This window comes from Clavelina lepadiformis, chromosome 9 (genome assembly GCF_947623445.1).
Source record: "Clavelina lepadiformis chromosome 9, kaClaLepa1.1, whole genome shotgun sequence".
NCBI classification, from domain to species: Eukaryota; Metazoa; Chordata; class Ascidiacea; order Aplousobranchia; family Clavelinidae; genus Clavelina; species Clavelina lepadiformis.
The window spans coordinates 14,745,995-14,806,785 of NC_135248.1; the positions used below are offsets into that span (position 1 = coordinate 14,745,995).

Below are 60,791 nucleotides of genomic sequence, written 5' to 3' on the forward strand. Positions count from 1 at the left end.
AGTGTATATTAACTCTACCCCACTGATATCATCCAGTTTTCCGTGTATTTTTAGCTTTGATAGGTTTGAACTTTAACCCACGACTCAAACTGTATTGTATGTCACGTGCACATCGTCACTCACCCATATCCTCCCCGAGGTGGGAATTCGATTCGCTTTTGTTGAGACGTAATTGCTTTGATCGTTTGCGTGATGCGCGGATCCAAGTCCATTCTGCGTTCATCGTTCTACATTGAGTGCTCGAGCAAAACTGTTCCTTGCTTGTGAGACTGCGTCGATTATTTATCACGTTACATCCGAGAACATTTTTAAAAACGTTCAAGTAGTTTCATTGAATTGCTTTGATTTACATTATGGCTTACTATAGTTCAGGGGATACCCAACATTATATTCACATTTTTAAAAACGTTCAAGTAGTTTCGTTGAATTGCTTTGATTTACATTATGGCTTACTATAGTTCAGGGGATACCCAACATTTATTCACATTATAGACAAACTGAGGCTTTTGAGCCGCATGCGGCTCTTTAATGAATTAGCATCGATGAATTAGACATGCATTTTCCCGGTCTAGACGAGTTGTTTGATCAGATTATGAAACAATGCGTTCTATCACACGTAGTAACAATGGACTCATCGTTAGTAATAATCAAATTACATTCCAAAAAGTACATTATTGTTCAGAAGTGTGCTAACTTGTACACTGTAGTTAAGTAAACTGTCAGATTGAAGCTGTACGTCAGGGCTGACCTAGTTTTAAGACTTGGTTACGGTTATAGCAATAAAATTGCAAAAAGAGTTGGTGAAGCCCAGGTGGAGACTCATAGTATCACGCAGCACTAATGGTAATAAATAGCTACACTTCGTTGTGAATGAATGAATTCGTGTTTTTTATTGTGTTTGTGTTGTGGCTCTTTTAAAACTGGAATTTGTTAAATGCGGCTCGAGCATGAAACAGGTCTGGCCACCCCTGCTATAGTTTGTGACTGGGCGTTAGAGCAGAAGATCTGGACCGACAGGAACTTAACGTGACCTTTCTATATGTTTCTGACATTTTTCATCACACTTGAACCCATTAAAAAACTCCAACAGGTTTTCAGTGGTTTTACTGGCAACATCATATTACCCCTAATCATTGACAATTGATTATAATTTACCTCAAAACTCTGAAACCAGGTAATTTCATTTTATGACACCACCAATACATATTTGTCACAATGCACCTTTCACAATTAAATTATAAATTTCGAAACGTTTTTAAAAAGATTGGTTTCTATATTAGTAAAACTTTATTGCATTTTATCATTTAGAGTTTTAGACCAATGATTAATATTGACCTTAAATCGTTGATTAACTTGTTAAAGGACCCGCACATATAAATGCTCATTTGATTTATTCGGGCTTCAGCCTTCACCAAAGAATTAAATTAGTGCAATTATAGAGGTTGTGGTAGTTTGGAAGAACAAATATTGAAAGAGAAGTAAAAATTTAAACTGAAGTATTTGAGCAAACATTGGTGTATTGGGCCAAGACCTAGTAGTCACTACAAGTCTGATGATTGACGTTTGATAACGATGACGTTTAGAGGAACGTTGTGTGAACTTTGAAATGAAATTCGACCTTTGACCTTGTATTTTTATAACTGCTCAAGCACAGGTTCTGTGCACGGTGGGACTTTACAAGACTATGAAGTGTAACAATGCACGCTATGAATTACTTCAGAGCGATTGTTTAAAGATGGAAATATCTCACTAAAGCAAAGGTCTTCAAAAGAGAATGGATGACGGAAGATGGCGACATATTGAAGTGATACTTTTCGTGAATTCTGGATAAACTATGGAAAGTAGTAACTTTAATCTTTGTATTGGTTTTCCTGATAATGTAAATTTCGGTCAAGATTATCACTTTTTCTTGTTTCTAAACGATAACTGTGAGTATTTTACAGGCAAGACTAAACAAGCCAATTTTAATTTGGAGTTTGATAATTTGGGCTATATGTGAACAAGTTAATATGTGACTCAGTTGGTTTATGTGGCGACATCAATGTTAACTTGGCTGTTCTCACTTTCATTCTATGTTGAACTGTTCTGGAAGTCCTACGTGGAATACGCAGCATAGACAGAGGTGAAAGATGGATGGTGCTATGTGTAGGTAAGATGGTGCAAGGATTAATGCAAATGGAAGCTGTTCCTTACAACAATGTGTAACTGGAGAAAGCTTATGGCCCAGTAATGGTGAACCGCGACACCAACTTAAGTTTCCTTCAAGATTTTTTTTGCTTTTATTCTTTCCACAACAGCAAAACAGCACGAACTAATTACAGGTGAGTTGTTTATTCAAATAGACACAGCGCTTGATGTAACGGCGAGGAGCAGCCAAGCCGGGATAACACTTACTTGGAAGAGCAATTAAAAAATAAAACAAAAGATGTGAAATGCGGAAAGTGGTGAAATAAAAAACGATAAAAATCTAATATATCAAACAGTGTCGGTGGTTAAGGAAACATTTGTTACAAAAACCTACTTTTCTAAATTTAACCACATTCTTTTGTAACAGCAATATCATTATTATAAACAAATATTTCCCTTAAGAACATCTTGACGACACTAGTACACCAAATACATAAATAGTAAATACACAAGCATAAATAAAACGATTATCCACGACATCGTTCGTTGATAGATTCTGTGTCGTTTCAGTTGACCTCTTTCTTCTATGGTTGACATTCGAGTTAAACGGGTGGAGAGTTATCCACCAATCACCACCTAGTTGTCTGCAAATGTTGCATCTTGGATCATCTGATGACTCCAACATCTTGCAGAATCAACTGGTCCTAAGGAATTTATCCTGTAGTAGGAAGCCTTAACAGATAACATATGTGGTGTCTAATACCATCTGAGCACTTTATTTGAACACATTTAAAGTAACATTTTTCAATTGATTAAGCTACTAAGCTACTTTGCGTATAAATAATTGCGTCGTTCTGCAACAAATGTGCTCTTGTCTCGCTTCACATTTCGACATTTTATGCGAGCAGAAGTTTTATTTTGACTAACTTCTCTGACCTGATGTTGGTTGCGTGAAAGCCGAAACATTTGCCTCATAAAATCAAACGCAGCCAAACTGTTCAAGCTTTTATGTCTGGGCAGAAACAACAACAGAAGGATAGCGCACATATTTGAACAGTGTCCAACTTTATCCGCCATGGATTAATGTCTTGCCCCAAACTCTGTCCATCGTGAAGGTATTCTAGCATAAAAAACTTATTCCTTAATCATCGAAATAGAGAAGAAATGTAAATGACGACACACACACACATACACACTGGCTTGCTAGAAGTTACGCACAGCTCAACACTTACATAAATTTTGAAAATTTTTTGTTTTTGGTTCTCGCTATTTTGGGAAAGTTGAAATACTGAAAAAGTTGAGCAATGAAACATGGAAAATAACTGAAGCAATCAACCTTTACAAAATATGTGTCTCGGGTGATTGTTTCGTTTTTTCGTCATCATTGACGATCTTATAATTCGTTGAAATAAAATGCTCAGGTCCAATCATGTCCTCCATCAATCACTGTGTCCAGCACAACTATCACTGTGTGCAATGCTGGCAATTACCATTATTAACCTTATTACTACTCCACAGTATTGGTGATATTTTTGGCATAATTCTGTCTATGGCAAGCTTTCCTTCTTACACCATGTACTGCACCATGCCAACAAACTTTATCACAGATTTGCGTACTATAGCCTAATGCTCATTTACTTAGAATGCTCTTTTACTGTGATGAATTGAAAACATTATTATTGTCCCAGTTTCTCACTTGAAAAAAGATATTATTTACAAATTATATTATTGCGTCATATATTATAATCAATCGAACAATCATAAGTTTACTATATAAGTTATATCGATTGCCCAAGAAGGTGTTGACTAAATGAAATAAACTTCAAAACAAATACAACAAACTACTAAATATTTACAAATACCTGAACACACAAATTGATTTCAAGAATGATTCTACTTCAATAAACATCCGTTTATGACACAACAGGAAAACAAAATAATAATCTAGCCGTTACATCATGTTCTATTTGTATTGATACAACGTTAAGTATAGTAAGACAAAATCAACAACTGACGTAAATATCTTCAAGATTTTGCCCCAAATTGTTATGAGGCAATATTAAGATGTCATTATGCTACACAATGATATGAATTAAAGATTATTTATTTTCTCCAAACATCGACGAGCTTCGTTTATTCGATCATTTTGTCCAGAATATTTCTTTAACAATTTGATCGCTTCAGAAAGAGCATTTTTAACTGAATCAAATTTCTCCAAATTATAGTTGGAAACACCGATGCAATAATACATCTCGCCTTTGACCTGGTTCCGAAGGTATTGATGTTGGCCGATGTCCAATGGTAGGATATCCATGGCCTGGTTGGCCAATTGCAGGGATTTGTCATAAAGCTTGATTTTCAGGTAACATTGGCTGGTGTGGTTCAATGTTAAACTTAACCATTTGTCCTTGATTTGTTGGTCGACGTTTTTAGATCTTTTTATCTTTTTAATGATCTCCTCACACAGTGGAATGAATCCGCCTGCAATGGTGACAAGATGAGATGGGGAGGAAGATGTGAGCTTGCTGGCTTGCTTGGTCATAATGAATGCAAAGTCTCGAAGTCTATAAAGTTCATCATCTGCATCGGGAATGAATTCACTCAACTTCATCCCACATTTCCTTGCATTCACCAGGTGGCGGTGTTATATCCGTTGCCATGGTTGCGAGATTTTTGCAAAAAGACTTGATGTCAAAATCCAGACTGAGAAGAATCATCAAACGTAAGGTTAAGAATTTGTTCATAAAGTTGGGAAATCCTGCTAGGTGCTTTTGTTTTTGTAGGAATTTGCAAACGTCATTTCCTTTCGTTTTGGTCATGGTTGGATGGTCTTGGTACAAGTCGCACAAACCTGGAGGAAATTGAAATTTACAACATTATTGATGTCAACGTTTTTACCTGAACGTAGTAATTGGTTGATTTTGATTTCAAATTCTGCATGTTTAAGAAAAAGATTGTGGCACAATTTTGGATTGTTACTTAAACTATTGTAAAATAACAAAACAAATTGGTATGAATACTGAAACAAATTATCGTCAACAACAAGTAATAACAAGTTAAAAGCCTAGAGCCAAAGCTGATGTAAATAATTTAATTTCAGATATTTCGAAAAATAAGTGAGAAAATATGAAAGCGAAGAGAACTAACCATGCGCTTGCCTGCTGCTCACTCGAGAAAATATAAAAATGAGGAGAAAATTTGCGAATTGAACTAATTGTGAAAAGCTGGTGATAGACGCATGGAAAGGGCTGACATGGTTGTAGCGACCTTAATACGTGATTACTTTTTATCGAATAATAACAATGGAAGTAATATGATGTCAATGTTGAGTGTAGGTTGGATTTTGTGAATTTGAATATCTTCCGTCATCTTGAGCCTTCGGTCATTTTTATCCACGAATAAGTTTACTGGAGCGTAGAAAGCAATCAATTGTGACGTGTGTTCAATGAAGGGCCCACCACATCATTTATCGCTCCTTTTACGAATTTAACTTTTATTTTTCACTAGGAAAGTTGTTTTGGTCGTTTATAATGAGTTCAGTTTATATTCGATAAAGTAAAGACAAGGTAAAGGGGACCATGGAACACACAAAATTAACAAATCATAACAATAAAGCATTAATTCCATTATGACGTAAGATAGTGAATGTGACGAATTTGAAGTAAACCTTTCGACAAAGTTACTTTGAGTACATTGATATTTTATTGCGGTTGCATTTCGTCATCCGGTCAGAATCGAAAACAAATTTCTAAAATTTGCATCGTGATTGTGACGTCATGTTAACAACATGAATTTTAATATATATTTGTGAGTCTATTGTTTAAGAATAAATACGTATTTTCATTGTTTACTGTTAATTGTGGAGTGAATCATTTTCATCCTCATTTCCTCGCTGGTGTAATCTTCCACTTCCTGCTTTGCCTGAAATGCTTTGATAAAACATGTTTCAGATTCATCAGGCTGGTTGTTGAATTCGTAATAAGCACCTAAAATATGATTAATAATGAGAACCTTATCAGCTTCCTGCAATCACATCATTGTCAAATTATTGCATGAACAAGTTGGCTGTTGCGTTTGTAACAATCAACAAACAACAGAGTTGAATTCGTAATAAAGTTTTAAATAATGAAAAATAACGTGAACACTATCAGCTTGATGTTGCAACAATATCGTCAACTTCATTGTATCAACCTGCATTGTTGCAGCATAATGAGTAGACTTGAAATTTTCTGCATCCTTCGCCCAGTTTCAATTCCAAGGTGGTTATGGCGAGCTGGAACACTTCGATTGCATTTTTGTATTTTTGAACTTGACAATGGCATAATCCGATCGACATCCAACAATAAGCTTGCGTCGTTGTGACGAGTTTGTGACGAGACGAGTTGCATCTCGTTGACGATATCGATTGAAGAAACTCATTCATGCGTGAAATGATTTCATTGGACGCTGTTTGTGCTCGATCAGAACCACGTGATGTGCTTCGTATAATTTCGTAACTTTCCCCCGCAAACTTTTTCATAAGTTGAAGTTTTTTACGCGGGTTGATGATTTTTTCTTTCAAGTCGCAGCCACATTTGAGAAGTTGAAGTAATGTCAAGGATACTTTGTGTTTGCGCAAATCCGAAACCAGATTGATGATGTCACATCCGGTGTTGATTGCGTCATCTTCGGTTATGGAAGTGGATTTCATCGCGGTGGTCAGCTCTTCACAAATGGCGAGCGCTCGGCCAAAGTTTTCATTTGAAATCATATCACGCATCGATCTGATCTTGCTTTGAATAATCTCATAACCTGCGATAAAAAAACAAGTTTCAAATTTTGCTTTGTTTGATTGTCATTAATATTTTTCTCCAAGTTTGCAAGAGATTTTGTTAAAGATTAGAAAAACACTTTTATGACGTAATCAAACCTGATTGGTTTTTACTCATTGTGGGCGGATCCGAAACTTTTAACCCAGCTACTCCTTTCATTGCGTCAACTAGTGTTGAACTTGTAGAAGCTGCAACATAAGAGACAATAAAGTTGCGTTTGCTTCAAATTTAATATATTTAGGGATGAAATGATTTGTTTTAATTCAAATTTTTTGTTGTGATTTTGATTTATTGTCTGGAAAGTTTATTATTATTGCCATGTCTCATCGTGTTTTACTTTCGGAATTGGTTGTCACGCTTTCCAAGGAAGATTTTGTTTTTCTCGATATTTCTGATGAAGATTCTGGAAACATCAGCAAATTAAACTTGGTTGTTTGACAACGATCATTGCGCCACTTGCTAGCATTTACAAGATAACAATTTATAACCAACTACACAACTTATCTCACCATCTACTCCTAATACCACGTGACTTATTGGTTTGCTGGCTCCCTCATCAAGTGCGTCATCTGTGATGGTCACGTGTTCGACTACACTTGCTATATTGAGCATGATGGTAGATGGTTTGATGGTTGCCAGTAGTTGGTGAAGTTGGTCACGTATCTCGATCATCGCTGGTCGTTTCGAAGGTTCCTTGTCCACACACTTGGTCATGATGCTCTCCAGGAGAGAAATGATCCGAACACCTTGCTCATCCTTATCCCGCTTCAGTCTATCCTTGATGTCGTTGATTAGTTTTTGTTGAAAGGACACGCCTTGAAACTTCCCAGTCATCCTGAAAAACATTTCATTTCTGATCCCAGGATACTTTCTAACGATCATCATGTAGAGTATCACTCCAAAGCTGTAGACATCCATGGATGTTGTGAGCCGCTCGCAATTTGGATCCAATCTCTCCGGAGCAGTAAATAGAAGAGTGAACTGGCTCCCTTCTCCTGTTCTATCCGGTCTCGCTGTCGCTGTCCTGGTGTGATGAGATAAAGCGGCTCCACCGAAGTCTGCCACTTTGCAATGAAGATCCGAGCTAAGAAGAATGTTCTGGGGCTTCAAGTCTCCATGAGCGATCCTGAGATCCTTGAGCATCTTGTGTAGGTTGGTGATGGCATCAGCCGTCTCGTATGACATCCGGAGCAAGAGAGAAAGAGGAATAGTTTCTATCTCGTCGTTGAAGATCAAGTCAGAAAGTGATCCGGCTGACATGTGCTCCATGACAACTCCAACCCAATCCTCCTCATCAATCAATCCTTCGATGCGGATGACGTTTTTGTGAGCAGCCAGCAACATCATTTCAACCTCTTTCAACAATCTAAAACAAAAGAGATTATCTTTTAACCTAATGTCACACTTTATGACTAATATACGTGCACTATACATTCTTTAAATCATTTTTAACAAAATCTTTAGTAGATGTCGTTTTTTTTGAAATGTTTTACTCTTTCTTTGCTTTTTTCATTTCATCCAATGATCCCTGCAGATGTTGACATTTTATAGCCAGTCTTCCCAACACTTGGTGGTGTCCCAACCGGACAGTTCCAAAGCCTCCCCGGCCCAGTAAGTTTCCTCTGATATTGCACAAGATTTCAGAACCTGCAAATTGTTGGAGTTTCCTTGTTCCAGTCTGTTGAAATATTTACAAAACTAAGTAAATTATAAAGTGAACGGTTAGTAAAATGTTGATTTCAGTCTTGCACAAAATCCCTTTTAAAGCTTACACAGTTTCCAAGATAGCTGGTATATTTTGCCAGTGTTAAATGTTAATGGTTTCGGTGACGTAAATCAACACCCATATTTCTTTAGTACAGTTGATGGTAGTGCCGACATAAATTGAATTATTGAAAATTGTTAATTTTGTTTTGCAAGAACCCCGTTATATAAGAACCCACTGAATCCATGACAATGTCTCACCAGTACAGAGTCGCTCCACTTGTTTCTCAGACTTCGTACAAGCACGATAAAGTTACGATCATCTAAAATAATTGATATTAGTCAGATGATATATTATGGTTCTATTCTGGCAGCATTTTGTAAACATTGATTTAAGTTATTTTTATTTCGCTCAGTCGTAAGTGGGCTCAGAATATTGTCAGCTATTTGAAAGAGAATGAGAATTCAGCTCAACTGTCTGACATAGATATCACATTTCACTAAGCTTTATGACCACATCGTAAAGCGTAATATACACCACTGTTTTCCCATCCGCTTACAAAAGTACGGAATCTGGATCGCATTTCAAGCTTTTGAAAATACAATGATCGCTATAATGAAAATCAACAGCCGCTGGCGCACTATAGCCAATAATAATAATATGACGCGCTCTTGAAACGAATTCTTGTTCACACACCCCCAGCAGTTGGCCAAAACAATGTAAAAATATAAAGAATGTAAGCTCGGGTCAAAAGGAGATTCTATCTGGCCAAATCATGATCGCCTCTGAATATATTTAAATTTAAAGTGCCGCTAATCCAGTCGTTTTTAGTTTATGGTGCGAGGCCATCAATTGTGAACAAATTTAACAATGGTTGTAGTATTGTCAGGTGTTGGTAAGATTTGTTTCAAAGATCACTGCATGTTAAACATATTATCACTTTATCAGCATTGCGGATGTGAATATAAAAGCGAACTATTACATGGATTGGTCTTTAGCACAATGTTTTGAACAAATGCTGTCATCAGTAACCAACTCGTATTCATTGACGATAAGTCACTTCTAGTTTGAGCTACTTTCCGTTGATAACTTGGGCGCAAGAATGTGCACAGATCACACAAATTGTAAGCAGACAAATTAAAAGATTAACCTAATCTTCAAGTGTTTTACCTTTTCCATGATAATAGATTTCTTGAAACACAACGTATAGTTTGTGTTGAATTTATCTTCGAACTTTGCAAAAAACTTGCAGAAACTTCCCACGCTTACAGGCTATTTAATCTATAGCTTTAAGCTTTAAAACAGTTTATCTATATATTTTGTTATGTGCAAACTTGCTCTAAGTGTAGTTCATCGATTTCGACTTTGTTTGTCTGAAACGAACAACCGTTCTGTTGATCCTTTTTTTTGTTTCTTTGCGCGAACAATCGCGTCGTTTCCTTGGAAACAAACCTCCACGTGGTGGACAATTCTTTTTTAATTTGTAGAAAGGAGTTAACTGAGCTTAGCTGGACAAGTTAGACTCGCAGCCTTCGTTGAACTGAAGCGCGGTCGCAAAGATTTTTGTTTTTAACAATTATCGAACATTATTTAACGCGATGTTCATTTTGGAAGTTGCTATTTAAGTAAAATAGAGACCTTAGTCCCCAAACAGTTTAACTGAGTCATGTCTATGTATGAAAATCAATGCCGTTGTTGTGCTAAATATTGACCCTCCTTTGTGACGTAATAAATTTATTGTCTGATAAAGGATTTGATTCAGCCGAAAACAAGCCCCTATTCAGTGACTATATAGTATAATACCGTAACTGTTGTTCTAATAGCGTGGTAAGACAAAATTTGTGCCTTACAATATTTACTTGTCGTCACTAAATTTAATTATCCGTTGGAAAGAGCCATGAAAAACAATATCAGTAAGTTTTTTAGTATGGCACTAAAATTACCACTTAAAATGCATTTTCCAAATTTAGCTTCGTGTTCTATATCATGTTTAGATAAAATTTGCACACTTACAGTGGTACTTGGAAGCTATCCGACTTCTTGTTTGTCTTGTATGTGGTGTATCTAACGTAATTTGCATCCATTTGTTTTATAGACATTATCTATCACCCATCGCCATCGTTCACTGCTTCCAAATTTCTCTTTTGTTTTAACACGTTGAAAGAATTTTGTACACTTACTCTTTGCTAGCTGCTACTCTTGTTAATTGATTTTGTATCTTCGGTAATTTGCACGTATTTCTACCTGTGTTGGGCCGAAGGCCGACGTTTTTTTACTTTGACTCCTTATTTGTGTCTGCTGTGTGCCACACGGCAATTTAAGCGCTAATTGGAATGTTTGATAATTTAATCCAACAAATACTTCTGGTTGTTGCATGCTTGGAAGAGAAAGCTGTTGGAGGCAGAACTTGTTTGCGAGAGTTTTATTCAAGTCGTAGGCGAAGATGAACTGTTTTGTATTTCTTTTCATTTATTTGGTTTTTGGAGATAAGCCTTTGCTGTATAATATACTTCTTGTGGGTTTGTGATTATGTGCTGACTATGGCGCAATATTTATGATATAAAATAATTAAATTTAGTTATAACGGGTTGATGAGCACAAGTGAAGGCCACAATGTTCAATTCACGTTCGAGAGATCATTAATTTAACTTTCGACTTTCGAATATAAATTCAACGTTGGCGGGAAAATAATGATGAACACACGACTGGTCACTTTTTGAATCATATTTCCCTGCCTAAAAGCGCCACATTACGTCATTGGCGGAGTAGTGTTTCTTCCAATTTACCCTGTAATACCCTGTTTCATTTCCTGTGTAATGCTTTATTGAATAGTATTACTGACTATAACGTATTGAGGAGTATTTCATTTAAGTAAAAGTTTATATTGCTGCATCATTTGTGTTTGCGATAAAGATATGAACGTTGCCAATATTTTTGGTTTGTGTTTTCTGGCAGCTTCATTCTCACCAGGTATCAATATTTGTGTTTTACAAACCTTTCTGTGTCTTTAACCTTTGAGATTTGGAAAATCATGCTTTCACAACTTAATTGCTTTATGCACAGGTTACGCCACTGAGTGTTACTCGTGTTACGCGGACGTTTACACAAATCAGTCAGCAGCCTGCGCTGGGCCCAACATCGACTCCAGTTTGTTACGGTCGTGCCCGGAAAATCAAACGCATTGTTTCTTTTATTCATCAGGTGAGGTGGCAGACAAACGTATGCGGTTTTAGATGAATGTATTTTGTTGTAATTCTTAGTAATTTATACCGTTCACGTTTCATTTTCCATGTTTTGTTAACAACAGTTTTTGGAAATTTGTGCTACAGAAAAACCCACACGCACTTTCTTTATATAAAGCTCCTGAAGAAGCAACATGACGTCATAAGTATTTTAGCGAAACTTTCGAAATTAAAACTAGGCTGTGTTTTTGTAAATTTGTCCCATTAATAGGCAGCATTTTTTATTTGCAGTTGACGAAACGTATTGGCGAATAAGTCGGAAGTGCACACTTCCAGCACCACAACCAGCTGTTGGTTGTTATTCGATTGATGGCTACCAGTCCTGCATCACAACGTGTACAACAGGTTGTACAAGTTTATTTTATTATTTTCAGTACATTTCCGTCCACTTGAAACTTGTAAGCTTGGTTTCACATTTACCAATGCTTTGATGGATTTATCCATGAATTCAGAATTTTATCTTTGCTTTAGATTGCTGCAATAACCAAGCTATCAATAACCCAGGATTGAAAAAGCTCAGTAAGTAAAAGTAGTTGCTGTTTCTTCTATCTATGAAATCATGTAAAAATTCAAAGTTGCAACCACGAAATTGAAAGTTACATTGAAAGTTTTTTCTTAACGGATCGTATGTTTTGTTTAGGCCAAAGACGTTGTTACCAATGCAGGGACTTCTTCATGGATTTTCCTTTGCATAGCTCCCGTTCATGTATTGGAAGAAATGTAAACAGCTCTTACTTACAGCCATGCCCGGCTGGTCAAGACAACTGCATATTCTTCAAAATATAATGTAATACGGAGTGCAATGGGATGTGACTTTTCTATAAATTTGTTGCATTTGTTTTGCGTTGTGTCTGCCCTGCCGCGTTCTCTCTTGAGGCTACCGCGTTTTCCGTGCTTGATTAAGCACACGTGTCTTCTCATTTGACGTATACCAGCCAAGTAGTCGTACAGCCAGTCCTGATTTAAGCTCCTGGAATGAGCTGCTGTAAATGACAATTTAACTGAGCTGCTTTTAATAAAAGATGTGCCTACTGTGTATCTAAGACTGAGGACAGTAAAAACGTAACACTGGCGAGCACGGCAGGACCTCTTAGATACACAGAAGATTTTATGAAGTTTTACTGAAGAAGCATGAATTTTTTTTGCTCTCCGCCTCGTTATCAACGTGGCAATAGTTTTTCGTCTTTCCTACAGGAATTTGAATCCTTCTGCGACAGCGTCAAAGCATCGGATGCGGCAAAGAAACATGCATTTCTGCAAAGCTTGCCGGAAGATATGAAGTTCTCCATGACCGATGGTCGTAGTTATGACGAACTCATTCAACAAGCAAAAGACACGGCTTCAGGTCTATCTTCACAAAAGCATGCCATGCAACAACTCTTTCAGCGCACTCAAGGTTTTGACGAATCCGTAAGAAGCTTTCTTGAAGGTATAGCTCAATTAGGAAAAATGGCTTATCCAAACGACGAACAGCATGAAATGCGCAGCAGTGTGCTGTACAACCTACTCGTTCAAGGACTGAGAGACCGTCAACAAGCCTCTCAAATCTTACGCGACAACTCTAAAAATGCACAACCGGATTTTTATGCCACAGCAAAGAGCATTATTGAAAACGCAGAACGGACGCATCATGAACCACGTATAATGACGTCAGAAGTAGCAGCGGTGGCAGGAGATCACCAGGACGTATCCCAATTAAAACTAACTGTCGAAAAACTTCGGGACGAAATTTCCCAACTGCGAAACGAAATGAAGACAGCAAGAGAACCTCGGCAAGAGAGAAGAAGACTTCAGTGTTTTTACTGTGGGGGGTATGGTCACATTGCTCGGCGCTGTCACAGGCAACGTGCAAGAAACCTTCGACGTGCTTCTGACGTACATGGAACTAACAGCAATCCACCACGGGACATCTACCAGGTGTGTTTGATGGATTTTTCAGAAGCATCTGGATGGTCAACCGAAAACACTATTAAGGCGCAGCAAAAAGATCCAGTGTTGAAAAGACTGTTTCAGTGGACGAGCCAGGAAAGCCGACCATCATTCAAAAAAGTGAAAAATGACAGCAAAGCCCTGCGTCACTATTGGAATATATTTGGTGAGATTTTTCTACATAATGGTATGCTATATCGTAGAATCGAGAATTCTGTGGAAGAAGTTTATGCTCAGTTGCTGGTGCCCTCAACAATGAAGAATGATGTGTTGAAGTCTGTTCACGATTTGATTCACGGAGGTGGACACATGGGTGTCAGAAGGACGTTTGCCAGGTTAAAGGAGCGTTTTTTCTGGCCATTTTGCCACAAAGATGTCGAAACATACTGCAAAGAGTGTTGCTTGTGCGATTTAAGAAAAGTACCAAGGCGGATTGTTCGTGCCCCATTAGTTCCGTCAGAAGAGAATACACCTATGCAGAAAGTTGAAATCGACGTATTAAGCGGTCTACCCGAAACACGAAACGGCAACCGTTATATTCTTGTCGTTTGTGACACCTACACGAAATACATGCAGTGTTGGCCAATGAAATTTCAAAATGCCAAAGATACTGCTTATTTGCTTTACCACCGTTGGGTGACGATACATGGCGTCCCAGAAACAATTCACTCCGACCAGGGCCGGAATTTCGAAAGTATTCTTTTTCAAGAGCTCTCACGCTTAATGGGCTGCAACAAGACAAGAACCAGCCCGTATCACGCAATGGGAAACGGTGGTGTGGAAAGAAACAATCAGACCATAATTGCGATTTTAAAAAATTACGTTCAGGTTGACCCAACTTCTTGGGATGATGCGCTCTCATCGGTTAGCGCTACTTACAATGCAAGTGTTCACGAGGAAACTGGAATTTCTCCTCATTACTTACTCACCGGAAGGAATCTGAGGTTGCCTGCAGATCTTATTAGTAAAGCACCAATTTTTACCCCAAAGTGTGAAGACATCCTTCATCTGCAAGACAGAATGAAATTGGTTCACCAAACAGTTCAATCAAGGTTGGGAAAACGTAGGTTGCAAATGAAGAAACGATACGACGAAAAGGCGTCTGACGATCGGTATGAAGAGGGTGATGCGGTCCTGTTGCGAGACGAGGCTCTTCAAAAACATGAAACAAGAAAGTTTCACTTTCCTTATAAAGGCCCTTACGTGGTTAAAAAATTTATTCCTCCTGTAAACTATATGATAGAAAATCGCGAAGGTAAAACCTGTACGGTACATTTTAATCGACTGAAAAGAAGTTTTGGCAATTTTTACAGACCGGTGGACAATCCTGCTTCAGAAGGTGTGAGCGAGAGTGAAGGGCAAAATTCTCGCTCAACAAATCCGACAAACAACAGCCATCACTTTCGTGCATGCTGCAGCCCGGAACCAGAAATAACGTCTACTAATTATAACCAGCTGCGACCAGGGGTGTACATAGTGCCGGAAAATATTCAGAACGCAGTTCAGAATAACAGTTTAGTAACCGACGATGTTTTACATTCTCCAACCCGTCCACAACGCATTAAACGGATACCTTGTTTTTACCCAGATGTCGAAGGTAGAATACGATAATCGACGCATCTTTTCTCATCACTCACGCACGTTTACATAGAGTTATGAATAGTATATTTTTGTGTTTTGTTTTCGTGCTTTTATACGTGTTTTATATTGAGATTATATATTTTTATATTGTTATATTATTTTGTTTATACTACGATTTTACAGGCGATTTATGTATTAGTTGTTTGGGTGTCTATTTGGGTGATCGTTTTTTTGCACGTCATTTTTGTATTGTTCACTTCCTGGTTTTCACTTCGTTTGTTTTTGTAGGACATGTGTTGTATTTCTGGGCTAGCATTTGTTTAGTGTTTACAATTTTGTGGGTGGGGGGAGAGTGTTGCATTTGTTTTGCGTTGTGTCTGCCCTGCCGCGTTCTCTCTTGAGGCTACCGCGTTTTCCGTGCTTGATTAAGCACACGTGTCTTCTCATTTGACGTATACCAGCCAAATAGTCGTACAGCCAGTCCTGATTTAAGCTCCTGGAATGAGCTGCTGTAAATGACAATTTAACTGAGCTGCTTTTAATAAAAGATGTGCCTACTGTGTATCTAAGACTGAGGACAGTAAAAACGTAACACTGGCGAGCACGGCAGGACCTCTTAGATACACAGAAGATTTTATGAAGTTTTACTGAAGAAGCATGAATTTTTTTTTACCACCACAAATTCCTTGTATCTCGCCACATTGTTCTAATCACCTTAATAGTTGCTGAAAGTTATAAAATTGGACCTATATTTTTAATTTTAGCTCCAGGTTATGTTGGATCGCTTCAACGGGGTTCGTCCAAACCTTGGCCATCGCAAAGTTACACTCGTAATAATGCAACTGTAATTGCATTTTCTTGTAACACAGGTAATAGCTAAAACCTATCGAAGTGCATTACGTATCTGAGTTGGCTTGAATGCCGCGCTCACTGAGTGTTTTCACGCAGACAGAGAGAATTGAAATATTTAAAATGGGTCTTAAATTTTTAGTATTTGCTTCTGTTTCCAGCAGACGAGCAAAAAAATGCAAATTTTCGGAATATAGCTAATTTTAAAATTAACCGAGTTTATCTGTTTTGAAATAAGTTCACTCGCACATTTATTTCTCAGACCTTCCTGAGAATTTTAGTTGAATTTTCTTATGTTCTGTGTGCTTTGATTTTGTGTTTCTTCATTATGATTTCGGTTACAGATGGCTGCAACAAAAGCCCGACCGTGAAGCAAAGCATTGTTGGCCTGTTTCCATCTTTTATTCTTGCTCTTATCCATCTTGGTGGTTGAGTGTCCGCAAAGAGCGTTTTATTCCTGACAACCTCTGCTTCTGATTCGAAAATTATTTTAAACAAATTTGAAACTTCCATTCAAAATATTTTTATAAAAGTGAGTTGGTTTTACTTACACCGTTTGTAGATGCTTTTACTTATAATCTCATGAACTAATTAGTGCTAATTGAAGTTGTAACGACAGTAGTTCTGTGTACAGTAGTTATGCTATAATATGGCTGTTGCCAGTAGTTATTCTTAAACAATAGTTTTATTTGTGTGTGATGTGACGTACAATAAAAGAAACAGTTGTAGTTTTATCATATCTGGTGTATTCAACATGTCTTTGTTATAGTATCGCGGCTGACAAACACCAGTCATGAAATTTTTTGTTAGGTAAACAGAAGCTGCAGCGTCTTTTTAGTTTCTCAACTAAACGCGAATAGAAGTCTATTTTTTAAAATAGAACGTAGATTCTGAGCGATTGTAATCCTATTGTTTATGAATTATTAACTATTGTTAATTAATTATTCAATAAATTATTAAGATGCTGAAAGTGTAAAATCAACCGTACATAAAAAATAATACGCAATGAAGATCGCACAGATAGTTCTATTCGTTTTAGTTTAAGAAACTCCTTTTCTACCAGATAAGCCTACACGCTACTAATGGTTTAACTAAACCACGGTTCTTTTCTCGGTTTAAAAACAACAATACGTTACCTGATAATGCTTTTATTACGGCAAAACTGCACTTACGCATTTCCGTATTTGGCTATAACGTTTTACTTAATTTTATGGCATGGGACGGTTTCAACGTAATCGACGTCATAAAATACGCTCGAAATAAACTTGCGTGGTTGTGGCTGTGTAAATTTTGCAGGTCGGCACAAATCTGTAATTTGTCTTTAAATAGAATTTTCTGGAAATAATAATAGTTTCTGTTTATTTGCTCAGAACGTTAATTTTTCAGAAAATTCCGGAAGTAAAGCTCGGATTTGTTAGAAAGTTTAAAGACGTTCTTACCAGAAGCTGGGTGTGAATGTTTTAGAATTTTGTTTTGAAAATTGTGTTAAAACATGTTATTGCTTGAACGAGATCTGCAACAAAAGATTGTCTAACTCCATTGATTTAAGCGTGAAACGTAACAAATGGACTGTGATGATTCATGACCGGTCGAACATAGAGATCAATTCATCATAAAAGTTTGAAATCGACATAAAGAAACCTCTGAATGGAATGTGGAACGGAAAAAGCAACTTTTCCGATCGGTGACATTTTGGTATCGTGAAAACCTTAATCAAGCAAAAATATAAAACAGCAGAATCTATCGGTGCCGCGGGAGTCCTCCCTAGAAGCAATAGCAAGTTATTCGAACAAATTTCCCGCTGCAGCTGGTTACTCCAAGGCTCAATATTTTTTGCTCTGCTTTGTTCCTCGAGGAAGTTTTAGGCGACGTGTCGCGCGTTAATTTGCGCTTTAATTGGAGCGATTTTTGTTCTTAAAACTTCTCTTCATTCTGGCATGTTGGTGGCGTGGTATGAGGTATTGGTTTCATGGTTTGTAGTTGGTTTAAGTTTTTATTTATAAAATTTTTTCCAAGGGCAAGTAGTAGCTGCCGCGCGAGAGAATTTAATACGAAAACAGCAACTGATTTGTTAATAACATTATTACAGTTGCTTTCACATTTACACGTTGTTAGGGTCACATGCTATTTATAGATTTTCATGTGCCCAGATATAATGTAATTCGAAAGCAGAGTTTAGAGACCCTGCTCATGACATTACCACCTAGATTATATCTGCTTAGTGTAAGTGTTCTAGTGGTTACTGCCACGTCACCATGTGGCTGACATGCTACTGTCCTGTTAAGGTCGGAGCTCTTGTAGTTCGAAAGTTCGAGTGCGTCAGGTATGGTTTGTGGTGAAATGAGTTACACGTGCCTTACCATTGATAACTCAATAACCCTAAGATGCTATAACTTGCACAGTGTTTATAGGCTGCACCCCTGTGTTTGTGTTAGGAACATGACCTCTTCTGTTGCTTTAAGCTTGTGTTTGTTTGCTGTTTGCTCCTTTCCAGGTAAGAATATCTCCCCACTTATGTTGAAGTTGTGGCAATATTGGAACATTTATGGACTTGTAATTGTATAATTCTTTGCCTTCAGCTTATGCTCTTAAGTGTTATTCATGTTCCACATTTCCCGAATTTCTAAGCCAGCAGAAGGTCCTAGCTTCGATCCCGTTTTTCTACAGTTTTGTCCAGAAGGAATCAGCTGTTGCTTATTTTGGACCAAAGGTCAGATTGCGAAGAAATCCGATTGCATTGTTTGTATTTACTTCAGCAAAATATTAATTATGATACAATTTCTATTTCTATGAAGTCTTTTTTAATAATCTTGAAAGATCTAGACGATTTGTAATTATCAAAAGAAAAATCTTCCTTTACCACATTCCTATGAAACTTAAATTGCGCTTAAAGTTCAAACAAATCTTGTGGCAGTGCTCTTAGAAATGGGATCCGTCTTAAGAGTAAGAACGCGACATGTTGATGCAAACTACTTTATTGGCGAGCAAGCGAGCAAGCGTTGAGTAAATGTTACGGTAAAATAAACTTTTGACGCTTTTTGACAGGACAACAACAGCAAAGCAAGCGAACATTAAAATCGCATCGTTGTCAACTTCTAAGTCAAAGTTTGATTAAATTCCAAGACAGACAGGTGTAAATGGCTAAACGCCCGCAGTTGCAAAGCAAGCAGGGTCAGGTGGCAGGGGGTCTTAAATGACCGAATAACCCCAACAAGGTAAGATTGTAGCTGTTATGTAGCAAATAGGTTATATGCTTAATATACAAGTAAAGAACAATCAGCGCAACAGCGTAAAGTTCCATCAAAATGCTCACAAATTCAAAGGTGCGAAAAGCTTAGCTGAAGCAAATAGAATAAAATGTGTCGGTTTTGTTGCGTTGGAGCAAAAGGTCGGACGGTTTCATTGTGGGTCTGCAACTGATAAGAGAAGTCAAGTGATAGGTATGTTAGCAAATAGTACCTGACAACAACATAAATTTTAGAGAAAACAATTTCCTATAATACTGAGCAAGAATCCGATACTGCGCTAAGCGAATGAAATATGTGACTTCTTACATTTACGGCGGCGACAATGCTGAGACCTCATCAATTCTCGATTTATCATCCGGGCATACGGTGTCCAAACACATGCAATCATCGATGGCCTTCTGCATGTACTCGCGTTCCTCGTTATCGTCACACTTGACTTCGATTAGAGTCCCAACAAAATTGGGTGTACAGCACTGACAGTACCCTGCAAATTCCCGTGTAGCGATGCTATTTTTAATCGTTAGGTTTTTACTAGTTTAAGTATTGCTACAGTCTCGTCACAAATGAATCGCTGAACAAGCTATTGGTGCAGTAGAGTTTTGGCAAGCTTTATACTGACTGCCTTCTCTTGCATTTTCGCTTTTGGCGTGACCAAAATTATTTTGCACAACTTAACCTGTAGGTTCTCCAGTGTCCTGATCAACTGTCCTAGTGCCCAGACACGTGCCCACGCACCGGGTGACATTTATCTTCGAGGTCCAGCATTGTATGCCATCGACGGTGACGTTCAGGACCATATTATCGACAGTCACTTTGCAAGTCGGTTCTGGGAGCACACCTGGAGAAGTACATCTGCAATTACTAACGGGTCATCATCAACACTACCGTTGCACCGGGACAGTTGTCTGGCGGTGTCATTCGTGTTTATTTTAGGCAAGCGCACTCACAGTGTTTGCAGCAGCAAAGCGTGTCGGGATCGTCCTCTATCGTCCCACCATTCTAGAAAGCAAAAGCAAGTGTGTGAGAAAGTTACATTATTTCAATTACATCGACCCATGCAGGTAAATACACTCCGACAGTTGTCTTCGTCCACCGGTTCGCAAGAGAATTTGTCAAACGGCACGACCTCTGGACAAACACCATCGGTGTTGTTGCACTGGTATCCCTTGCAAACGTCAGCGTCATCTGTCCACGAGTGATTGACCTGGAAGCAGTTTTTTCACTTTGGTAAACAGCGCATTTCCTGTTCATTGATTTTTACTTTGATCTTGCAGCAAAGCACACCGCTTATTTGTAGACATGAGTACATGCTTACCGGATATACTACTCCGCCTTGCACGCATTTCTCGCATACGCATTTGTACTCTGGGCAGCATTCCAGTGCACTTTCATTGCGGGGCCGGACCTAAAAAGATGAAAAAATCAAAATATAAGCAAGGCAACGTATTTAAAGCCATAAAAAACCCTTAAAACAGGTGGAAATCTTCCGTTTATCGTTCAAGGGCGATTTTAATTGATGCAAAATCTTACTTCCTCTGTCTTGTACCCAAGCGTGCAGTTGTAGTCATACCACGTGTCACATTCAATTTTTAGGAGACTGTCGGGCTTGCAAACACATTCGTACGTAGGGCAGCAGGGTGTCTCATGGGAAGGGCCCGTGCTCACTTTCTCGGTATATTCAGGACAAGATAAAGAGTTCGTGGGACATAATAGATAGTCTTTCCGGCATTCACATTGGAACTCGGAGCAGCAGGAGGGTTGAACGGACGTAGAATTCACCGCAATTGCATTCAGGAGACAATTTTCTTGCTCGTATTGTGTCTGAGACATGCAACTATTCCTTGGGTCGGTGATCTTTACTTTGTGACATGATGTGACGTCAATAGAGCAAAATCCGTCATCGCAAATTTTTTTTTCCCTTTCCTCGATGCATTCCTTGGTGACGTTACACCCATCTTCCATCTCTGTCCAAACCTCACCCACAGCCTTGGTTTGCCCGTTGTCCAGTAAACACACATCGCACTTACATTGCCAAAGCGGGCAGCAATAGTCGGTGTCCGGGTCTTTTCTACCAGAAATTTCAACAACGGAAAAACTGGCGTTGCACGTCGGCTTTGAGCACCCGCTTTCCCGGCATACCACTACCTCCTTCGGGCAACACTTCTGCAACAGATTTTCACTATCGTTTTGAAACTGCTTGTATGCTGGCAACGACTGCTCGTCCGGGTATTGCTGTGGACGATACCGGTAACCTTCGGGACATCCGCATTCGCACGACTTATTCTCACAACAATCGATTGTACTGTTGTGCGTCATGACTATCTCACCAATGTCACATTTGACATCGTTTTCTGGACAATTCAACTTGTCAGGAGACAGACAGACGCAGGATGGGCAACAATTATTGTCCACATTTGGGGGCTGCATAACCTGGTTCGTGGGGCAATTTGTGATGTTCTCACAATGATCTCTGTTGTCATTGCAAACGATTTTCCATTCTGGGCAACATAACTGCTTCTCATTCTCCTTTTCGCTTTGCTCGACGACTTTTAAATATGATGCTGTCGGTACGGGCTTCGTGTTGTTGTAATCATTCGGACAGTCATCACATACGCAGACTTGCTGCTGACAGCAATGTCCCTCTAAAATTTCTACTGATTCGGAACTTTGCCAGTAAGAACAGTTTTTGACATGCTTGTCGCACTCTTCCTTCAACCTAGTTGCGTTTGTTATGCATTGACATTTCTTGACTGGGAAGCACTCATCTTCTTCCGTTGTCACCAGTTCGCTTCCGTCCTCCGCGCATGTGGGGGGCGGTTTGTAACCTTTCGGCGGCTCATGGTCGACTTCTTCGTACTGGGGGCAGCAATTGTAATCCTGCATCTTTATCAGAGTTTTGCAAGGACCGGAAGCGTTCCTGCCCCAATGTTCGCAAACAGTTTCTAGAAAGCTCTCAGGGGCACATTCTGCATCACATAGGAATAATTGTTTCAGGTCTAGTTATTTTGTCACTATTAAAGTGGTAGTAATTGATCGGTCCTAGAGAGTTATTTAAAATGTCAAAGCAAGGCATAGTCTCACCACAAGTGTAGTTTTCACAACACGGATCCGTGGAATTCACTTTTATCACAATTTCGTTTTTATTGCAAGATTTCTTATATTCTTCCCTGCTTGAGCATCTTCCTCTGGGATCAGAATTAATTTTGCTCTTGAAGCAGCCAGTGCCGAGTCTGTCACTTGTGCAGATATATTCAACTTCGCAGCCGTTCACATCAGATTCGTTAAAGCTCTCACCGCGCTGAAACGAGATAAGTCGCTCTGAAGTAAGGATGCAGAAAATAGTCTGCCGATATCTACTTAAGAAAATGTTTGTGAAATCCATAACGATTCTTGTGCGTTTATCTTCGACTCATATGTTAATGGAAAGAAACCCGATTTGCTCGCCGAGACAGGGTGACCAGGGCATAAAGGATGTGAACGATATGTTTTCGTTTTCACAGGCATGTCGTTAAACGAATTAGCGTGGTTTTGTGCTTTCAAAAGCACTTAAGATACTTGCTGAAACATTGCGGATTCAATGACGATAATTCAACTCACTTTGACTTGCACGAGGGTATAATCGATGATGCGCCAGCACACGTCACACTCCGAAGTGAAACAGCAGCCCTCGTCGTCAACTGTGACCAATTTTTCGCCTTCTCTTGGAATGATTGCATCTGACTGTCCGATTTCGCATTCTTTGCTCTTGCAGTAATATTGCTCGCAGCAGCTGCCACACGCTCCTCTCGTGTCGACGGTGTTATTGACGGCGACAACCATGCATTTCTGGCATTCTGGTTCCCCCGGACAGAGCGCTTTATTGCAAATACACTCAGGTTCCTTGATGGGACATCCGCATTTGTCGGTATCAACGTCTGCAATGAACCAAAGCTTTAGACTTAAACCACGTTTGGTGACATATTAAACAACGTCATTTGTCCGTTTACCGATGAAAGGTAGTTTACAAAAAGTAATTGTAAGAATTCTGTAGTTAGTAAATGACAGGAAAATCTAAGTCACCGCACAAACACTAGTCGCTCACGTTCTGATGTGCACCCATTCGAATCAGTGCAGGTCTTCCTGTCGAATTCGCAGGCATCAGTCGAAATATTAGGACAACCACAATATTTTGTAGGGCATTCTTCATCTGTGAAAAGGACGACATAGGGTTCTTCGCATTCAAGGTCTGGTTGGTTTGGGCATTGGCAAGTTTTTTCAGGACAGCAAAGGCTCTCTTCTTGCCCTTCCTTAACCACTAACTCTTTGCCGTCTTCGCAAATCGGATCGTTCGCACACTCGCAGCCTTAATAAATATCGAATTTTAAATCACTCTATTAAATAATTTCTTACTTGGTTTTATTTTCATTGAAGACTGATGTTTCTTTCATAAGCTGGTTGCTTTTGTTTTTCGGCGTCACGTTATTTTTTTGTAGAAGAAGATAAATGAGTGGCACAAATGTGCAGCAACGTCAAATCGTACATCTTTGACCAAACTTACATTCTGGTTTCTTGCATTCTATTGCACCGGCCTTCACTGCCACTTGTCCTTCTGGACAGGCGCAACCGCTTGTTAAAACGCTCTCGTCGCAATCTTGGTTACGATTCTGGCAGGTCGCTTCCAACAAGCACGTTTTGGTGCATTCTTTGTACTGCAGATCGCCGAAACAATTCACTGCAAAATTCAATTCAAATATGAAAGAAGAGTTTACCATCAACTTTCCAAATCGTCATCACCATCACCTGTCTGATTTGTTTGAACACAAGTCGCCTGGTCGTTTTCTGACAATTGGCATTCTAACGTAAACGCCGTCTCTATAGACTGAGTACCCGGGTAACACTAAAAATATTATGGTTATTTCGAACAGTTTCCTCTACTACCAAATCGGGCCAATAAATACAAACTACCATAACACAAATTGTGAATCGCGACAAACGCGCGAGTGGCCGAGATTGCACAGACCGGACGGTGTTTACTTATGTAACAATTAGCTAATAATGTATGCAACGCCGCGAGTGGATACTATCCATAGCACCGTCGTCATTCTCCCGAATTGTGTTGAAAATTTTTTTCTCAATGAAGACGAACCTTGCCATAAACTGTAGCGTCGTGTTCACATTTTGATATATATTCTGTGACATTCACAACTTCATCACATTCCTCATATTTTGTTGAATTAAAGACCCCACAAGTGTCATTAGGGCAGCGGCAGGCTTCTGGCAACGCGTCTTCCTCAAAGCTGATTAGAAGAACAAAGGTAAAAATAATCGTAACTTTGATTGACAAAAAAGTTGATGAAAACGGAAGCAATGCAATGCACAAAGTTTTAAATTAAAATTTACTCTGAGCAATCCCTGCACGAGGGTTCGCCATCAGTACACGGAGTCGGGCATGCTTCGCCTCCCACTTGTTGTTCCCAACTATACCCGAAATCGATTTTGCTGCTGACAACACTTCCGTTTTCAATCAGGAAATCATCATTTCTATCGTTTGAACACGATCCTGAAACCAACGTTAACATTCCAATGATGCATTTCCAAAAGTGTGTTAAATTATATCGCGATGACATTAGTTTAAAACAATAAAAGAGTTTCTAGCTACTGCTGCTGCTGCTCTTCATCGTTCATCCCAAAAACTAACCGCAAAGGCCGTAAGTGTTGTTGTGCACCGTCCTGGGAGAGACCGTTATTTTAACAAAAGGCGTTCCTTCAGCGTCGATAGTATAGAAGAGAACCAAACCCGCCTCCTCGATTGTGACGTGTATGTGGGCTGTGTTGACATCGATCCTCAGACCGTTTCGGTGCCATGGAAAGCTCACATAGCTGTTGTTGACTTTTATCTGTTGAGGTCAATTTTGTTTTAAAGTCGAGTCTTGATGCGGACTTGCTCACACACTATTCTCAGAGTGAAAAAATTCAGGGAAAGTTCTCACCGATTGAGCAATGCTAGTATTGGTTGTCTGATCCAGAACAACTGTCGTGCCTCGCCAAATTACATTAATCACCTTGTGGCACTTGTTTTCCACGCTTTCAACGTCAAACTTACAGTCTGTGTTGTCACTGCGTCAGATAAAAACAACTTTTAGAGAATACAACTTTCGCGACAGAGGAAAGCGAAGCAGTCGCCATGTGCCATGTTTGTGCAAAGCATTTGGCAGGAAGCTGAAGAAAATTTTGCTTTTGCAATAAATTCTTTTGCTTGAAAGCAAGTCTTTCTCAAAACAAGGGAAGGTCATCGTTACCTGATAATTTGTAAATCTTCCGAGTCTTTGAACTCCACCAATGTGTAACCGCATTCTCCACGGAAAGTGTATTGGGCACCGTCAAATGTTTTGTAGTGGTCCACGCCGTGTATCAGGCATTCACCTAAATATTTGCAAAAAGATTTCTAGCTGAAGCCACCTTGAATGCTTAAAATGTAAACTCAGTAAAAAGACCGAACGAACGAGTTGGTTGTTACTGACACCCATTTACCTATGATGTAATAAAACAATCATTTAATTGGACGGGTCATAAATCGATCGGTATCTGTGACCAAACTACTCTAAAGCACTTACACGCACACTCCCACGTCACGCAACATGGTTCCTCCGAATCGGTCCTTTCAACCGGGTCGTGTCCATTGACGCATTTAGGCTGCTCAGTGAGTAAACAATTTGCGGTTGGACTCTTAACAATTTGGCATTCTGTATCATTGCATTGACACCAATGCGTCCAGCACTCGTCGTCTGGGTACACCCATTCATCTCCGTTCTTTTTAAAAGGAAATACGTTTTTTAAGTAATGTTGTTCAGACGAACATATCTGATGTTAAACAACTATTTTGTGTAGCCTTTTGGATTCCTGTATACAAGAACAGAAACACGTCTCGGTTTACCTCATATTGGTTGTCATATGCAGTACAATAGCGAGGTTTGCATATCTCAACTGTACAGCAACCATCTGCGAGTTCCTTGTTTTCCGCCAATATTTCGGAATCTGTACAGTTGGGTTTCTTAGGACACGTTGTATTGTCGCACTCGCAGCTGCAATATTCAAAATGTCAACGTTTAATTTTATTTTAGAATTGCATAACAAGTAATTGAAGTCAAAGTCAGAAACATTTGGGAGAGACTCGTCCACGGTCATAACTTTGACGTACGCGTAATTACAAAACACTCTTCTTTACCTGGTTTTATTGCAGCAAGGACTCACTTCGTTAATAACCTCCTTCTCATGATCGCCACACTCATCAACGGTACAGTTTGTGAAGTCGCACTCACATCTGGTTGTCGGGCAGCATTCGGTCGAAACCTTTCACAAAAATAAAGCGCTGAGACCAGCTGCAAACGCAATAACTAACCGTGTTACGTGTTATACATCTTCGATCAGGATGAAGCCGATGTCGCAAGTTGTTGTTGGACAATTGGCGCGTGTTTGATCACACACGCATGTGAAATTTGAACAACACGGATCCGTTGACACGTCCGCCTGTAGAAGAAATAGCGTTGAGACGAAAAGCACTTGTAGTTTTGGCCGAACTAGACAGGGTTCACCTTAAGTTCCCAGTCCTCGCAAGACACATTGTTGGAAGTCACGTTGCATTCAATTCTTCGACATTGATACCGTTCACAACAGGTGTTATCTTCGCACCTGGTGTCGTTGGATGAGGCCACACCCGCTTCGGTTGTCAAAACCCACGACTCACATTCCTCACAAACAGGCTTAGCTGGGCAGTCGCCCGGCTTGCAGACTAATACAAACAATACGATTAAAAGAAATGTTGGCAAGTCGGTATGGTGGTATCGGGAAATCTGTAAACCGCAGCTTACGAAATAAATTTCACACGTTCAGACAAGTCCTACCGCATCTGCTGTCCACGATACAGTTCTCGCATTTAACTTCATCTTGCGTCGTGCAGCCGGCAGATTGACAACTACGACTGCCGATGCAGCCTCTCGATCTCTCGTCCAGTTTCATCTCAGGACAAACGCACTCCAATCGGGCACAGGTGAAATTTAAAGTCTCGTTGAAAATAATTGTACTTTTCAATATCTCTGGCGCAGTGCAATTTTTATCTTCAATGGCCTGGTACTTTTCCAAACACGCTATTAACCAAGTAGAACAGAGGTTAGGATTCATCAATTGCAATAAAGGGCTAAAATAACGCATAAATAAAATAATCATCGATTTCTACGTTACATTAATTCGATTCTTTAATCCGGCTCATGTAAGGATCTCATTTATTTCATAAAAGTATAATGAGAGTTTCGTAAGCTTTTATAAATCTTGAAAATAGAAAACATGCCGGTGTCTTTCTTACAGCAATTTTGGCCATCGCAACAATCTTTCGGTGATACTCCATCTACCCAATCCTCGCAAACTGGAACCACACATTTGTATTTTTCGCAACAGCCGTCTTCGGTCCATTTATCAAATTTTATGTCCAGAGTGCACTCGGGCGGCAATTCACATTTAACCTTCTCACATGGGTGCGAGCACTTCATGACTTGGCAGCATTCGTTGCTCTCGGCAGAATCGCGTTGGAGTTCCTTCGGCCATTTGCATTCGGTCTCGTTAGTCGGGCATAATGTCGGGTCGCACACACATCTGCAAGGAGAAAAGCACATTGCTGACATTGACATTGAAACACATTGCTGCTGACATTGCACATTGCAAATTGATACATTGTTTTAAACTTTATATAAGCAGCGACATTAACCGGCACAATGCACGCATTGAACAAATAGTATATAAACATACGTGTTGCAACAGTCGCTTTTATTCAGTTGGGATCGGTAATATGAGACGCATTCGCTCTCTTCGCAATGACTGTTGTTATACACCCTTTTTTCTATTTGTTTTACGGGGCATCCACCGCTGCTGTTCAGCTTACAAACCTAAGCCAAAGGTAAACTCAAAGAGAAAATCGATACCATATGAAATTTAGTATGCGCCTTGGTCTTACATAGTGGACAACTTCGCAATCAAATTCATCTTCGACTGTCCAACTTTTTCCGATTTCAAAAAATTGGCTGGTTTCATTTTCCATACAAAATTTCTTGCAACTCTTTTTGGGACAGCAGTTGTCCGTTTGGCATAACAGGCTTGCTTCAACGCTGGAGTTTACCTGGGTCACCTGCATTTTTTCGCACACTTCGCAATTCGGGTCGGGGGGACAATTATTTTCCCGGCAAACTACGTAGAAAATAAAGCAGCTTATCAACCGTTTGTGGTCGAGCCGTGGTGCCCGAGGACGGCACAACGTAGGGCATCTGGGTCGTCCGATGTCGGAAAAAAATCAAAACACTGCTACAAGCTACTTCAATCGATTAAATTATTCACCGCAAGTGCTGTTTTGGATGCAACCGCATTCCGATATATCATGGTTGTGGCATCCGTCTTGTGTGCAGTTTGCTTGTTTAACGCAAGTCGAGTTGTAACTCTCCTCCGGCGATGGACAGAAGCAACAATTTATTCCGTCGACAGTTTCATTTAATACCTTTGGAACGGGGCACGTGCCGTCTGATGTTGGCGCACATTCATCCGTACAAGCTGCAAGTGTCGATGTAAGTTGAATTAATCGACTGCATTACTAAGGTTCAGCTTTACCAGCACGACAACTCACTACAGCTTGACTGAAGGCAGCATCCTGCGGGTATTCCATCCTCGGTATAGTTAGAATATGACACTTTCGTGCATTCCGAATGACAAGTTCGAGCAGGTCCGGGGCATTTTATGGAACTAGATTCTACTTTGCATTTTCCATCTTCCCGAACGCACTTCAGTTGATCGCAATCGTCGTACTCCGTGTAGCCAACATCCTGCCAAAACACTTAAAACTAAAAAAACAACCGAACAAACACAACCTGTTTCCTCAGCTTACAAGTAAAGTCGTCAATTTGCATGGGAGAAAAAATTACTTTATTTCCCCGAAGCTGAAGGCGATTTTTTAAACTTCAGGTCAGTTGGACGTAGATCGATGTTTGATAATACCAACCGGACCTTGCTGAATGATACGACGGACGTTTAACGTTACAAGGCTTTGTACATTCCTTACCCACTTCTCATCGCCGTAAGGACAGGAATCACACTGACACTCGTAGTAGACGCAGCATTGAGTCGTATTGATCGTAACCAACTGCTCGTTTTCTTCGCAGCTAGGCCTCAAGGGACATGTCTCGTTCAAACAACACGAACAACATTCAATCCGGATCTCGTAGTCATCGCAAAAGCTGTCCACTCCCTGCAACAGAAGACAAACTTCTGACCTCCAATTCAGAAACGAGATTTTCTTGCTTTGGGCTAAGCATAGTCATCATTCATCCCGGTACGCACACGACAAGCTTTGCTCACCTGATATTCGTTGAAGCAGGCGAGCCCATATCGCTTATCGCAAAGGACAGAGTTCTGTGCTCGATTGCTGATGTCATTAGCCTTTCTACACTTGATATCTTTAACGGTGTCGTATTGAAGATTGCAGAACCCCGACTCTTTATATTTTCTTATTTCTTCGAAATCCCCTCCATATATCAACGGCTCCTTCAGGAAATTCTTCCAAGGCAACCACAGGCAGTGTTCCTTTGACTTATCCGGACAACCTGGAAGCAATTTGTAATGTTGGACACTTCAACTAAGCTTCTCTTAAATGAAAAACTAGCAAAACTCTTAGCAATTTGTGGACTGCAAGTATTTTCGGTAGAGGTAACGACAGCGGTTCCCACAAGAACATTAATTAGTTTTCTCCGACAGAACATTCAGTGAAACGAACGCAGCTTTGCCGAATATAGTAGTTTGAAATTATCGTTATATCTATTTTATCTAAAAAGTAATTTTATTGTATGCTCTAAGTAAAACAACAATTTTTTACTTGGAGGAGTCGGACACTCATCTTCAAAGATGCATGAATTGTTTTCCTTGTCGTAAAACTTTTCATTTGGGCACCTGGAAAAGATGATTTTTAAACGGTTTACAAAGTTTATATGAGTGACTGTATATATCTGTCTTTGAAGGGAATTCGTACGTTGGGTAGCAGCCTTCGTAACAGCCGTCGATGAACGAATTGGGTTCGCACGTCTTAATATGCAATCCACACGTCCTATACTTCCACAAACATTCTCCGTCCTTTTCGTTGTAGGACTCGCACATCGCAGCTACAAACAGAAGAAATATCGTTAATGGGTTGATTATGACGCTGTCTATGAGGCTTGGTACGATCATGCATTATGCGTGGCATTGTACCACTGCATGCCCTCGAAAATGTCCGAGAGAGTTACGGCAAAACGTTTCTGTACTCACGACAAAGATCTGGTTTTCGCCATTCAATGAAGACGTCTAGATTCGAGCATGCAAAAACGTAATCGGCGATCGCGTCGCAGAAGCACTCGCAGTCGCCGCCCGAGTCGCAGGAACAAGTCGCAGTTACACATTTTTTGTAGTATATCCACGGATCGACCTGAACGGAAAAAAATTATATCTTCAAAAAGAGTCTTCGTCAATTTTAACTAATTCTCCGGGTCGTATCATATGAAACTTCTCAAAACAATGTTTTCTAAATTATTTGTCGCCGCCATGAACCTGTCATGGATGATAAGAACAAGTTCATAGAAGGCTTAACCGTCGAAAGGTTGAATTAAAGTTTAAACCAGGAAGCTTCGAAAAAGCTGAACTAAATTTATTTGTACCGTGTAATGGCAGACGCTGAACTCTTTGTCCAGGAGAATATTGCATTTTTCTTGGGCCCAGGAAAGTTTGTGTCCGCAATCAGGAACACGATCAGTAGTTTCATCCGCGCACAAAAGATTAACTTTCCAAGCGTTTGCAAGTTTGCTCGCTGATGTCACAGTCTCTTTGGTAAAGACCCTGAAATCGTTCATTGACTCGCCATCATTGTCTCCACACATACCGCAAGTCTGGAGTTTCTGCAACATGAAGAAGTATGCAGAGAGTTATCAGCTTAAAGTAGTGCCACGAGGGATCGATGCGACAACAGCACACTCACTTTCATCTCTTCACTGAATTTGATATAAATTCTCATATTCCTGTCCCAAATAATTGTTATCTTTTGCTCATTTGACAGGTCCGCAACTATAATCGTATATGACCCCTTGATGAACTTTTTAACGACGATGACTTCGTGATCCTCCGTGTTTGACCTCCAAAATAATCTCTCAATAATAACCGGCCGGCCCGTTTCGAAAGAAACCGCATAAGCCTGGAACATACGCAGCATTGGTAGTAAGTTAATACAGGAAAAACCACAGTGACTGCATCAACCTGTCTATAGGTTATTTGGTTTATTTACCCCGAACATGGCGTGAATGGTTGTCCCACACATAGCCGTGTTTGAACCCGGGCAGTAACTGCTTTGGGCCTTTATCCAAAACTTGTACGAGTCCGTGCTTAAGCTGCATTGGTCGGTCGCTAGGGTGTACTCGCAAGCTCCAAGGAACTGGTAATGACGATCGTCAAAAGTCGTGTAGAATGAACCTGCGGTGAAGTCGCACCTGGTGTAGCAATTAACTTCGGACACTGTTCTCCATCCTTCGCTCGTGCAATTTCTGTACGAAAAAGCAGTTTTTGAAATTATTCCCGAAGTGGTTTAATATTTTCTTACTCTTTTATTTCTGGTTGAAACTATTAACGATCATAAGGTGTTGTCTTCGTTATTAAAACAAAAGTAGCAAATGCGACGTCTCATCGGCGCTTGGTTACCTCTTCAATGTAATAATACTGCTGATTAAATGTATTGATACAAACTATTGTGAAATCAGAATACAAATTATACAAGTCATCATTTTTGCAAAACCTCACATTTTTGAACATCCGTCTCTTTTAATGGTGCCTATGGAATACTGGCTACCTCTTAAGAAACACGGGCACTCTTTCGGGTCACGACAGCTTCCATCATGGTAAACCAAGCCCTCTGGGCAAATGCATCCTTGAATTCGATAGAGGTTAGTAAGGGATAATGCCCGCAAGAAAAGTTGCTCAGTGCAAAATTGCACCACAACAACTCACCCGATTGACATTCGCGAGAGGGACACGTGCTTTCTAAACGATTCTGACAGGTCCTAAGGCAAGCCGCGCCCACATCTCCAGGATCAAGCACTCCACAATTCTTTGCGATCAAATTCCCATCACAAGTTAGAGTGACATTTTCCGAATCAACTGTAAAACAGCAAGTTAAGTAGAATTTGTCAAACCCGCTGCGAATAAAAATTGACCTAAATGACTCACACTTTTCGTGTCCCGGACAGGTGACTTTGCCGCCGATACAGAAACTGAAAAAGAATGAGTCATATTTTATTAGATGCGGTCTTTACTCAAAGCGGGTCATGTTTAATTCTTCACCATATGTCGGAAACAGTGCTGTGCACAACCTGACCGGGTGCTATCCATTCGCCGTTATGGAAGCAATAACACTGATTCAAAGGCACGCAAGTTTGCCCGTCTTTGGATAGAAACTCGCCTGCAACAAACAAAATAAGGTGAATAGGGAAGTGCTTAAAAACACCGACACATTCCAACTATAAAGTCAACAGGTGCTTAAGGAAAGGATATCTTTAAAAATCGCTTTTACCCTCCACACAATTGCAGCCTTCCACTAGTACACTGGGATCGCAGTGGCCGGGTTCCATTTGAGATCTACAAGTCTTTCCGCACGATGTCGTTGCCACTTGATACAGTTGATTAGCAGGACATGAAATTTCTGTAAAGTCGGGGGACTTCGGCTTAGTGAGAAATCTATCGAACGATAAGCACGCCTGCTTTTATTTTCGTGTCTGCGTTCACTCACCACAGAATCCTTCTTTCCTCCAATTGGCATATATACCGTAGTGAGAGCAGGCGAGCGCGTATGCGGCCACAGCGGCGCATTTGCAGTCCGACGTGGAATCGCATGCACACACGTCCTGTTTGCAATTCTCGTAATAGGTGTCACATATTACTTTGCCTTTGCAAAGAGCGAATACTGGATCTTCGCAGATTCCTCGGCAATATTTCTCAGCGTCAGCAACTAAAACAAATATAAGCAACTAACCTAACAGCGTAACGACCAAAACAAGAGAGCGATGTTGGACGGGAAAGGTTTCATATCTGTAGACGTAGTTGAATGAACTTTTGACACCTCACCATAATTAGCTTCGCAAGCTTTCACCGTGGTAGATCCTAAACATTTGTAATCATAGCCCCAGGATTCAGCGAATGGTTTCGCGGCTTCTATTACGCCTTCCCTCGAAGTAAAATCGTCGTCGGATTTTCCGTTGTATCTGCCGGCGAGGCCACAAATCTTGCCTGCAATGTTAACCGTGAAATGAAATTGAAAATGGTGCTTTAATACAGTTGATTGACTTTTTCGTGTCTTCCAAAGACGACTCCAAACCTTTCATAGACGCTGGCGCCGTTGTCATTATAGTTTGGTGGCGATCCCAAATTATAGATATTCCGTTGTATAAAATCGTCACCATGATGTACTCGGAAGATAGCCTGTGCACCGATATTCCGCCTTAACCCAAACAGACGTCGATTAAAAGTTCCGACCATGTCAAAGCAATTCGATAAAGGTATTGGCGCCAAATCGTGTGTTGTTACTCACAGAAGAGAATCGAAAATTTTTGAAACACCGACAACTTACTTGTGTATAGAGGTAGAGTTTTCGTCGGCATGCCGCTGTTCAATATCATGTCGCCGCCATCGAAAAGTGTAAGAAGGGGATAATGACTCACTGCATTTATTACAACTTCCACCTGCCTATAAGTTTAAAAGGAATAGGTTATGACAAGCCAGCGTCAAAGCAAGACCGATGAAGCGAAACAAAGTTAACATGATTACCAAATAATAGCGAGATATAAGAAGCCTTACTCAAGACATGCAAATTTCGCCCCTTCTCCGCAAGGTTTTGTGTGAAGCCAGATCTCAAAGTTATGTCTAGACGTACAGTCGTAGGTAAAAACTAAGGGGCAATTGGCAGCCGGAAAGTCGAAGTTTTTTCCATCAAAACTAAAGTAGTGGGAGAAGCCATTCGCCATCGCAATGGCTGGGCACTCGTTGTCGGTACAATGCCAACCGCCGGATTTGCAGGTGCTGCGCATAGAAGCGTTTAAAGGTGTCGTCATGACAGCAATAATATTTCGTCCAAATCATCGTGCTTGGACTGAATACAACGACAAAAAGAAAACAGAAGAAAATATAATATTTGATTGGCACCATGTGTTGCAATCTTCTTTGCGTTTTTCGCTGGGTTTAAAGACAACGTCGTCTGCATAACAAGGACATTTTTCCCTGGACACGCACCACGAATTTTCCTCGTCCCAAAAATCATCTAAAATATTGAAACTTTAATAAGAACAAGAACTTTTGAAATTATTGTAACGAAAACCAAAACACGGACACTGCAAATAGGGTTAAACAATTGAAAACTATGCACAGTATGTGCATTTATTATCCTGCAAACAACATACCGAAATATAAAACTAACATATGAAAATAGCAGCTGTAAAATACAATCGAAAAACGAGAGATGTTAAATGGACTCGCCACTTACCCCCGGGACACTTGCAACCCTCTCTACATGGGGTGTTGCAATCCTCGGAAATTTGATTTTTACAGGTTTTCACGTAACACGGGGCACATTCAGAGAACACCTGATTCTCCGGGCACTTTGGAGCTAAAAAAGGGCAGGAGTGCTTTACTGATTTACTTTGGAGAAATTCTTTGCGATGTGTTAAAACATTTACGAATTGAAGCGAAAACTTTGCGCGGCTTCGTATGTTAAATTACCACCTACCACACGATGTCACTGTTCGCCAATCTTCCACTTTATACTGATTCCAGGTACTTTCTGCGGCATAGGCGGCAACCGCTGAGCAATGGCAGTTGTCTCTTTTCATTAGATCGCATCTGCAGGCGTCAAGCATACACGCTTGGTAATATTCAGTATGGTCAATGTGAAACCTGGAATTGTTGAATGCCTCTGAGAGCAGCACGTTGCAAACTTTGTTCTCCAGGACTGTCTGCATTGTCTTTGAGCCGATTTTTAAATGTCAAAAATTAGCCACAGTGTACAGATTAAGTGCATCATAATACTTTTATGAGAATGTATCATATTATACCATTGCCACAGCGTTAATAAGCAAGAGGGGTTTTCCCGTTGAAATTTAAACGTCATGAAACGCTTACCGCTTCCCTCTCTTCCTTTTCCGGGCATTTTGCTAATTTGTTGGAATAGCTGCATGTCCTGCCCTCCTCCTTTTGTACCCATTTATTCGCCAGGGCCACAAAGTCGCCATTGACCACATCGTCATCAGGATCTCCGTTGTAATCTCCGCACAAACCTTCCGTGTCGGATTTGTAATCGTCCGGCACGGAGAGTAATACCGAGAAGGTGTCCAGCGATATGGCGAGTTTCACGTGTTCAACTTTCACATAAACCACTCGCCAGCTACTCTCGGAAACACGAAACGACATATCGTTGAACGGGATGTCGATTCTGCGAACATGAAAAGGGGTTGGAGAAAGTAAGCGCGGCAAACGATAAACTTGTGTATTGCGCGCCGATGGATGAACTTCTCGGTGCTGCTATATACTTCGCTAGGAAAATTTTGCTTGCGACTCTTTGAGACCGATTTAAAAACTATCATTTATGCTGTTTATGAGATCCATGGCATTTACTGATCAAACGAAAAAATGTAACAACGTAAAACAATCTGAAATGTTTTACTCATTATAATCCAGTTTCGCTTTTCCGTCGTCAAAAATCTCCACCTGGTTGGCCCCAACTTTTATTTTCACCAAATGGTTACAAGATGTCGACGAACTAACGCAGTTGTCTTTGCGACGAACATAAACCTTTGAAGGAATAAATCGGCATTTACCTTATTTACAGTGGCTTAAACATAAACATGTTCTTGTGGCTAATTAATCTGGCAAAGGTAGTGACAACAACTTGCTTATCAGTATTGCACTGTTATTCACATTTCGCCAACCTAAAAGCGTGTACGCATCAAGGCTGTAAAATAGAATTACCGAAATGGCCAAATTGGTGGTGATACTCTTTCTACCGAACATCTTGTACAGGCAGGATCCGGTGAAGGTGCCGAATCTCCGGTCAAAAGTTCGGATGTGGTCCATACCGAACAACGAGCAGGTTGCAGTCTTTGCTGTCTTGTGTTGTGTGAAGACGGGCTTGGGTTGGTTAAAAACTTCACCATCAACGTCAAACATTTCTGCAGAAGATAAAACAACGTTCATGATTACCTAACAACAAGAATAAAAAAAAGAGCGGAAATAATACGCAATTCAGCCACAAATTACAAGATCACGTTAAGTTAAGTATTCCAAGTAATTTTATTATAGCAGCTCAACTGTACTGTCACTTACTATAGCTGCACTTGTAACCGGCGTACGGAAATAAGCATTCGCAAGAATAGTTTCCGTTGCAGATTCCGCCATTCAGGCAAAAACCATCCGGACAATTAGCTGAAAAACATATGAACTTGACCCTAAATTTAGAAATTTAAATTGACCCTAAATAAATCTTTACTACCACAAATTAATAAACATTTCACTACATCATGCATTTAGGGATAGACAAACAGACGTATACTTGACAGACAGGCGTATGTAACGGCTCAACAAACATGGACGTTCAAGTAAGGTTCTTCGACCACAGTACTTATAAAGTTCTTACGTTAACCGAATTAATAACCGAACAGACGAAAACTTACGTATAAGTTTTCGTTTATACGTTATGAGGAAGCCTTTGTCTTGGAAACTGAGGTCGGACACAAACTGCAACTTGAATTTATTTTGAGTTGATTCAAACTGGCCTCGGAAGGAACGTCCGCAGTATTTATTTTCACTGTTCAAAAATGGATCCAAAGCGAGAAGGTAATCGCTCCTGCGTTACGATGAATATAGCAGTTGTTATATGAGCAAAAAGGTTTTAAAAAAAAATTTGTTAAAAACTTGTCAGAAATAAAGTGAAAGGGCATTTCAGATCGACTGCATCGATTACGTGTATTTGAAAGATCGTCATTGTTGGGCAGCCCACCCATTGCAAAATGCCGGGTAAATGTAGGAACTTTGGTGGCCGGCTCACAGACAAAAACACAAACGAAATCAACCAAAGTTAAACGCCACGCGAAATGGTCGCAACCCAAATATACTTACTTGCATGTAGGACTCTCCTGGAGTTGAAACCCCTGTGTGGTGAAGACCATTTTATAACCTTCGTCTGTATCAAAGTTCCACGTACAGTTTTTTTCTGCTGGGTAACTCAGTGGATAGCGCGGTGTTGCGATGTTACCCGGCTCATTTCCAACATAGATATCGCCACCACAAGCTAAAAAAACACTAAGTTGAAATTGTGCAATCTGTTTTTTTTATAGGGTCTAAGGCAGGGAGGTCCAACCAGCGGCCCGCCTGAGATTTATTTTTGTGCGGCCCGCTAGTCATTTTCACTCCAAAAGTATGTACTTCATGCACCCATTTTTCTTGAAATTTAATAGGTTTTGCGGCCCATTCAATTATTTCAAGTGACAATGCGGCCCACTATAATAAAAGGTTGGACATCCCTGGTCTAAGGGAAACTTGCAGAATTAACGAATGAGACTTCTGATCCCAAGCTTCTCAATTGTAGATTAAAGCGATAACAACCAAGCATTAAAAACGTATTTACTTAAGCCAACAAAATGCAGAAAATTTAACATTAATAGCTTTAAAAAGTTATTTTTTAGCCAGGCAATCAAAACACGTTTAGAAAAACAACTCACGTAGTTCGGGGCAAAGGTCAGAGTTGCAAACCAAAATCTGCTCATCATCTTGGCCATCGCAAATCCCATCACAAGTCCGCCTGCGCCATGTGATGCCCGATCCGCAAGTTTTGGAACATTTTGTCCAGCCACCCCAATTTTCCCATTCTAATAACACAATCTGATACATTTAAAACTGTTCATGGTCAATAACAACCATAAGCGGTTTAATAATATTATTTTTTTCATCTATTAGCACAAAAGACGAAGACGATCATCTTAGCATCAAAATTACCTGCTGTTGCAAAGTTGGTTGCCCAAAAGTACACGATCAAAATTACCTGCTGTTGCAAAGTTGGTTGCCCAAAAGTACACGATCAATCTTAGAAGGATTTGGTGTCTCATTGTTGCTTCCATTGCGCTGCGTGAACATGCACCTTTTCTCTTGAACCTTGGCAAAGTAAACTCTCCCCCTCTCTTTACGAAAACCTTAAAAGCTCAGGAATATTACTCTCAGTTGAAAGTAATATCAAAGTAGGCCTATTGCTGAGTTAAACCCAGCAGTATGGTCTGGAACGTTAACGCTGATCCCCTTATATAGCGAGAAATTCAAACAAAGACCAACACAAGGCGGATCTTTTAGGCGTCGTGAATTTAAATTTTACAGCCTTGACATCCTAGATCCGGGAATATTAAGGAACGGGGTTAACGAACAAATCCAAATTGGAGATCCTGTTTGTAAATGTATTTAACCAAACGTTATTCAGAAAAGACTGAATCAGGTTTTTTATTGCACGATTTTTGCAGCGCCATTGTTTGAGTGCACTTAAGTGCAAAATAAATATAAATAATTTTAAGTGCTTCAGGGTTTTGAAATATGATGTCGGTGTAAAAGTATCCTTGGTGTAAAAATAAGCGAAATTACAAAAATTACTTATAAAAAGGTTTTAAATTTTTTCAAAATTGAGAAAATCTTAAGACAAAGCACACAAATGGCGCCAAGGTCTTGGCAAATCAGGCTAAATCAACAAAAATTTAAAAAAATAAAATCTAAGATTTGTAACCACAAAAAATATATACCTACAGAAAATACAGAAAAGTGCATTTCGATTTCACTGGATAGAAATTGAAACTTTGCGACCTTGTTGAAGTCAAACTTCTCACCATTTCCGTAGGCGTAATATAATGAGAACAGACAACCATTCCTCAGAATGCTTACCCTGGACATTGATTTGACGTTTGTTGAAGTTGAAACTAACGCTGTGCTAGAGGTTGCTTCATCGTTTGGTTGGTTAGACTGGTGTTTAAGCTATCGTGTTTCCCAAAACATCTTAAGTTGGTGTAAGTTACAAGTCGAATAATCATATTTTTGGCGACCCAGTATTCACCATATACACCACTACACCATATATGTACCATGTATCTAATATTGGCAACACATTTAATCTTCAATCTTATTTTGCTATCTTGCGTGTTATGCGTGTTGTGTGTTATCTCTGCCCAGATCGTTTAGTTCCATCTTTCTTTCGATGTTCCAAGTATCTAATATGGGCACCACATTGGCCATAATCGACCGACCATTAATTGTTGATCGTGCTTTCTCTACGGTCAGTAAAAAGCATTGACCGTAGTTATCTGGCACTTTACCACCAGCAATATTCGTGTTTAGTAATTACAACACGGAACTAACGAGCAAATCTTTGAAGGAAAAATACCATTTATTATACAAAGAGTGACTATACTTGCTTCAGATCAAAATTCTTATCAACGTAATTTTCAAAATTAACATACAGTTATCGCATACAAACATATAGTTACAGTTATGAGGACAATTATTATACTGTTCAAATGATTTTATATCAAACAAACTTTTTATCGGTTTAACTACCATTATGCTGGCTATGAAGGAATTAATAATGCAGACAATATATTCTTGCTGTGCATTGTACACCTTTATAAAACCCGTTATTGTAAATAAGCGGGTAAGTGATCTTGGTCGCTGGCTACCGGAGGATGATTTGTTCCTAGTGTTTCTTGCTGCTTCCGTTGAACGTCGCTAGAGTACAGTTGATCAATTGCTCTGGTCTGGGTTGTGGACGAGGATGAAATCTGTGGCCTTTGTTGAAACACAACAGGCATAGCAGGCTGTGGGGCTATTCCTTGGACCGGTACCGCTTGAATAATATAACCTGGCTGTGTCTGACCGGGTTGAAGATCTTTGATAAAACAATGTAAGATTGCATTAGATCAAAATAACGTTATCAAAGCTTAGCACAATGAAAACAAAGCGATCACTTACTTTGGACAAATTGAGGTTGTTGGTTGGGTGAGCTTGCTAAGTAAACAACTCGATGATTGGAGCCCATGTATCCCTGAAGTAAAGTTTATGAAGTTAAAAATTGAATGAAGTGAAGTTTGCAGTAAATACTTGGTCTAAATTGTCACCTCTTCATAACATCCATTGCAACATCCCGGGAAATGGAGGCAAAAAGCCAAAGATACGCTCACAATAAGAAGGATAAAAGATACGAATGCCGCGATGGTGATCGTTATTGCCAGACTATAAGTAAGTCTCTGTGTTATGATTAACGTGGTTTTTATTAGGCTGAGACGTTGCTACCGTTATAATTACAAGTACAAGCAAAAAACATAACTCACAGACGTGGGGCGGATAACGACAAAAATTTCCAGGATGAACAGCATTGCGGAGAATACCGCTCCAACGATGCCAAATCCTATGTGAGATTGGATCTAAGTGAGACATATGTGGATACGTTTACATCAGCAAGTTATTAAAATTATTCAGAAGATGCTGATTTGTTTAGTATTTTATTAAACGGGTACTGTTGTTAGGTAAAATGTTTGCTTGTGGTGCTCACAAGGCGAGATGTAGTAGTGTTTTTCCTTCCAGCCGCTATTCCAAGACCACCAGCAACTATCACCTAAAAAGTGAATGTTTAGTTGAATACAACTCTAACCCTAACCTTGATCAACTTAACTACTGAGATGGTTTCAGACGCCGCGTTATTGACTAATTCTAACTTAAATTTGAAACAAATTAGATAAATTTTTTTGTTTAAATATTAAATTTTGTCGAGCGTTTGGTAAGCGGACAAAAAATAACGGTTTTTGTCCGGAAATGGTTTCATTAATTAAAATTATATTCGTTTAAATCTGAAAAATGACTTTATTGCATACGAGGAGTAAAGTAATCTTAAAATATAAACTTTTTTACCCAAACACCGCACCATATTCCTTGTCCAAAGCTGTACGTAAGCTGTATGTAATGGCCAGAAACAGATTCTATCTCACGGCCGGTTACTACAGCTCCCAACACAACACAAAATGATCCAAGAACAACTTGTGCAATCTAATAATGAAGTAGATTAAGTAAATGATTTAATTTAATACGTAATAAATTAATAAAGATGTTTTAATGCTGGAGGGACAAAATGATGAAAAAGCGAGACTAAATAGCAAACAATTAACAATGTTTATTTTTTTAAACATTGTTTTTTGAGAAGCCCATAATCAATTTATACAGTTTACAATTGCGAGGTTGCAGTGGAATACACTTGGTTACTAATTAAGTTAAGATTTAATTTATTTTAAAATTTAAAAACGAAGGTCATTTTCACCTATTACACATTTTGTTTAAATTTACTGGTACAAACCGCAATTCTGTTGAGTGCGCTCATTTTACTTGAAGTGGAAGTCTGTTGAGGTCGAGATTGCGTCACAACTTGTGCCTGTGGCTGCATCACAACTTGTGCCTGTGGCTGCATCACAACTTGTGCCTGTGGCTGCATCACAGCTTGTGCCTGTGGTTGCATCACAGCTTGTGCCTGTGGTTGCATCACAACTTGTGCCTGTGGCTGCATCACCGCTGACGTGGCAGGTATTCGATTAAAAGAACACGACGTGGCCATGTTCAAAAAAGTTTGTACAGGAATATAAAACCACTAGACAGATAGTTGGCAAATAGAATGTTTGCACACGACAAAGTCAAAACATAACTTAAATGTTGCCGTCATTTTTATTAAGATTGAAAGAAACAGAAACAAGAAACAGAAAGTTATTTTTGTTAATTATGTTGGAAAATTGCATGGTCCAAATACGCCAGTCAACGCACTTTTTAACAGTCGTCTTCCATATTATATGTATCTTTTCAAATGGCTACATTATAAATTTCAAATTTGTTTCAGTATTATATAACTGCTGTCAAATACAATTTCCTGAAGCTATTTGAGCTTTTCCCTTAGTATCTTTAAGAGCACGAGCACTTATCAAATATGAAATTCTTCTTACAACAACGAACATGACGTGGAAGTGACAAAAGTTGTTTTTTCTTTTTGTCGTCATTCTGAGAACAAAATGCTGAGAACAAAATTTCTGTACTTCCCTTTGTCTACGGCACGTTTTATTGCTAAATGTGCGCTGTTTACGCCACATGACAGATATGACGGTTTTCACGGATGACGATTTTTAATCAATATTACGCCTGTGTTTACCGCCCTGGCAAGTGATGGTTTGCTGATAGAAAAGTTGTGCTTTTGTGGACTATTAGACTATATTGCGAATAATTCTTTTCAACTATATATACAGTAGTTTAAAATTATAAAACAAAGATCTAATGTTTACAACCAAAAGCCAGTAGTTTATCGAAGAAAGTTGTGGAAAAATTTCTCAAAGTTGTCTTATCAGAACTATCAGTAACAGCATTAGGCTCACTGTTTTTGCTTTGTTATGCACGGAAGCTATATACTTTGCTTCAACGCATATAAAATTAACAATATTCTCGAATAATCACGTATCTTGTGCATCTTATAAAAACAAGCAATATTTCAAAGAAATCACATTAACAACATGGTTACCTTGAAAAACTGAAATGTTTTTATTAAAATCTCATGCTATTGATCTACACATTATACGTATTCAGTGGGCTTACATTTATATTCGAATTCACATAAAATGCTACAACGCTTTAAAACAACATAAACTTGGCGTCTATTTTTGTCGAAAGAGAGGATCTCGTCTTTTGCATCTCTCTTTTCACGCCCAAAACTTTCTGATACTGAGAATTGGGTTTATACATACTTGTGTACGCCGTCATTTCATCTTCATAAAACTCCACAGACGTAAAGCAGCTTTGTTCATTGTGTTATGACTCACAAACCACACAACCGTATGACAGGACTCGTATCACGACATCTATCGTAATACATGACTCTTGCTATTTTCAGTTCCGCTCAGCCAAGTATATTGTGAAACTGACTGAAAAAAAATCCCATAAATTTCCATTTTATGTTTTAGATTTAGTTGTTTTGACTTTTTAAAGAGGAACCGGAGACAGTTTGACCTTTTTGTTAAAAAGGTTGAATAGACGCCGATCCCGAAAATGTCGACCAACATTTTATCCTTCGTCGTTTCAGAATTGTTGACATATCTGTTTTCAAGAAACATTTCGACGAATGGATTTGACGTCACCGAGTTGATTGTGTGTTCAAGTACATATCTGCTCAATATAAAATCGTTGAAAAGTCATTTTAGCCAACGTTGTTAGCATTTTTGACGTTGTTTTTCATTAATTCAGATTATTTAATAGTTGACCAATGTAATGATAACTGAAAAAAAAAGTGCAAACTTAATTTTTCTCAATTTATGCAGAGCAATGTTGCCATGTAAGCAAATAAATTTGAACATGGCGGCCGTGTATCTTGGATTATAAGATACCGAAAGATGGCGTTGTTCGAAAACGTCGACTATATTTAACGTCCATCGTTATGTTTTTGTTAACTTGGATACGCAATAATTTTGTATTTTAATTAAAAGATTTGATCAAGTGATCAATGCATGAAGTTTTTACGTTATCAAGCAATGCATCCTGCTCAGACTTTAGCAATGGAATACTGTCTTGGTGTTCATTCTATGCAGGCATTACATAATTGGACGTCAGCGTCGACTTTCGCCAGCCCTTAATTTATATAATCTCTAAGTGACAATTGCTGTGATTACCACAATGCAAAACAACTCTCTCTTAATACTTTTGATTACCTGTAAACACTAGAACTATTACCGAAAAGAAGCTTGTACATATAACTTGCTGCTTGTCACCTGTTACGGTAATTTAGTGTTTATTCTTTTACGTTCTTGCAACTTGGGCTTAGCTTATACCGCAGTTTGCGGTTCAGTCTATTGCTACACTCGCTCATATTTAGACACTAAATATATCAAGAAACACATCACGAAGCTTTAAAGATGACATTTCTAATTTTTTTTATACCAAATAAAAGTGCTTGTAGCGATTGCTAGAGCATTTTCGCCTCTTATTGTTCGATCGCATGCTTCGCTTTTTTCCTTGGTAACGCAATCTCGTCGGGTATCTAATGTTTTTATTTCCGATGTCTATGTGTCATAGCCGTAGATAAAAGCTCATGTTTATATAGTATCTATGGTCCTAGCCAAAAAGAAAATATGGTTGGCCCGGCCTAATGCGGCGCATACAGTCGTTGGGTAGTTTGCCTTGCGCGATAGATATTAGTCAACGGTGGGCGAACTGCGGCTCGCCGACATGTTTTTTGTGGCTCTTCTAGTTGAATACTAATATTCAGTATTGTTTATTATCCATGCATTGTTTACCATATTTGTATTGACACTACTAATTTTGCGGCTCGCTGCATTGGTGTTTGTACTTTGTAGCCTAGCTTTCCTCCTACTCTTTCCTCGAAAAAGTTTGCCCACCCCTGATATACGTCATCATGAGGGCAATTGTGTTTTTACCTAAAAACGAAAAATTTTGACCCAAAATGCAAAATTTTTTACAAATGTGAAAAAAAGGTTTTTTTGACAAAGAGGCAGTTACTGGTGTATGTGTAGACTACTACAGTACTAGGCTAGGCTTAGCACAAGCAACTGCGAAACTCATGCAGCTAGAGCTTAGCAATAACATTCATCATTACAAATACACCAATGGTAAGCTGGCCTTCACTTATTTAACGTTAAATTTTTTTGTTAAACAATTAAGTATACGCTTTGCTTAAACCTGTTACCTTTTGAAACCATTGTATTAGGCTCATTTCTGAAAACTTTTGACCTAACCATAGCTTTTGACTTTTTTTGGCAATTGACTGATGATGAATGATCATTTTTGATTATTACATTTAAATAGATGATACATGGTAGTGTCATGAAATAAGCAATGCATTTTAGTGCTGTATGATCACCCAATTTGTAAGGCACTAGTTTGCGGTGTAAGCTATTTATTACTATTTAGAGTTTGTTTTAATATCTACCACCTTGTAAACTGTTATGGAGCTTTTATCTTAGTGTGTCAATGCACTGTTTGTTTACTCCACTATTATACAGTAATTTAGTCAAGTGTGCTGTGTGTGTTAACATCTATTTTTATTGGCGCCGTGCATTGCTTTATTTGTGTGTATAATTGTCGATTTGTATAACTGCTCTTGCACTGCCGCATTTCTTTACCATATACTTGTGCATCGCTTTTAGCTTATTTCTTGTGATGTGTTGTTCCGCTATCGTCGAGAATCTAATTGGTAATTAAAGCATCGCGCTTATTTTGTCGTTGATTCTGTGTTTTTTTGGTGTTTGGTGCTTGGCTGTGAAGTGCTTGGGCAGCAATGATGTCATTCTACGTTGAGGTATTTCACTAAAGGATTTAACTAAGTATGGTAACTTCGGTCGTACATGGTTGGTCGTGAATTCGGGAGATGAACCTGAAAGTAGTCGACTGACCGACTGTCGGAAAATAAGTATTGCAGTAGAAAGTAACAACTTAGGTTAAATGTATCAAATTTTTTAATGTTTATATTTTAATCATGTAAATGTGATGACTTAGGCCCTGTTTACATGAACTTGCTGATAATGTATCAAAGTCTAAAAGCACTGAAGTAGCCTATTTCCAATGAAGAATGTGTCGCAAGAATCATTCTATGCACCGAGATAATTCATTTGTGAGGACTAATGGATGGACATTTCCATTAAACTGTTTGCAGGTCAGGCACTTAGCTTAGTTCATATATACCGGTGATACATTAAACTCATGAAAAGTATGGCAGTTCTTGTCATAAAAACATGCATGCAAACGACCAGTTTTATTTTTGTTATTAATCTGTGTGAAAGTAAAAAAAGTTTGATGAAAGTTTGAGGACACCTGCTGGACATACCCCTTGCTCACACATTTCATATTTACTTGCACGTGCAGTGTAACTGTAAGATTTGTTTAAGATTTTTATCAAATATACATAAAAAATACAAAATGGCATTACTTTATGAGTAGCAAAACAGGGCTGGTGTTCACAGTTCTTACCATGGGTGTATTTCAGAATGAAATGGTTGTGGCAGTGTGTAGAGGTCTAAATTATGTGTAAATTTGTAGATATTTGCAGCAATTGTCATACTCTTGTGTGGTCTCATGTTGTTCGGTGTTGAAGCTCTCGCACTTCCAACTCAAGGATTGCCGGCAGCTTATCTGGTAATATTTTTATAATCTTATAACTGCTTTTCACTTATTTATTTCTGATAGTTTTATGCGTGTCATTTTTTACAATGTATTACCAGTATATTGCCATTATGGTATTCATGTTTTTTTATGAATGGTTAAGTCTTTGAGAACTTGCTTGCATCAACTGATTTATGTTGCCAGGCTTTCTAGTCAGTATATCTATTACTGCTCATGGAATCTGAATGATACATAAGTCGTGGAGGAATTTTTTGCGGATGTGCAACAAACTTTTTTTGACCAGTATTCGTATGTAGTTAAAAGTTCACCATTTTATTTAAACAGTGCATTGGCTTATTGTACATCATCCATATTGCAAGTTATGTTGCCGCCACGACAATCAACCCAGCTGATGACAACTCAATAAGGCAGTTTATAAATCGTTCCAAACCAATTCCTGTCTTTGATAGATCTCTTCACAAGCATGTTATTGAGAACAATTATTGCCACATTTGTGAAGTTGCTGTGTAAGTTTTTGCTTTTTCAGCATATATTTTAGCATAATGTGATGGCTTATGCTTCAACGTATTATAATTTAATATATTATATATGGATATATATTTTGCTTAGTATATATACCCTATAGTTGTATTACTATTGGTATATTGTTTGTATTTTTTCTAAGTGTTGTATTTTTTCAATGCGTGCTCTTAATCAGCCTCAATGCTAAGTACCCCAACTATGACAAAGCGTTGCTATGGTGAATATTTGTTGTGTTGTTTGCCAGAGGTGAGCAGAGCAAGCACTGCAGCGTTTGCAACAAATGTGTGGCTGTATTTGACCACCACTGCAAGTGGCTCAACAATTGCATTGGCGAGAAAAACTACCGGCAAGTGTAATATGAATGATACCTGTATTGTATGGATATTACTGATATATATATATGTGATACGTGATGTGTCTAGCAACGTTGCTGACTTGCTGTTGACCAATTGTCAATCTTAAAGTAAACACACTTTTGTTTTGCAGAATGTTCCTCCTCACGCTGCTATCAGGGACATTGGCTGCAGTTGGGATGCTGATTGTGGGCCTGTACGTGCTTGTTGGTGGGGTGCAAGATTTCAGCTTTCTGAACCAAGGTAAGAATAATTTGTGAAGCTGAAATTTTCTTTTCCCGCCTCTTACCAATAATATGAGTGGCTGATTCAACTGATGTAACCACCAGTGTTTGAAATAAATGAAAATCCGAATGTGGATAGAAATCGTGGCTACATTTAGATCGTAAATTTGTCCTCGTAGGTACTTGGTGGAATGAAGCAAATTCATCCAGCCCTGTCCAAGTCACTTTCTTAGTTTTCATCGGCGTCAAAGTTTTCATTCTCCTTGTTAGTATTATTTTGCTCGGACAGCTCTTTGGCTTTCATCTTATGCTCGGTAAGTTGACTTTGATATAAACTTGTCTGTGTGCTGGTGTCTATTGGTGAATATGTGTTTTTGGTAATATTTTCTGGCGAAGGAAAGTTTGTGACTGCACATCGTCATTAATTCCATTTATTTATTAACTTAGTCAAGAATGGGTTGACTACATACGAATACATAAAAGGAAGGTTAAACAAAAAAGAAGTGACAAAGCGAGCAAAAGCAGATGCAGTCGTTACTCCTGCTGCTGACAGCGGGGCAGTTTGCAACGATATGCCGGAAGTTATCGAAACACCGAGGTCCACTCAAAATCTGTCGTCAGACGTTTTGACCGAAGTCAGTTTGCCGCATCAGACAGTCATAGTCGACGTGCAGAGCAATGGTAAACATGGAGATGTCATGCCAAAACACGCTCTTATTAAAAATACGTCCAATGAAAAACTGGTAAATGGCAATGGAATTCACCGCAAGATTCCTGCACCGCCTTCTACAGTGAGCACAGATGAGCATGTCATTAAGCACAACTTTGGTTTCACAAATGATGAAGGTTTGGATGCCGGCAGCCCGGTTTTCATCGACCCAAACTTAGTTTCGTTAAACAATGTCAAGGAATTTACAGATCCCAACCACAGAGCTCATCAAAGTGCTGCTTCACCACAGAAATCTGACCAGGTATGAATTCACCATGTTCTTCTTTGTCAAAGCATCCAAGTATTTTAAAATACTTTTTTTGTTTCTTTGATTTTTTTCTTACCTTCACCTTTCCCTGTTCCAGCCTCCACCCAAGAGGCGGCAGAAAAAGAAGCGTAAGAAGCCATCCACATCTTTAACTCTTGAAGACAATCCTCGTCGACCTCTTCCACCTCTCTCAACGCTCCCAGAGTCCCCAACATCCCACCATCCCCTTCCTGATCTCACATTTACTCCTCTCAAAGAGGATGAAAACTTTGTCTCAAAATCCGATGATCTCATAATGGGAACTCGGAAGGGAGGGAAGAAGCTTCCTCCTCTATCAGCGGCGAGCTCAATTACCTCCCTGTCGAGCTTGAACTACTCCGAGGTTTGAGAGTTCTCATTTAAACCACGCAGCGGTATTTTGCACCTGTGCTGTTCATGATTGAATGGGGAATTTGTCTGCTGGTTTGCATCTGCTTTAAGATTATTAATTATTAATAATATTAATGTTCTTAACAACACTGTATAGTTCCAGTGCCTTTAATACATATTTTTATTTTACTTACCGAAAAAAATGTGTGTGATGTTGCTCTGGTTGTCATTCATCGTATGCACTATTAGCCGTGTTTCTTATTCTGTGTCACTGTTGAAATGTTTTCACACTGTTTTTTGTTTTTGCACTTCATTTATAGCAATTTCTTAATCTTGTACATAGTAAAAATAGCATTTATTTTAATTGTTTATTGTTCTTTGTTGTATATTTTTTAATACATTTTTTTTGCTTATTTGTATTTATTTGGTTGATGAAAGCGTTAGGTCAGTGGGGTCCTTTGTACTTCATTTCTTGCACTTTACAATTCTTCATATTTTTTATGACTGTGGTTTTTGCATTTTTTTAACATACACGTTTGTTGCAGAGCTTTGTCCTGCTGTCAATGTCATCACGTTTAGGCCAAAAACGAATCTTGAAATTTAATTGTACATGACTTCGTATAAAGATTCATAGCCAGTTGCGAGTCATAAAATCCATGTGGTACACCCATGCCTCATATTTTATTGTAGGCAGTTCAAATATTGACCAAGGCGTTGTTGTTGAAATACTATTTGCTTTGGGCTTGACATATTGTCGAATGATTTATGTCACGATCAAGTCCTATTATGGCGAAGGTAAGTGCTGGTGCGTTGTTCGACTCCTTACTCAGAAGGTTGCTGCTTCAGTTGTCTGTTACCTTCACTCATATATTTAAGGAAAAGAACACGACCTTCTTAGACCTTAGTTCAAGCCTTTATTCGAACTGATGTCCTGCGCGCAGGCAGTGCAAAAACGAATGGGGTGATAAACGAACGTACAGTGCGGAAATCAACACGTGCTGGGAGCATCCCGAGGGCGCCAACCAGCGACAAACTAAAAAGCTCCCCAACGGCCGCTTCACTATTTTAATAGGTTAGTGTCAAAAGGTCAATGAATGGTCGTTATATGATAAGTTTTTAGTTCACAAATTCCTTGTGCCAGCAACTTGTGTTTTGGCTCTTTTATTGACCTAGCAATGTCACTTGTTTGTTGCTGAACTACATAGAAACAACCGTTTAATATTGTGTTTGCAATATACTTAAAAGTTAAAACATATCAGATTACCAGTATCGTATTTGAGTGTCGTTTTTTCGACTTTTATACACTAAGATTTTTATAAGTTGGAATGAATGTGCCAAATAATCACAAAGTTATGATGCCAGTTTCTTTGGTTTGGGCTAGCTGGTACGACCAAACTGTGAGATACGGCGACCTATGGTAAATTGAGCTGTGTGAAGTCCGTAAGGTGTCGCTTTCGACCAAAACAGCAAAGCAAATGAGGAAGCGAATTCGTAGGTTGAAAAAAGTGTGAACGCGAAAGTAGAGACACTTAAATAAGTTTAAATGTATTCTGCTCCAGCTGCTAGGGCTAGGCAGTTTAGCGTTTAATGTTTATGACTGTTTGGTTCGCTTTTTTATGAAATGTAGAGATTTTTTGGGTCTAGTACAGAAGTGCAAAATCAAAGGACGTCACAATTTGAGTAGCTTGGGTCTAATATACAAGTGCATCCTGTGGTTGTGCACTTCTACATTAGACCTGATTTGTTAAAGCAAACATGCAGTGGCCTGCCAGGAGAATACAATGGAAAAAGCTGCTGTATACCCAGACATCTTTCAGTAGAGCGTGACATAAAAGTAGTGCAATCATAGGGCAGGGGAAACGCCCTAACCTTGAGACATCGTCTATTCCGACACGGTACAAGATTTATGGGGAATTTCTTTCGGTGAATGCCAATGTGGTAGAAGTAGAACGTAGAGCTGAATTCCAAGCTGTGACTAATAGGAACAGGTATGGTCAAACTAACTTCCTGCTGAAAGCAGTTATAGAATCGTTTGTCGAGAAGAAACGTTTCCTTTTTTAGGGAGATGATCTCTAGTATAGGACAAAATTTTATGTGCTGTATAGTGTATTTACAGTAAATTATAGCTTAGCCTTATGCGTTGTATGTCAGTGTAGGCCAGCACTGGTGTAAGACCAGCCGCACGTAGTATGATTACGAAGTAGCTTTTTTATACCAAGACATGTGTGTGACAAGAACTGCTACAAGCTTGCAGGTTGCCTGGCTTTGCTTTGCAATTAGCTTTGCAGAATTGCAGGTTTCACAAATCACCCTTACGAGAATACTTATATAGCAAGTCAGCTATGGCTGCCCTGTTGACGTTTGGAGTCTGGTAAATCGAACAATAAAATAGCACACCCAGTAGACGTGACAGACAAGTTTTACAAAATGAAAGAATGCTCGTCGAAACAATTGAAATATGATTTGTCATATAGTGTAGGGTTACTACTCGGCAGTGTTCTGTGTTTGCAAGTAACTGAACCTTATTACTCAAACATTACGTAAACGGATGAGCAGAAAAGGGGATGTTGTTGGAACACTAGCGCCAATTCCTTCAGCAACTTGTATGAAAATCTTAATTTGTCTCTCACTTTACGAGTGAAGGTAATTTAAACAATTAACATGTATAACTTACTTCACAAAGCAGAACATATTGATTCTTTCTTAGTAAACTTCACAAGGTTCGTTTGAAACTTAAAATCAAAAGCTGATTGTTATGTTACTTGATCAACTGAATCTGTTTGCAACTAATGTCGGAGCTATCTGGCCGAAAGCCCTTATGATCGCTTGAAATGGCAACGTCAAAAGACGAAGATCGGTTGTCAGGTGTATGATCTTATGTAATAGTGAATTAACCTGTAGCCTGACGACTAAGCTGTTTAAAGTATTGCCGTTTGCTTTTGTAGGACTTTGTCAATTTTGTACGAAATACATTGCAGTTACGACGTTTACTACCGAGTCCTCATCCGGAATAACCGACAGTGATGTAACAATCATCGGAACCGGTGAATTGATAAAAGAAGTCGAAAATGGTCTGAAAGCAAGTGGCTACACAGTGGCCATTCCATTATGTGGTGGTCGCCTTGAACAGGAAAATCTTATGTCTCGTGTGCGTCACGCGAAAACGAAGTGAGTATATTGCTAACCTTTGAGATTATATTTTGTTCTTTCCGTGTGCAGTTTGGCTTAAAATCGTACACGCATCGGTAGGCGCGAGCGTCATATTCAGCCTGGTTATCACTATGTCATATGATTTCCTAAGCAAACATAGACAGGGAAGTCCACTGTTTGTCTTACTGACTTACTGTGCCTTTACGTCAAACGGTGTTTTGTAGAAGCTATTTACTTTAATTTTACGTTTGTGTCACACGACTGTTTCTAACAGGGTTATAATACTGACCAAAGAAACGGCCAAGGAACTTCAAGCTTCATTTGAGATTTTATACCAACCGTTTTTGTTACAAATTAAGAACACAATCATTTTCTATGAGAAAAGATTACCACAAAGTAAAATCAGACAAACATTGCGTCATTTTCTGAGGCTAAAATTGCCTTCAACATCGTCTGAGCTCATGCAACACATCGCTGAATTTATGGAAGCGCAAGAACACGCAGGTAACTGTTTGAAGAACTGATTTAGGTATTTTAAGGTAGTAGCCTTTAGCTTGTTGTAGCTTGTAGGCTACTGCAACTGTAGATGTATGAACAGCATGGGATTTTAACTACGTCACTACCAGACGAGAGAGTTTTGCGTCGAAATGGATTATATTTGCGAGATCGGTAAACAAACAATTTTTAAATTAAATTAGGCAATAAACCTTAGCTACTGTCAACATTATAGCCTACGCCGCATGAACAGTTGGCGGTCTGCTTACCCTGTAGATTAGCATTCTCGTCAACATGGGAATTTCCCTTGTTAAAAACTTCGGTTTCGCTGCGCTCTCACTTACCATTACGTTGGCTTTTATTGTGATATAGTGGGGCCGCCGGGCACAGGCAGACCCTGAAACAGTGGTTCTCAACCGGGGTGCCATTTGCGTTTCGCTAGGGTGCCGCGAGCTATTGCACATTATTCCCTAGTCAGGATATATGGTAGCGTACTGTGATGTTATTTTGAAGTCATAAACTTTTATTATACCGTAATACCGGTACTATGTTTGAGGTCACAAATGTTATTGTATGAGACTTTAAATCGTTAAATAAAATGTTCATGATATGGTACCGGTACTGTAGTCTATTGTGTTTTTCGAAACTATTTTCAATGTAGCATTTTGATTTCAAACTTTACACCTATATGATGCGAAGCTCTTAGGTTCGACTGTGGGTGCCGCAAAATCTAGTTGTTGTTTGCAGGGTGCCGAAAGCCAAAAAAGGTTGAGAACCACTGCCCTAAAACCTATTCACTACACAACCATACCAACGGCAACACTACAGATTTATTGTTATAATATCCTATATGCCTAAAGTTACGCGTTGTAGAAGTATGGGCAAAAGCTTATTTCCCAAATCAAACAATCTACTTTTCATTTTTAACTGCTGAGGTTTTGCTTTCGAACAGATAGGGTTTACGTACACTGTTGCCAGCATTTTTAGTTCTTGTTTTGTTACCAACCAGTAGTCACATCACTTGCAAAAGCTCCAACTCAGTTTCTTATACATTGGAAAACATCTAACATACGTGTAGGTTTTGTAAGACCTATAAATTGAACAAGAATTTTGTAAGCACTGTTAGTCTACTCTACGTTGGAATGCAAGCTATAGGCTATTGCTGGACGCTTGCAAATCGCCATGCTTTTTTTAGCTAATACAGCTCTTGAAAGAACTAGCAGTTTCTTTTGTATTATACGTCACTTTAAGAAACCTAAAATGTAAAATGCCAGCTATTCAAAACTGGCATAACTTTTGTTCTAACTGTACTTACTTTTTTTTCTTGCAGCGCGTATAAATCTCATTGAGCCAAATGATGTGAAAAATCATTATGTGGAATTGCTTATCCATTCAATATTAAATCCGACTGGGTTGACAACACCTGCATCACTTTGTGTGGACCTTGTCCAGGAAAAATTTACAGCAAAATATGGCTCATTTACATACGTTTATGCTCCTGGGTTTAATTCGTTTGTTAATGAACGTCCTGGGTTTAAGATAAGTCAAGGCCTGCTTTGTCAAACAAATGACGGTGCTTTACATGCATCTGGCTGGATGGAGAGAACGGAAGCTCTTCGAACCCCATCTAATGGTAGCAGCTTTTATAATGCCTTACTGGCCAAAAACGTTGCTCGTATACCAGTAGACCCAAACAATGAATGCGCGTCAGCAGCTGAAAGAAAAGAAGACAACCTAAGTAATAACAATCGCAATGCCCCTTGTGATACTACACGCACAGGCGAATGGGTTGTTGAGTCCATAAAGCAACAAAATCTTCCTCCCAAATCAGATGAGATGGAATGGTTGTCGAACCAACTGAAAGTAAAGGATGAAGATCCATCTTATTTTCTCCTTTGTAGCAAGCTAGATTCAGGAAGTGATTTAAAGGGCGTTGCAAATATACCATGGCTGAAAGTGTTTGACTTTGATCGTGAAAGTAGAAATATTGGTCTTTTGTCTGGTATTGAAAAATGCATTAAGTCTACCAGAAATTTGACAATATCCACTAGCAATGATGTTTCAAAACCCTTGTCAGAATGTGCAACTGACTGGTATTTTCCACTTGGATTTTCAGATAGACAAGACACCATACATGATAGTCAACCGTCGAAGTGGTATTCCTCAGTTAAAAACAATTTAGAAAACCAATATTTAGAAATGAATGATTTTTGTTTGTTGAAGTCACTACCTGTATTTCTTATATTGTGGTACAGCAAAAACAAGGATACATTGCAATGCCTTAACTTGGTGCTACTACATCTGTACTCGGTAATAAAGGATCCAAAACGAGTCATTCTTTGCACTGATGAAAATCCGTCGGAAATTCTAAATCAATTCATTTATAAAGACGAGCTATTATCTTCTGTTCGTGTCATCCCCATTCAAGATGTATGTTACTGCCTAGCTCAAGCTGGTATTCCACAGCTTCCTAAGCCTGGCACAATATACCTGCCGAGAGCTATAAATGATGAATATCCAAACTTGACCTCCGTGGAGGTTACAGACGATATTCTCTGGATTCGACAATTTATTGAACTTTTACCAATCCGCAATTTAGATGAAGTTAAACAAAAAGAGTCCATGGATGCTGGAAAGGAGTTTGTGAGAGGTGGAATTATAACATGGGATGAACTCGCAATGGGTAATATTGCTGTTAATAGAGATGCCCAAAAGCTGATTTATAGTCAAATTCAAAAGCACATCTTGGATGAAAGAAGAAGCTTGATCATAAAAATTTTGCATGCACCTGGTGGTGGGGGAACAACCTTTGCTCGTCAGCTTCTCTGGTATCTGCACACCGAGGTTCCTTGTGGAGTCGTACAACCTTCTCCAATGCTACCTACCACACATCTTGTTGAATGTGTGGAATTTCTCTTTGAAAAAACTGTGCTACCAGTTGTGCTTTTGATTGATGGCACAAGTGATTTTGAAATAGAACAACTCTATGGAAACTGCAACTATGCGATAGTCATTTTACATGTGCAAAGATATATCGGAGACATCAAGAATCGCTATGATTCTGTTCGCCAAACTTGTTATCTTCCCGGGAGTGTTAGCCAGCAGGAAGCTCAAAAGCTGTGCAAAGTCTACTCCACATTTTCTCCAAGTCGTAAAGAGGCGCTGAAGTCTTTAACAAGCAACTGCAGTGATGAAAAGCTTCACATATACGAATATGGTTTGACGGCATTCAATCATGAATTCAAAGGTGTTAAAAATTATGTGAATGGTTATATGGAGCTCCAAAATCAAGGCTTTACGTTACAAGCACTGCTTCCTTGGCAAAAAGTTGTTGCTTTTTTATCACTGGTTATGTACTATGGTCAAAGCGGTTTGTTGAAAGCTGTTTTTCATCACTTGATAAAACCTGAAGACCGTAGTATGTATGTATCATTCAATGATTTAAATTTTTCTGGGCAGCAGTTCGTTATCGAAAGCAATGGAGAATGGAAAATTAATTATTACATCATTGCCAAGGAAATTTTGGAGCAGATTCTTTTGCGGTCAGGTCCAAAACATGAAACCAGCCAACACCTTTCCGTAGAAGCGTGTAGCAATCTACATGAATTGGTCATTGACTTCATTTTGATGCTAAAAGAAGCTATGAAGGGAAGCAGTTCAGATCGTATCGTAAAAACTTTGGCTGACACTATACTTAGACGGGATTACAAGGATATGCTGGACATAAATGACGAGCGAAAATCTTTGTCCAGATTGCTCGAAAATATACCTCTTTGGGAGAACAGGATCAAAATTTTGCAAGAACTAAGTGAAGCTTTTCCTGACAATGTTGAATTCCGTGCACATTTAGGACGGTTACATAATCTTAATGGAGATTTTGCCAGTGCTCAAGAATCCCTAAAATATGCTCTAGAACTGCGCACAAAGGCTCGAATTGGCTCTCCTGACAACATGCGAGCTAGAATCCTTCACATGCTTGGGTTTGCGTTTCTGCGCCGGGCAAAATCTATCGTAAATGACAGACATGGTATTCAACCGAGGGAAGTAATACCTGACTTATTGCATTATGTTAAGGAAGCAATTAAGTACTTTAATGAAGGTCGCCGCTATGCAACATACAACTTGAGTTATGGCTACATTGGTGAAGTGAGAGCTAGGCTTTTTGTTGCTGGATATGTCCACAAACACATTCCAGGTGGTTGTCTTGCTGCTTTTAACAATACTCTCCAAAATGTTGCCCTGAGCCAGTTCATCAGAGAATCTCACTCAGCCTGTGATCAGAGATTAGCAGAATGTCAGCGCTATACCAGTGATGCTGAGCTGAAAAAGATTAACCATTACCTGTTTTCACTACAAAAGTTCCACCAGTTCTACAAAGGAGTAACAAGCAGATTAAAAATATGGAGCAAGTTCAATAGCAACATTCCAATGCAGAGAAGTGAAATTGCAAGTCTCAAAATGCAATACAATTCATCAGAAAACGTACAAGCTCCATCGCTTGAAAATGTAAACAACAAGAGAGATGTGGATAAAATCATACGATTGTATGAAAAAACCATTCAAGAAATCTTCTTTAAAGATTTGAAAGATGTTTACATATCTTTGGATATGCACGGTTGGCTTGAGGCCATTCGCCATCCTTTAGCAGATGATCACCATGAGCTTGTCAACGTTTTGCATATTGTGGAAAGGTGGAAAAGCAGAAATGAATTGGGCTTTGCAACCTTTTACCTGTATGTTATCTATTTTGTATTGGCTATGTACTACCCTGGGCAAAAATTAAACATGGAATACATCGATAAGTGCAAAGAATTGCGCCAAAGCATGAAGGCCAATACCAACTGGACACTTAAGAAGCTGTTCACTCAAGAATGGCTTGCTGTGCATGATGATCTCACCATTCGCAAATTGGTTTCCCGCAACAAACTGGGGGAGTGGGACAAAGACAAAAGATTCTGGAAGGATCCACAAAAGATAAAGTTACTTCAGGTGTGCGCTGGCACAGTCACAAGATCGTCTCATCCCCTGCGTGGATCAATTGCTTTAACCATTCCGTTCCAATTTGCCCGTCATTCTTTGGAGGTCTATTTCTTACCGATTCGATATGGTCTTGTTGGAAACCGCTATTCAGAGCAAAGTCAACGTGTTGAGTTCTTCATCGGTTTCAACTACGAACGAGGCGCGGAAGCTCTATCGGTTCGCAAGCTCGAGCGAAGTACGTGCAAAAGATGTAGAAAAGTTAAAGAAATCATCACCCTGCATCAGGAAGAAAAGGAAAAATGCATGGACTGCATTCAACAGCGTTGACATAAAACCCACATTTTCATGGCTAAACGTGCTTTTATATGAACTTTATAAGCATTTATATTTTACATGCTTTTATATGAACCGTCGTTTGTTATGTTTTCTTTTATAGTACTATGTTACGTTTGACGCATTTTACGGCTGTGTTATTAGATTATGTATATCTTCTGTAAATACTTGACGATCCGTATGTCGCCCTATAAGATGCTACACCGTTCTTTTACAATCTCCTTGTTTGTATCAAACTATAGCTTTCTTACTTGGTAAAATCATAAGTGGTATCTTTTTAACCTCAACTGAATGAACTTCAAATGTTAACACACTATTTATTGCGGCAAATAGTATAATCTTATTCATTGGCATCACCCAGTGGTCATTTATTTTTAATTGTGTATACAGTCAATTAATAACTTAATTTGTCAATTACGACTTGTTTAAATATTTGTTTCGGTTAGCGCCACATCACGTGGGTATTTTCCATTCGAATATTTCTTTTACTAATACTTTTAGTGATCTTATTTTTGATATAGAGTCATCAACTAAGTTCAGAATACTTTTTATTACATTTTATGTGATTTTATTATAATTGGCACTACCAATAGATTGTATCAAACGAGCAAATGACAGATCGTTTAACGTTTAACCGGCAAAGGCTTAGTAGCCGGATAGCAAACTCATAATAGCAGAATAAAAAGAAAACAAGATAGCCTAAGTTAAAATATTACGTTTACACACTGCGCAATTTGCCTTATTATCGTCAACACGTATACCACTGTTTGTTAAGTTAATAGTTAACCACTGGCAAGACAAAAAATGTGTCTGCAAATCTATTAATTTATGTGTGTTTTACAGAATTAAACTTTTCTTGTGCTCATTTTAGGCCTATTTATCTTTAACAGCTAAGTAGTTACTCATTTGATTAACATTTTTGATATGTGTTATCATTGTTTATTTTTGTTATTTTGATGCATATTTTGCAAAATACTGTGCAACACACTATTGTTGCTTTTCAATAATGGAAACTTTCCTAGCGTTGTATAGCTGTTGCCTATTTGCTTTATCCTGACCTACAACATTACCCAACCGATGAGGAAGTGCTCACACCCATTGACTGGCGGTATATCGATGAAAAGGTTTGTGATATTGGGATCATATCTCCTTTCTCCATTTTTGCGAAAGGTAATTAAAATTTAAAATCAAAATTTTTGCTTCGATTACTTCAACTTAGACTTGAATATCAAACTTGATAAAACACCACGTAGGTTCATATTAGGGTTGGATTATCCGGATAGCGGTTAACCGGTTAACCGCAGGGTTTTTTTCTATTTGATATCCGGATATAAATCTGCCGGTTAACCGGTTAAAAGAGTATCGTTGCTAATGCGTTTTACACTTTTTAATAAGTTTGAACATTCTTTGTTACGTAGAGGCTGACTCCCGCTGAGCGCAATTAAACCTTTTTTCACACTTCTATTGTCTTATACCAGGGGTGGGCAACCTTTTTGAACCCGAGAGCCGCTTTGGTTGTTAAATTTTTACTGACGAGCCAAGTCATAAGAACTTATGACGTCATAAATAGTTATATCGTTTAATTTTTCCATATCTGCATTCCTCAATCGAAAAATATCATTAAATTTGAATAATTAACAACTTGTCATGAATGCTGGCCTAAATAAGAAAAAGAAAAAGAGAGAAACGTTCATAAACGGTAGTCTTGGTAGCCTATACAATTTCTTTGAAATTTTACGATTCGACTAGAAGAGCCACAAAAAACATGCCGGAGAGCCGCAGTTTGTCCACCCCTGTCTTATACTTTCAACTACGGTACTCGTAAAATGCACGAGTGAAATTTAGTATCACGTCACAAAGAAAGCATAATGAATGATTGAATGATGCATTGTGCTTTATAAGGAGGGCGTTGCAGAAGCAGTGAACATTAAATTTGCGTGATTTTTCTCGTATTCGCTCGTACTGCGCGTGTGCGTAGATCTGCAATAAAACTGTGTAATGATTTTACAATCCATTTTTCATGCAAACCTCGTGAAATCGATTGTTTCACTTAGCAGTTATCTAACCGGTTAACCGGTTAGATAAATTCCAAATATACGGATATATCCGTTATCCGGATAGTAAAAATTATTGATATCCGAACTAACCCTAGTTCATATGTAGGCACAAACAACCCATATTTACAAACAACAATAAGTCAGTTGGTAATAAAGAAATATGAATATATCATAAAATGCAAAATCAAGAGCTTAATACTTATATGCGCTGTTTTCCTTTGTAACTCAGGATCGCGGTCGTTGAGAATTCCCTGCAGTGGTTATGGCAGCTCTGCATTGAATTGAACCAGATAGTCGAGTATAAAGAAGAGCTTTTCAGATGATGATATTTGCCGAAAGATTTTACAACACTAATGTTTGTATTTATATGAACAAAAGATCTAAACAGGGTCGGTGTTTTATTGCAAAAATAAAAGACTTTCCTCTTTTGCTGCTCAACATAAAGAATTTGTTACCTCTGCTCTGCCAATTTCTGTAAAATTCTTTGCATCGAGTACAACCATGAAGACAGGATCGTCGACGTTGGAGCTGATGACGTTTAATAGGACAACTCCATCGTCCTCATTTGAACCTTGAGGATTCTTTACAAA

At 39.0% G+C, this 60,791-nt stretch overlaps 6 protein-coding genes across 11 annotated transcripts; 3 read left to right on the forward strand and 3 right to left on the reverse strand.

Annotated features, from left to right (window-relative positions):
• Positions 1 to 3,834: 3,834 nt before the first annotated feature.
• On the reverse strand, positions 3,835 to 10,833 carry LOC143471178 (uncharacterized). 5 transcript variants are annotated; one of them, XM_076969565.1, is made up of 9 exons: positions 10,657 to 10,833; positions 8,904 to 8,965; positions 8,432 to 8,616; positions 7,448 to 8,304; positions 7,276 to 7,341; positions 7,037 to 7,126; positions 6,319 to 6,918; positions 5,979 to 6,113; positions 3,835 to 4,978 (listed from the first exon to the last, which is right to left on the reverse strand). In XM_076969565.1, exons 1-9 carry the CDS (start codon positions 10,721 to 10,723, stop codon positions 4,725 to 4,727), a joined length of 2,316 nt encoding a protein of 771 aa, XP_076825680.1. In that variant the 5' UTR covers positions 10,724 to 10,833; the 3' UTR covers positions 3,835 to 4,724. The 5 variants fall into 5 exon arrangements, with proteins under 5 accessions (XP_076825680.1, XP_076825684.1, XP_076825682.1 ...); XM_076969569.1 differs by lacking the exon at positions 10,657 to 10,833 and adding an exon at positions 9,814 to 10,017; XM_076969567.1 differs by lacking the exon at positions 10,657 to 10,833 and adding an exon at positions 9,814 to 10,017 and having other exon boundaries at positions 8,882 to 8,965.
• A 640-nt stretch (positions 10,834 to 11,473) lies between these two features.
• LOC143470796 (uncharacterized) lies at positions 11,474 to 16,952 on the forward strand. Of its 2 annotated transcripts, XR_013119406.1 has the most exons (7): positions 11,474 to 11,613; positions 11,707 to 11,844; positions 12,117 to 12,230; positions 12,357 to 12,404; positions 12,526 to 12,672; positions 16,160 to 16,264; positions 16,589 to 16,952. XR_013119406.1 is itself a non-coding variant. In XM_076969069.1 (5 exons), the coding sequence occupies exons 1-5, from the start codon at positions 11,559 to 11,561 to the stop codon at positions 12,669 to 12,671; spliced, it is 501 nt and encodes a 166-aa protein (XP_076825184.1). In that variant the 5' UTR covers positions 11,474 to 11,558; the 3' UTR covers positions 12,672 to 13,183. The 2 variants fall into 2 exon arrangements, 1 of the variants encoding a protein (XP_076825184.1); XM_076969069.1 differs by lacking the exons at positions 16,160 to 16,264; positions 16,589 to 16,952 and having other exon boundaries at positions 12,526 to 13,183.
• Positions 16,953 to 19,209: 2,257 nt separating this feature from the next.
• LOC143470605 (uncharacterized) lies at positions 19,210 to 38,815 on the reverse strand. Its single transcript, XM_076968848.1, has 57 exons — positions 38,601 to 38,815; positions 38,281 to 38,427; positions 37,679 to 37,850; positions 37,234 to 37,406; positions 36,887 to 36,985; positions 36,533 to 36,732; positions 36,228 to 36,355; positions 35,687 to 35,996; positions 35,295 to 35,529; positions 35,052 to 35,174; positions 34,715 to 34,829; positions 34,370 to 34,591; positions 34,143 to 34,258; positions 33,891 to 34,013; positions 33,641 to 33,802; positions 33,306 to 33,524; positions 33,090 to 33,218; positions 32,861 to 32,978; positions 32,747 to 32,790; positions 32,528 to 32,677; positions 32,321 to 32,447; positions 31,812 to 32,067; positions 31,509 to 31,721; positions 31,192 to 31,428; positions 30,806 to 30,962; positions 30,531 to 30,660; positions 30,378 to 30,451; positions 29,864 to 30,108; positions 29,568 to 29,753; positions 29,136 to 29,331; positions 28,853 to 29,062; positions 28,476 to 28,705; positions 28,271 to 28,407; positions 27,831 to 28,117; positions 27,373 to 27,615; positions 27,064 to 27,260; positions 26,888 to 26,998; positions 26,697 to 26,821; positions 26,406 to 26,553; positions 26,086 to 26,281; positions 25,771 to 25,894; positions 25,462 to 25,588; positions 25,170 to 25,368; positions 24,872 to 25,031; positions 24,618 to 24,768; positions 24,272 to 24,368; positions 24,030 to 24,203; positions 23,574 to 23,834; positions 23,090 to 23,406; positions 22,574 to 22,790; positions 21,023 to 22,458; positions 20,808 to 20,897; positions 20,562 to 20,696; positions 20,440 to 20,491; positions 20,169 to 20,330; positions 19,799 to 19,976; positions 19,210 to 19,660 (listed from the first exon to the last, which is right to left on the reverse strand). Exons 1-56 carry the CDS (start codon positions 38,674 to 38,676, stop codon positions 19,801 to 19,803), a joined length of 10,644 nt encoding a protein of 3,547 aa, XP_076824963.1. The 5' UTR covers positions 38,677 to 38,815; the 3' UTR covers positions 19,210 to 19,660; positions 19,799 to 19,800.
• A 1,143-nt stretch (positions 38,816 to 39,958) lies between these two features.
• LOC143470511 (uncharacterized) lies at positions 39,959 to 43,351 on the reverse strand. The gene is made up of 7 exons (XM_076968685.1): positions 41,934 to 43,351; positions 41,495 to 41,629; positions 41,139 to 41,201; positions 40,918 to 41,010; positions 40,705 to 40,833; positions 40,559 to 40,631; positions 39,959 to 40,475 (listed from the first exon to the last, which is right to left on the reverse strand). The coding sequence occupies exons 1-7, from the start codon at positions 42,186 to 42,188 to the stop codon at positions 40,225 to 40,227; spliced, it is 999 nt and encodes a 332-aa protein (XP_076824800.1). The 5' UTR covers positions 42,189 to 43,351; the 3' UTR covers positions 39,959 to 40,224.
• A 1,391-nt stretch (positions 43,352 to 44,742) lies between these two features.
• On the forward strand, positions 44,743 to 49,732 carry LOC143470050 (palmitoyltransferase ZDHHC11-like). Its single transcript, XM_076967898.1, has 8 exons — positions 44,743 to 46,274; positions 46,658 to 46,753; positions 47,066 to 47,247; positions 47,508 to 47,609; positions 47,750 to 47,859; positions 48,020 to 48,154; positions 48,288 to 48,811; positions 48,915 to 49,732. The coding sequence occupies exons 1-8, from the start codon at positions 46,191 to 46,193 to the stop codon at positions 49,203 to 49,205; spliced, it is 1,524 nt and encodes a 507-aa protein (XP_076824013.1). The 5' UTR covers positions 44,743 to 46,190; the 3' UTR covers positions 49,206 to 49,732.
• Positions 49,733 to 51,648: 1,916 nt separating this feature from the next.
• Positions 51,649 to 59,173, forward strand: LOC143470048 (uncharacterized). Its single transcript, XM_076967896.1, has 5 exons — positions 51,649 to 51,829; positions 51,894 to 52,051; positions 52,165 to 52,354; positions 52,611 to 52,840; positions 54,162 to 59,173. The coding sequence occupies exons 2-5, from the start codon at positions 52,018 to 52,020 to the stop codon at positions 58,136 to 58,138; spliced, it is 4,431 nt and encodes a 1,476-aa protein (XP_076824011.1). The 5' UTR covers positions 51,649 to 51,829; positions 51,894 to 52,017; the 3' UTR covers positions 58,139 to 59,173.
• Positions 59,174 to 60,791: the final 1,618 nt, after the last annotated feature.

Coding starts and splice junctions, on each gene's coding strand:
- LOC143471178 (XM_076969565.1), bottom strand. CDS start 10,723: ATGCAAATTACGTTAGATACACCACATACAAGACAAACAAGAAGTCGG. Junction 8,617..8,903: donor AGTGGAGCGACTCTGTACTG/GTGAGACATTGT, acceptor ATATTTCAACAG/ACTGGAACAAGGAAACTCCA. Junction 8,305..8,431: donor ATGAAAAAAGCAAAGAAAGA/GTAAAACATTTC, acceptor CTTTTGTTTTAG/ATTGTTGAAAGAGGTTGAAA.
- LOC143470511 (XM_076968685.1), bottom strand. CDS start 42,188: ATGGCCACGTCGTGTTCTTTTAATCGAATACCTGCCACGTCAGCGGTG. Junction 41,630..41,933: donor GCGCACTCAACAGAATTGCG/GTTTGTACCAGT, acceptor CTTCATTATTAG/ATTGCACAAGTTGTTCTTGG. Junction 41,202..41,494: donor GAATATGGTGCGGTGTTTGG/GTAAAAAAGTTT, acceptor TTCACTTTTTAG/GTGATAGTTGCTGGTGGTCT.
- LOC143470050 (XM_076967898.1), top strand. CDS start 46,191: ATGTGTCGCAAGAATCATTCTATGCACCGAGATAATTCATTTGTGAGG. Junction 46,275..46,657: donor TTCCATTAAACTGTTTGCAG/GTCAGGCACTTA, acceptor GTAAATTTGTAG/ATATTTGCAGCAATTGTCAT. Junction 48,155..48,287: donor TGGCTTTCATCTTATGCTCG/GTAAGTTGACTT, acceptor TTATTAACTTAG/TCAAGAATGGGTTGACTACA.
- LOC143470048 (XM_076967896.1), top strand. CDS start 52,018: ATGGCAACGTCAAAAGACGAAGATCGGTTGTCAG. Junction 52,052..52,164: donor AGACGAAGATCGGTTGTCAG/GTGTATGATCTT, acceptor AATACATTGCAG/TTACGACGTTTACTACCGAG. Junction 52,355..52,610: donor GTGCGTCACGCGAAAACGAA/GTGAGTATATTG, acceptor TGTTTCTAACAG/GGTTATAATACTGACCAAAG.
- LOC143470605 (XM_076968848.1), bottom strand. CDS start 38,676: ATGGAAGCAACAATGAGACACCAAATCCTTCTAAGATTGATCGTGTAC. Junction 36,356..36,532: donor CCACCAATTTGGCCATTTCG/GTAATTCTATTT, acceptor ATTCCTTCAAAG/GTTTATGTTCGTCGCAAAGA. Junction 22,791..23,089: donor ATACCCTCGTGCAAGTCAAA/GTGAGTTGAATT, acceptor ATCTCGTTTCAG/CGCGGTGAGAGCTTTAACGA.
- LOC143470796 (XM_076969069.1), top strand. CDS start 11,559: ATGAACGTTGCCAATATTTTTGGTTTGTGTTTTCTGGCAGCTTCATTC. Junction 11,614..11,706: donor GGCAGCTTCATTCTCACCAG/GTATCAATATTT, acceptor CTTTATGCACAG/GTTACGCCACTGAGTGTTAC. Junction 12,231..12,356: donor CATCACAACGTGTACAACAG/GTTGTACAAGTT, acceptor TCTTTGCTTTAG/ATTGCTGCAATAACCAAGCT.